This window comes from Coptis chinensis, chromosome 2 (genome assembly GCF_015680905.1).
Source record: "Coptis chinensis isolate HL-2020 chromosome 2, ASM1568090v1, whole genome shotgun sequence".
Lineage (NCBI taxonomy): Eukaryota > Viridiplantae > Streptophyta > Magnoliopsida > Ranunculales > Ranunculaceae > Coptis > Coptis chinensis.
In genome coordinates, this window is record NC_141457.1 from 16,262,322 (window position 1) to 16,334,410 (window position 72,089).

Here is a 72,089-nt window from a genome sequence, read left to right on the forward strand (position 1 = left end):
GGTGAGTGGGTTATGGGACTTTGGAAAACTAACAATTCTAAAGAAAACAATACAAAAGAGAACTAAGATGGCAGCGGCGCCATTTGATAATACGATAAAATTGAATACAACTCTACTTACGAATAAACAATGAATTCTAAACGCAAGTAAAACTATTTCTTTTACGTATACTATTTATCAAAGATTTCTACTCTCGAATCTATCGAAATAGAGTTGGAATAGAAGATTCATTCCACTCCTAGTTCTTTAGCATTCAAGTTTTCTACGACTATCAATCCTACCAAAGTCAGTGAGAGTTTTACGAAAGGATTATACTACGATGTGAATTCTAAGAACAAGATACTAACTATAATGATTCAACTACTAAATGCTACGGAATACTAAGGTTTGAATCTAGAATAAGAATTAGGGGGGAATTGAATCCACCTTGAATCCAACTTAATAAACTAGAATAGATTGTTGTAATCCAATTCTTACGTTCTTACGGTAAGAATTGGTCGTTCTAATCCCTAATTATACATGACATCTCTACCAATTCATAACTAGCATGTGAGGAACTCCAACCCATTCTCATGGTGAATCAACGACCTTCTAGAGTGGAATAGACTCTTACAATGATTTTACACTACACAATCAAGTTTTCATCAAGGTTTCATTAAACCCCTCTAATGGAAGTTTAGCCTTGATTCATCAAACTATCATTTCCAATTGAATTAAAACTAGACATCATATAAAGATTCTAACTTTACTAATTTAACTAATCAATAGATTCAAATCTAAATTAATAACTACGAAATGAAATTGATAACTAAATAATTAAAACTAGATTATGATTAACTAATTAGCAATTGAAGACAACTAATTTATGAATTTAACAATACTAAAACTAAACAAGAATTGAATCAATAAACTAAATCGGAATTAGAGATGAATACTTTATTATAAAACTAAATGTGATTCTAAATTAATCATTTACTTGTTCTAACTAATCTATTGCAAAGTAAAAACTAGATCTAAAACAATAATTGAAAACTAATAAATTGAATAATACTCAAAACTAGATCTAGAATTATCTCTAATGGCTCCTTTCTATCCTAACCTAATTGATACTTAAGAGGTAAGTCTTGTGTGTGGAAATGGAGGGGACCAGATCCATATTTTCGTGCATGGGCTGAGGGTCCATGTTTTGTGCTGGAAAATCGATCCTGAAGCCCAATTTCTTCAGTCTACAAGGCCCTTTTCAGCTGGCTTTGACTTCATTAGGCTTTTTATCCAATTCTGTTCCTCTTATTTGGTCAAGATTTTGACCATTGGAAAGATCTTTCCGAGCCGGTCGTTTTGACATAAGGTACGCCCAATTCGGAGGCTTGAGTCCAAAGATACGGTCTTCGAAAGTTCTGCTGACTTTTGTGTGATCTTTCTTCCCGCATTGACTCTGACTTTTTAGCTTTTGACCGGGCTTTACAAAGGTTTTTTCTCCTTGAATCTTGGTCTTTAATCATAAAACTTCTTAGCAACCAACCCTTGCTCTTTTATATCGTCAAAGTGGCACATTTCTACACATAATTGACTTCAATGCCTGGAATATATAAAAGCACGTAATTAGCATTAACTCTTATTTATTACCTGCATAATTGGTCTAAAAGTATTATTGTTAAGGGGTTAAAACTACAGTTTTGGGCTCTTATCATTTATGAAGAACATTGAAGAAAAGTTTAAATGGTTTTAATGATTGAAAAACATAACTTGAAAGCAATGAAAGAAAATGATTGATTGAAGAAATAACAACAAGAAAGAAGATTAATTGATTGAAATATAAAAACAAATAACAAGATTGAAATGAAGAATAATAAAGTAAATCACTTGAATGAAAAAAAGACTTGAAATTAAATCCTACATGACACTAAATTAAGTCTAGGTGTATTCTCTCTCTCTAACTTTTATTTTTTATACCCCTACTTTATGCCAATGACTAATTTGCCCTTCTCCATTTCATTTGAGACAACTCACCCTTTACTTTATGTTTTTTTTTTTTTTGCTTTTTGATTTCTTTTTGATCAAGATAGGTTTTAGAGAATGCCATACTTTATGCTAAGGACCTCCATCTCTGGTCTTCTGAGTTGAGGGCTTTGACCTTTGACTTTGAACTTTGACTTTGACTTTTTTAGGAATTTTTCATTGCAGTTTCTCATCTTTATAATAATTAGTGTGATTAAGGCTCCTTTTGGTGCTAAGACGCAACTTTTATGATAACTGGTCTAAATTTCTCTGTAACTTGAAAAAGGCAATAAAATTTATGAGTTGTTTTTTCATTAAGCCTAAGAAGGGCTGTAATGCAGTAATATAAGGGTAATAAAATGCACATTTAGGAGCTGATCACCACCCCCAAATAGCATCTTGCTTGTCCTCAAGAAATGATGAGAGAAAAAACTAAGATCACAAATGAGTGATTTATTATAAGTTATACTAATCTCATTTCACGGAGTGCGATTGCATTGACCATATGCAACAAGGCCTTAAACAACTAGGAATTCCCTAGTGGACGAGCTTTAAGCCTCGTGAGAGTTTTCTAGTGAAGGTACTCACAAACTTCTTCTATTCAGTACAAAAGGTCTTGTTTCCTTATTTATTCTTAGAAATCTATACATCTCATTAGCGGGGAATAAGGACAATTCCTTTGAACTTAGAATAACATATGTATAGTAATTTAATCACCTAAAGATAAATGTGCAAAATATGAGCAATGAAATACAAAAGCAGAGTCGTTTTCGAGACTTTTGGAGAGCGTCTTTAAGGTGGTTCTCATAGGGGTGTGTTGCAATCACAACTCTCTGATAGATTCACTCAAGGTTCATTCTCTTGAGTGCAGCGGGCACTTATATTCCTCACATACTCAAATGACGTCCAAAGAAACCGGGGTGGATTGATCATGGTAGCCACTTACTATCACACCATCCAATTCCTAATTGAGCTAGAGGTCTTTTATTAGAAGTTACGGGGCTAGGGTGATGGTTTAGAAAGAAAAAGGAAGGGAAAAACAAAATATGATAAGTTGAGAAATTGAGAAATTGGGTCTTCAAGATACTTGTAACTAGAGAAGAACCTCGTTTTGTTCTTTGCTTCCGACTTGTGATTCATTCTTTTAGTCTTTTGGCTTTGTGACTCCATATGATTTTGAATTTTGGGAGTTCTAACTTTGCTTTTGTTTCTTTTTGTTTTTGTTTCTAATATTGTCTCCGTTTGATTTAGAACTTTTGGGAGATTCGATTTTTAACTCCTTTGATTTTTTTGGAGTTTTGGTTTTTGATGGGTCTTTCTTTTCTTTTCTTTTTGAAGAAACTAATTGATCTATTTTTGTACAAGGTTTTCTCTTCTCTTTTTCTGATATCCATCCAATTCTTAACTCATTAGCTGGGTAAACTTTTTATTGTGTGTTGTAACGGTTTAGGAATTTATGGCGAAGATTAAAAAGGCTTTTATAAAATAGTGAAGGCTCAAGAGGGGTAATTAGAGAAAAAACTATCTTTTTGGGTTTTTAATGTTTATTTGGCTGTATCGATCCAAAAAGGGCCTAAATTCTCCCTTAGGATATGGCGTGGTGAGCAAGCAAGTATATGTGTGATCTTTCTATCCGGACATCCTTTGTGTCATCACTCAATAATCATTCAGATGAGGCTTTTGGCCAAATTCTCACAGGATATGAAACTTGATTGTTTTAACCTTGGTCTTAGAAACTCATTGCTATATACAAACAAATGCTGATGCATGTCATTCATAAAAAGTTGCAGAAACTATTATACGTATATTAGTCTAAGTTCAAAGAACAAGTCCTCACTCTATTACTATAATGAGACTTCTAAACTTTTTATTCATCCTAGAAAAAGGAAACAAGACTTTTTAACACTAAATAGATAAATATTTTTGGTCTTTTTCGATATTTTATTTTTAAGAAAAAAGAAGAAATATACTATTATATCTACTATAAAAAATGCATAGTTTTTGCAAAATGTTACTATACCACCCCCAAATAGAAATATGCTTTGTCCTCAAAGAATGAATAGATAAGGAAAAAGATTACCATAGAAACATGAGCAAAAATGACAATACACCTATATTCTATTCTTCATGATGAAAATACGCCACCCCCAAATAAGTTTGGGGCGTGGGTTGTTTGATATAGAACGAAAAATACATGGTTTATTATACTAAGGATAATTATTCTACTATGATATATCTTTTTGGGTTTTTGTATTTTTATGAAAAACATATGTAATGCAGAAGATCTAATATGCATACATGATTATTATTACACTACGATTGAAGAAATAAAAAGTGCGAAACGTAAAGTATGTAAACAACTATCTAAACGGACATATATGAAATGTGTGTGTGTGTGTGTGTGTGTTTCAAAGTAATTGTTTTTCTCAATCAAAATGTATCTCTAACCATATAGAGGGTTTGACAAGAAGATAAAATTATACGTTGATCCGGTATCATTTTGGCTACTCTGGGGCGTATAATTTTCATTTTTATACCCTCTAGTTTTGAAAACTATGGAGAGATGTTATAAAGATACTCGTACTCAAAAGCCGTGATTCTAAACACTAAGCTTTTGAAAACAAATCATAATAGGTAATCTCAAGCAACTTTCATGTTGGCTCTTTATTGAACCCAATCCAGTCAGACTGTGGCTTCAGTTATGTGTGTTAGGGGTTTTACTATGCAAGACATAATGGAAGGGTTTAGCTGATTGGATACTAGTGGGTGGTTGAACTAGGTCTCTTTGGTGGATTTTGGTAATTCTTGTTAAAATGGGATGGGAACCAACGCTTTGTTCTAATTGTTGTAGGTACCTTGTCCTTGTCTGAATGTATTTGATGGTTGACGTGATGATATATTAGTGAGCAAGGTACAATTGGTATCTATATGGTTTAAGCTAAGATAGAAAGTGCATGGTGATATGGGCAACCCTTAATAATAACACATAACTCACCCTCAAACCGCCCTTAAAAGAATGGAGGTTGCGTACTTCTAAGGGTTGGTCTATATGGAATCCATTGCCCGTTTTGTTTTTGGAAAATCACATAACTATTGATGTATCGAGAATCATCTATTATGAGAACAGAGAAAAACAACTATTTTGAAAAAGAATTGTAAATGAAAGAAAAAGAATATTGTATACTCGCTCCACAGGTTCACACTTACTAAAATGACGAGTAAAAATTGTTTTACAAAGAATATGTGAGATATACGTGGACTAAGGCTCTAACACTTACAACCACACACTCCAACTGGAGTGGTCCAGTTACCTTAAGGATGCACTCCCATGGAATGTATCGAGAAAACATCATATGAATCTTTTATAGTCAGATATTTAAGACTATATGTGGGGTCGTTTTAAGTCAGATTCCCCAAGACTATGCATAAGATGGATGATATGTTGTTAGCTATATACTAATAGCCTAAACAGTTAGGGATATTTATAGAAAAACATATGAAAGAATACACCCCCAAACACAATGAAATGATGTATTTGGAGTGTAAGATGCAGAATGATAAGAGGATGTTTGTGCAACCCATCATCGAACTTATGTAATCCATTATAGTTGATTTGTCCAGAAAAGTGAAAAGTTGGTATGCGTCTTTCATGAAGCTCAGATGATGGGGAATAGGACATACCAGGTTTCTCTACTACTGAAATGATAGACTCTTGCATTCGTATATTGGGCAAAGTCTATTTACTGGAAGGTTTAGAAAATTATGAATGATCTTAAAGGCAATTGGCTTAAGTGTGAATTTGAGGTTTCTTTGAAATAGTTTCGTGGTGCGGTCCTCAGAAATTGGTGGATTTTTTACGAATAGAGGTTGGATTTCAAGAGGTGTTAAATTGGGATGGTGATGGTTAGTTGGTGGCTTTTCACATGATCTCGAGGACTCAGAGAACCATAAGATTGTGGTTCACATCTACAATAGTAAGGATGTCACAAATTTGTTCCATTGATAAGTCTTTAACGACCAAACTAAATTGAAATCCACTTTCCACCATAGATTTTATTCCATTTTCTCCAAGCATGTCATTTTCTTTGTCCTCTCTGCCTAGATCTTCATAAATTTTCTCAATGTTATTTTCTAATTGTGTCGAGTCCAATACATGCTCTTGAATTTCTTCTGCCGGAGTTTTCTCATTTATGAGTGATGATGCATTAAGGTATGTAAGAGAAACTGTGACTTCGGGCATATATTCATTGTCATAAAATCTAGAATTCTCAATATAGTCAGGTGGTGGTTGATGGGGATTTGATTGGTGATGAGTATTAGGATGGGCTTTAGCAATTGGCTTTGTTATAGTAACACCTTGTTTCTCTTTTCGGTTGGGTTCTGGACTGGTAGGAAGAATATTAGTCTTAGATGTGTCCTCTTTTGAACTAGATTGGAGAAAACACAAGGTAGTCGCTAATTGCTGAGTTAGTATTGTTTGCTTGGCCATTTCCTGGTAGAGTTGGTTTGTGATGGATGGTTGAGTGGGATATAAATTTGAGATGGATGGTGATATGAATGGTAATGGGTTTTGGGTGAAACCGTACTCTGATTGACCAGGTGGATATATGGTGGTTGACTATTTGTGGTGAAACTCCATGAATTGTCAACATGATCAGAAAAATCTTGAGTGTATGGGATCCTACGGAAGTTCGAAAATTGACGTTCGTAATTGTAAGGATTTCCTGTAGTAGACTTGAATTTAGTATATGATGGACAATGGGATAACCAGTGATAAGGATTACCGCAAAAAGAACAAGGTTTTGGGTTTGCATTGTAATTTCATGACGGTTGCGATGCATATTGATAAGACATGAATGTTCAATCAATGATGATGCACAAACAGTAGAAATTCATTTTTTTTTTTTGGATTTTTGAAAATATTTGTTTGGTCTATAAATTACTATGCCCTGTTCAGAGGAACAATTGGGCGCGAGGCTAGGATAACTCTACTGTAGGAACCGTTATTCAGAATGCAAATATTCCTACAAACCGCGAATACCACGCGCAGCGGAATTAATGGGTGTCCACGATTTAGATAAAGAACATACCTTTTAGATCCGGTCCTTGAGTAGTACCACTCAACCTCATTGTCATATCGGAATAAATCCACCTGCAGGGTTTACATGACAATCTTTTTGAGCTTCTCAAGGGGACATCATCAACCCGACTTCTTGCGGGACACGGATTCCTTCTATAATCAACAGCACACCTTACATACAATGTCATTACCCAATCCATCGAGTTTGTTGATTCACAAATGAATCTCACTCATTGATGATTTAAAGCAATGTACAATGCATGTAAGTGCCCGTTATTATATATGGATTAGGAGGACAAGCATCCATAATAACAGAGGCGTTTGTTCTCTTATATAGTCAGGATAAGGAGAAACAACCTCACTTGGTCCTGTTCAATACACACAAAGTGTACTAGTGTAATCCTATAGTCAAGATAGACTAATACCAAATTATACTACAATCGTACTAATGGTTTGTCCAAATCCATCTAGGTTGTGAACGATTACTTATACTTTATAAGGTACTGATGATATGATCTTTTGTCTGTTCACACCATATCATCTATAACATAAAGTATTAAACATATGCATATAACTAATAACATATATAATATGCATAACATTTGCCCATATGATTCTCATTCAAAATATAAAGAATTAGAGTTAATACAAAAGTAATGCTTTTAGTATATAACCCTATCATCTACTACATGTCTCAGAAGAGTAAACAGTCACTTCACCAAGTGGTGTGCTACCAAGAATCTCACTCACGATGAATCTGGGGGAGGGGAGTGAGGAAGGTAGTTGGTCAACCGAAATCTAGTAACTGATTACTCTAAATCCTTGTGGCTATATTTTTGTCATTTTCTGGAGGAGCATGACTACTTTGGGCTCTAGTTGATTGATTTTAATTTAAATTTTTGGTCTAGGGCTCCAAGAATCAAACAACGTCCAATTTATCTACATTGGGCAATGACTTCCCAATGGTTGTTATGTGGCTTGGGTTCAGCCTTATACGTGAATCTAAATTGTAGTGCGGAAATTAAATTTTGAACAATCACGTAAGCATGCTTGAACACACAAGGTATCCACACACATGGTATCCTCTTACATAGGCTTTAAGGAAGTTTATAATTTACCTCTTAAGCCGTGCTTACACAAGGAGAAGGCGACGTTGGGCGCATGATCTGAGAATCAGGTCTAACCATTAGAACTTTTCCCTATTTTAAGTTACAGTAAAAGTCCACTTAAAAAGACGCAAACAGGACTGTGGGCTTTTTAATAGTTATACAACTTTGCCTTCAAGGGCCCAAAACATAAAAGTAAACTAAGACTAAACTAATCTAATATATTAACTAGTTAAAATAGATTATCTAGATTAACTAGAGCTAAACTTAGTTAGAGTGTTGATTACCAAGTTGATTCAAAGTGTGCGAGCGTATGATTCACGACTCACCTCGCACACTTGAACTTCTCAAGGCAATGAAAACACTAATCTCTTGGTAAGTTTAGAACTTCAACCAAGTGTTCACTCATGTTCATCCACATAATCAATCAAAACTCATATTTTCTATTTTTTTTGGACACTAGAATGATGAGCTGGGGACTCGCGGTCGCCCGCCGGAAAGGGCGCGGTCGCCCGTCAGATTCTTGCTAAGTTGTGTCGATTTTCAGCTGCAGCTTTAGCTCCTCTCCAACATGTTGATCTCGAACCTGGATTTGCAAAAAAGTAAGTTAGTAATGAAAAACAATGAAATAAATCAACAAAAATTAGAAAAATATGACGTGAAAAGGTGAGAGTGGTGCTTCCTCATTTGATGCTCAACCAAGCATTCTTGCTCCTTCAATCCATGACGGCGGCACAATTTGAAGTTTTAATAATAGTGGTAAGTCTTCAAAAGAGTGGAAGTGAGGTTCACCATAGATTGTTTAGAGTTTGAATGGTTGGGAGTTGAAGAAAGGAAGGTAGGATCTTTAGTTTAGAACAAGTTTTGTTTACTAGTTTATGAAGAACATTGAAGAAAAGTTTAAATGGTTTTAATGATTGAAGAACATAACTTGAAAGCAATGAAAGGAAATGATTGATTAAATAAATAACAACAAGAAAGAAGATTGATTGATTGAAATATAAAAGCAAATAACAAGATTGAAATGAAGAACAATAGAGTAAATGACTTGAATGAAAAAAAGACTAGAAATTAAATCCTACATGATACTAGATTAAGTCTAGGTGCATTCTCTTTCCCTAACTTTTAGTTCTTATACCCCTACTTTATACCAATGACTTATTTGCCCTTCTCCATTATATTTGAGACACCTCACCCTTTACTTTATGCTTTTGCTTTTTGATTTCTTCTTGATCAAGATAGGTTTTAGAGAATACCATATTTTGTGCTAAGGACCTCCATCTCTAGTCTTCTGAGTTGAGGGCTTTGACATTTGACTTTGAATTTTTCAGCACTTTTTCATAGCAGCTTCTCATCTTCATAATAAGCATGATTAAGGCTCCTTTTGGTACTAAGACGCAGCTTTTATGATAAGTGGTCTAAATTTCTTTGTAACCTGAAAAAGGCAATAAAAGTTATGAGTTGTCTTTTCATGAAGTGTAAGAAGGGCTGTAATGCAGTAATGTAAGGGTAATAAAATGCACATTTGGGAGTTGATCACCCCTCCTAACTCTTTTAGTAGGGTAATTATCTCCAGAATTGTCTCACTCTGTCGCTCCCAGAATGACGAAAGACGTGGACAGAGCTAGTAGATTGTACATCATTCTACATCATCGGGAATAACATCAGGAGTACCCCCTCCATCCACATCGACACTAACATGGTTCTGCTAAACCATGACACCATAAGCAGTGACCTCAACAACACCCTCAGCATAGGGACTTTCTCTAGGGCCTCGCATAACAATTGGAGAAGGCGAGATAGAAATAGACTTGGAGATAGTAGTTCGTGGAGAATGCGAACGTGAGCTATATGATCTTAAGCTAGGATCAGTATTCCTCGTGGTAATCGGTGTAACATCGTCTTCGTCAGAGGAATAGTAGATATAATGCCAATGTCGTGTTGGGTTCTCTACCCTATCACCTATGTCAGAATTCTGAGCATCATCATCTAATGAAGCAGGGAGAATGAGATCTGAAGGAGCAATACGAGGAAGCCTCCTCGATGCCATAGGTTCAGCACATGCTTCATTTTCCTTTTCTAAAGCTATAGCTTGTCCAGTAGCAACGGGCATCACAGACTGAAGAGGATGAACGAGGTATACGGTAGCCTAAGCAACGATTGTATTAGGGTAGCTCAAGTCCTTGATAATCTCTAGGAGAGCAAACAAAGTTTGAAGATTATGCTGAACCGCATCCTTATCAATTTCACTCACCACAACACCAGAAATCCAAGTATCTATTAAAGAAAGAACTAAATTAAGCTGTAGAACAAAGAAAACTATGGAAGAAGAAAATACAAATTTCTTAAGGTAGCTCACCTGAGAAATTATTTGGAACATTTGTTTCGTGGCCTGCCTAGCCTTGAACTTTGTAGACTGGTGTATGCCATGTTAAGTAATGAGTAGGGGGATGGATGAACTTCATATCCGAAGAAACAAAGTCAATAGTTAAGAACTGAATGTCCTTCAAAATCCTTTTCTTAGGCCTGAGCATAAGGTACATCTCTGTTGTTCTAAGTTTGATGCCATAAGACTGACGGATATAGCGAACTTAGCTCATTACTAAAAAGAACAAGGTCACCATCTGCCCAGGGGTAAGCCCCCACCAATTCAGCAATCTGGACATCACCTTCCCCAAAGGAAGTCTCAGACCGTACTATAGCTGAGCATAGGAAATAACTATTTCATTTCCAGCCACTGGGATTGCCAATTCATCGTGCTCATGTATAACAACACTGATAGGAATTTAGTCGGTCTAAATTAAATAGACTAATCTAACCCTAGTTAAACCGCAAGCGCACAGCTATCGTTGAAAATAGTTGCGGCAAACAGGTCGATCCCACAGGGATTGCTACTTCCGACAAACGAGTATTAAAATTATAGTTAACTAATTTGAACAATATTCTTTTATGGAATTTGGAATTACTATTAACTAAAGCTAATTATTTTAAGTACGTTTATGAAAAGAATAAATTAAACAATTGAAATTAAACGAACAATTGGAGAGAAATACTAGGACTTTAGATTCCGCCACTAAACCTTTTAGTCAATATTTTAAGATTAGGTTTCAATGTTTCAAATTAATACGAGAAACATCTGAATGAGAATTTAGTGTTTCTCAGGATTTTATCATGACAACACTATTTTTTTCATAAAAGCATCTTTCAAAATCAGCACTAAAGATCAAACGTAAAAGATTACTCGTCTTTTGACGGCACGAATAATATCTAAATTTAATATTTCCAATTAAATAAAGATTTGATCAATAACAATATATATTCAAACGACTAAGGATGCATGACATACAAAGTGAAAGAATAAACTACTATCAATCGTGAATATATTGAATGAAGATTAATCGGTTAATATCTAAGTGAAATCATCAAAACCCAAACTCAAAATAATAACATCAAGGCTAGGGCTTCATCTTAGCCCTAGCTAATAGTTTAGCAATTCATAATAATGGAACTGAAAATAAAGAAAAGGTTAGGAGAACTCATGTCGACAGTGAAATCTCCTTGGCTTTCCTTCGTCTCGTTCTCGATTTCCGTGCGTCCCCAATTCTCGCTCTTCGGCTCTCCGGTGTTATGTTCTCCCCTCTCGATATTCTACTTCCTGTTCTCCAGCCCCTATTTTGTCCCTCGCCCCTATTTTTAGAGCTTTTCTTTAGGTCCCCAGAATTGGGAAAGTTCTAATTCGGTTTTGCTTCTGCAAGATTCGGAATTCTCTCGACATTAGAAACCCCCAAAGATTTATTGCTCACGTCTCTTAATAGTAGGAATCGGATATTTCATACCAAAAGTGGATTGGAATTAGAAGGGATTCGTGACTGCAATTAGACTGGTCTTTGTGAGCATTTCGGTGATTGGGCGATCGATTCGGAAAGAGGAGTGTCGGGTTTTAATTATTGTTAGTGAAATAGAGAATAACAAATGGCTTTGATTCGATAGTAGGAGTAAGTGGAGTATTTGTTTGGTTATGGAAGCTTCAATTTAGTCGCCGGAATTAGAGTAGATTTTTGGTTCTGTTCATATGAACTGAATTTGGAGAAGTAACTAAAGTTTCGATCCGGTGGTCCAGTAGGTAGGTTAATTGGGTGCACATGGGCTGGTTTTAAAACTTGCACATGGTCCGGTCTATAATTCTAAATCCACCCCCTTGCTGGTCACATGACTACTTGATCTCATGGGCCCAAATCCTTTTACGCTTTTTATGTCATATTTTACTTAGTTGGGCCCAATATTCCAAACCCAACCAAAGGTCCATCCAGCGATCCAAATGAAATGAACAGCTATCCAAATGCGATCCAAATCCAATAATAACCCATTTCACCTTCTTTCGGGACACCTCCAATGAACTGAACACCCAATGTTAGGAGCTCACGCACTGATATCTTAAATCTCACTAGTTTCGGCACTTTTAATCAACTCAATTCCAATTCTGCAAAAATCATCAAAAATACGTTAACTAAATCAAACGAATAAATTAAACGAACTAACTAATATAAAATTGAGCGTAAATATATAGCATTTACGTGCTTATCAAACACTCTCGGGTATATCAGTGTCGGCATGCTTGTTCGGAAGCAACATTTTTAATTTTTCTTTTATCTTCTCTGTCAAGTGGCTGCTCTATGTGACCCGGGTTCGATCCCCAGCAGCGGCGCCATTTGATAAATCATAAAATGAATAGTTTTACCTACGAAATAAAGCGATGAAACTTACAAACGCAAGTAAAACTAAACTAAATTATGATGCCTATATTGTCAAAGTTTTCTACTCTCAATCCTATGAGATATAGTGGAGTAGATGATTCGTTCCACTCCTAGTCCTTCCGCATGCTGTGTTCTCTACGTATAAGTAATCTTAACTCTTAAAGTCTAATGAGAGATTTACGAAAGAGGCAACTAGACTACGATGCAACTACCCGCGAAATGCAACTAGTCGACTATGGGAATAACTAAGGGAATGCTACGTTGATTCTATGATAAGGAGTTAGAGGGGGATTGATTCCACCTTAACTCGACTTAATCCTATTAATGACGAATCGTCGTAATCCGAATTGAACTGCTTCGCAGAACAATTGGTTCTTTCTAATCCCTAATTACACATGGCATTGCTACCAATTCATAACTAGCATGTGAACGATTAAACTCATTCTCATGGTGAACTAATCGTTTCTAGAGTGGAAAGAAAATTACGACGATTCTACGATATTCGGAATCAAGCTTTCATCAAGGCTTCTCAACCCCCTCTAATGGAGGGTTAGCCGAGAATCATTACGCAATCATTTCCGATTACATTTAAACTAAACATGATATAAAGAATTGAAATTTACTTAATTAAACAATAATGAAATCTAATTTAATGACTCAAATGAAATAAGGACAGGAATTGAAATTAGATCTAGAAATGGAAATGACAAAAATCGAAATTGATAAAAATACAACTTTATTGATCTAATCAAAATGAAGAACAAGATTCAAAGGTTTAATCTAATACAATAATTGAAATGGAACTAAACTTAATTAATCTACATGAAAAACTAGATCTAGAATTCATTAAGGGAGGCTACTAATCTAATCTATTTCTAGGTCTAACTATCTACCATTAACAATCTACCATTAACAAAGAGCTAAGCTTTAGTTTTTATACTTTTAGATCCAAAAATCGTGCATGGGCTTGGAGCCATGTTTTGGGCCAGAGAATCAGGCCCAAAACCCAATTCTTTCGGTCCAAAAAGGCCTCTTCAGCTGCAGTTGGCTTCAACAGACTTTTCGTCTACTTTTGCTCCTCTGATTTGATTACGACTTAGACCATTGGAAAGCTCTTTTCGAGTCGGTCGTTTTGACATAAGGTAGGCCCCATTCCGAGGTCTGAGTCTAAAGATACGGCCTTCGAAAGTTCTCACGACTTTGTGTCTTTGTTTTTACCAGCGTCGACTTTTCAGCTTTTGACTGGGCTTTAGAAAGGCTTTGTCTTCTTGAATCTTGGCCTTTAATCACGGAACTCCTTAGTAACCGACCTTTGCTCCTTTATCTCACTAAAGTGGCACATTTCTGCACATAATGGACTTTGAAGCCTGAAATGCATAAAATCACGTAATCAGTGTTAACTCTTAATTATTACTCACATAATTGGTCTAAAAGTATGACTGTTAAAGGGTTAAAACTACAGTTTTGGGCTCTTATCAGGGCAATGTCTGGACCCTCATAAATAGTCCACATGACATTATCTGATCCTCCTATTCTGTGGCCTCGTTGGATCGATTGTGTGTAATGAGACATCCAGTTCGATGGAATGCTTAGTATCACATCATCCCTATAGACCAACTGGGCATGTTCTTTGGGCATAGCACCTTGACCAGATTCTTTATATCTGTAGGCTTAGCCCGGGTTCATAGCCAGGGAATAGAATGCTCAGCAACACAGCGTCTCTATGGACCAGCTTGGCTTGTTTTTTAGACATGGCACCCATATTGGACCCTTCATATTTGTAGGCTTAGCCCTGGTTCATAGCCAAGGCATAGCATGGCATGTGCGACAAGCCTCACTATAAGCCCGTAATTAGCTAAAAACAAGGCCCAGCCAGATCCCACAGAATCTGGAGGTTATGACTCTATTCAATGTACCTGAAAACTCGGGATAAGGATTCAGAGCCAGAGATTCTTTAGGGTTTCAGGTGGTTACGTATTAAAGAGTTTTCCTCAACAAAATTAATTGGAAGCTCTATACGTTGTAGACTTTCAGCAACTTGATGCCTCTGGGGTATCTAGGCAGCCACCGAACTAAAAAGTGGTTCAGTCTCAACATCAAAACAAAGCAATTCACGTCACTTGGAATATTATATGTATCATTATGTAGGTTGTGATATTTGGAAGGTCAGTTTCTCAAGAGTGTCTTGGTAGATCTGTAGCTTACAGTTTTTGCCCCGACATCTTTTGGCGCCATCTGTGGGGATAAAATACCTTCACCACGTTCTTCTTTTTTATTGAATATCACAATCAATGGCTGTTGGTAGATCCAAAAGAAATCAAAAGTTGGCTGACACCAGTCAGGCTCTAGAAATTGCGCAAAACATTAGATGTTTTTATGTTGTTAAGTCTTTGTGTATGTACCCGAGTGGGTTATTTTCATGAGTTTCTCATGATTGCATGGCTTCTAGCATATTATTATTGTAGTCAGGATTCTCCCTCTAATGATCATACTCTTGGGAGGTATCTAACTTTTTGAAGTTTAATCAACAGGTAGGGGTCTGCCTCAACCCCATAACCATTTTAAAAAAAAATTGAAATAACTCGTTGAAATATAAGTTGTAGAAATTGTTCGATAAAGCAGGTTGTACACCACAACCATTTGATGAACCAAAAAGTTACTAGTTGGATAATTTTTTACAACGCCACAATTTGCAAGTTCAGTTAGCAAAGTGCCATCCTGATTAAAGCAGGTTGTACACCACCTGATTAAAGTCTACACTATTACACCATATATTTCATGAAGGAAGCCAAGTATAATTTAGCAATAATGTAGTTCTCTTTTACGACCTTCAAATGTATGGCATCACATGCCACCGAGCGTTATATCTAGATATATCAATTTTTACTCAAGCCGAGGAATGAATTGAAACTCAATAAGGGAGGATCCATACGGGAGAAGTCAACCTCTTACTGACTGGATTACATTCCGAAACCTTATCTTTAATATCAGTAAAAAGTGTTATATTATATATAAGGTAAAATAGGGTTGTGTTAAAATTTGGTACTGGCTCTCCATGTCAGTGATAGATAGTGTGAGTGAGAGTGACACAGATTATACACTGTGGTGGTAGAATCTAGGGTATAGAAGATCAGTGGTAGGATGAGACCGATGCAAGATACGCGGCGAACTCGCGTATTACAAGATCACTCCGTGGACCCGTAGGTACGCTGCAGATACCCTACATGTGGGGAAATAGAGACCAAGAGATGGGAGGATAGGTGGACGACTAGGATGGAAGGGGAGTGGGGTATAAAGAGAACAGTGTGGGAGAGAGAAGAGGAAGAAGAAAAAAGAGGAAGCGAAAAAAGACCTAAAGAGAAAAGAGGAGTGAAGAGTAAGAGAGAGGAAACAACATTTGGTGCCGTCTGTGGGGAAGAGAGATCAAAGCAACTTAAAAGATGACAACAGTAGTGAAAATGAGAGTGGGAAGACCGAGGAAGGTGGTGGTGTCTGAGGAGGACGTGCAGTCAATAAGGAGTGAAGGGGGAGAACCAGGGTAGGAAGAGACCATGACTTCGGTTTCGGAGGGAACAAGGCTCTTACAGGAATAGATTGTAAGGTTGAGGGAAGAGAATGATGGACTATGAAAGGAGAGGGAAACAATAGATGATGCGGAGAGAGAGGAATCGGACGAAGGAGTGGAAGGTGAGGCAGAAAGGCCAAACCTGGCGGAGAATGTGGCGGCTGGTCTCACAACGGAGCAGGTAATGGAAATGATTGCCAATGATCGGGAGGTGAATCTCCAGCAGGCGAGAGGTTTGGTCGGAGCGGCGAACCAAGTGGTAGCGAGTCTAAACTGCAACCCGATGGCAGATGCGATCTGGACTTTCGAGGTTCCAAAGTGTTTCAACCAACCTAGATTTGAAAGGTATGATGGGGAAGGAGATCCAACTGATCACATTCACCATTTTCGATAACAGATGCCTTTATGGCAAGAGACCCGGTACAATGGGCTGCAATATATGGTGGGGCTTCAGATTGGTAATATCATCTGCCTCCGAAGAGTAACAGCAACTTTCAAGAGTTCGAGCAGGCCTTCATAGACCACTTCATACATCAGAAGAGGGGGGTTGTTGACATTGCGTCCTTGTTCAACGTTCGCCAGAGATCCATGGAATCGGTGAGAGATTATTTATGTAGGTTCAAGGCTGAGATACTAAAGGTGGAGAATTTGGATAATAGGAACGCGGTGATAGTGTTCGAAAGGGGATTGCGCCCTAGGATGAGAGTCCATGAGTCCGTGGTGAAGAATGAGATTGCGACCTTACACGACCTGTATCCAAGGGTGGAGAAATACATAAGGTATGAGGACACCATGCAAAAGGAAGTTAAAAGGTCGGGGAAGGTAGTGCTCTCCTTAGAAAAAAGCGATGATCAACGAAAATCATAGACATCAGATAGAGGGAGTAGTGGGTGTCGTGGATACACGTCATGGCTTGAAAGGAGTAGAGAGGGGGTAAGAAGGGAGAATAAAGAGAGAAAACCATATCGCAAGGTGGAACAGACGCCGCTGAACAGGCCGCTGAATGAGATCTCACCATTGACCAAAAGTCTGCAGGGCTATGAGGGACCACGAAGCACACCAATAAAGGTGCCGAATAAACCATATTGCACGTATCACAAGGTGCGGAATCATGAGACTAATGACTGTTATGCATTGAAATGTTTGATTCAAAGAATGATAGAGAAAGGGGATGTTGAGGGAGTTCATAATGGGGATCCAGAAAGACGAGCAGGTGCCGGTTCAGGGAGGAATACTGGGAACAATTAACGTGATCTTTAGTGGAGAGGTTTTGAGCCACAACGCCCATAGAGAGAAAATAAAGAGGACCGCGAGCATCCAACAGATCAAAGAGGTAACAGGATCCTCGCGACATAGTTCATGGTCGGTGGAAGGTAGAGACAGGATTGTATTCACCAATGACGACCTCAAAGTCGTGGATTCCCCTCACGAGGACACATTGGTCATTACAGTAGTGTTGGACAATTACATGGTAAAGAAGGTGTTGATTGATTGCGGTAGTTCAGTAGACTTGTTGTTTAGAGGGGTCATGGAGGAAATGAAGATCGAGGCAAAACAGCTAAAACCTTTACAGAAGAACTTGTATGGATTCAACAAAAGTATGACTTAGCCCATGGGAGAGCTTTTGTTATCCGTGACAATGGGTCCGGTGACTGTGTTCACCCGGTTCATGGTTGTGGATTCAACTTTATAGTACAATGCAATTCTAGGGAGGCGTTGGATACACGAGATGAAGGCTGTGTTGTCGACGTATTATTAAGCGATTCGATTCCCCACCACGATGGGAATGTGTGAGGTCCGTGGCGATCAGGCGGCGGCTAAGAATAGCCATTAAGGAATAGTGAGGGTATGATCCGCGACACACAAAGAGAGGTATCAAACCCCGGGAAGAGGCCTACATAGCAATTACAATGTGCTGCCATGGAGGAGGAGGCGGAGTCATTGATGGGGCCGAAGACCCTCGATGAGATCGAAATAGTGAACTTAGGGATGGGGGAGGAAGAGAAATTTACATCAGTGGGGTCCAACTTACCTGATGAGTAGAAGAGTAAGCTGATACAGTTTTTGTCATAAAATAAGGATGTCTTTGCATGGGTAATTGAGGATATCATAGGGTTAGATCTAGGCTTTGTATGTCACCACTTGCATGAATGCAGATGCAAAGCTTGTGAGGAAAAAGATGAGAAGCATTAGGCTGAAGTATGTTGAGGATATTTATGAGGAGATCGGAAGACTGAAGGGGTCAGGAATAATAAAGGAGGTCGAATTCACAGATTGGCTGTCCAACGTTGTTGCAGTGCTGAAGAAAAATGGCAAGGTCTGTATGTGTGTCGATTTCACTGACGTCAACCTAGAGTGTCCTAAAGACAGTATCCCATGCTGCGAGTAAATGAGTTAGTGGATAGAGCAGTGAGATTCAAAATATTTTCATTCATGGACGCATCTATGGGGTATAATCAGGTCGTGGAAGGCGGTACATATTGTTACACGAGGATGCCATTTGGTTTAAAGAATGCTGGGGCCACCTTCCAATGATTGGAGAAAAGATGTTCGAGAGTAAGATCCGAAAAGGAATTGAAATATACATCGACGACATGGTGGAAAAGAGCATGATAGAGGAAGAGCACTTGGAAGGTTTGGGGGAGACATTTATCATACTGCAGACACATTATTTAAAGCTCAATCCAGAGAAGTGCACATTCGGTGTAAAGGGGATTTCTCATCAATGGCTAAAGGACACATGGACAGGGAATGACTTGGAACTATAAATACCCAGAATGAGATGAGAACCATCGGATTAGTTCTGGGAATAAGTAGTCTCGTGTTTCTCATGAGTGTTTCATAAACATGTGCTAGTCATATGACAGGCCACGTCTGGAGATAACAGTTAGCCAAGTCGTTAGGAACTGATATAGACAGTTCCTGAACAAAAGGTAACTAAGGAGAACGGTCTTTGATGATAAGGAAGGAATCAGGATGACATATCTCTAAGAGGTTACCTTTTAGGACTAATCTTCCCATACATGATGGGTTATTATGATCTAAAAGAAAACATATCTCTGATATGATATGGTCCAGATTTAGACTTCCAAGAAGAAAGGATTCCTAGTAGGAAAGCAGAGTCCAAGGAAAGGAGGAAACTCACAAGCAGTGAGGTTAGCCCAAACCCTAGGACTCCTAAGACTCCTCCTATATAAACAATAGGAATTCACTCTTAGGAACTACGCAAAATAGGGTTTGATTCTTCTAAGCAAATAGGAAGATACGTAGGCAGCCGCAAAGCGGTTCAACCCTGATTATTTAATTAACTCATCTCATTTCCCTCTTCCATCACAAAGTTCTTCATCACACGGCACAAAGGAAAATTATATGATACTCAGAAATTCCCCTAAATCTTTTGGCATCGTCTGTGGGGAATGGTAGCAGATAATATTTGTTCAGTTGATCGATTTAGTTTAAATGCTCTTTACGTTGTGATGGTGAGAACTAAGAAGACAAAAGGTGGTGCTATCACTCGCAACATCATTGTCAGAGAAGAAGAACATGAGATACCTGATGAAGGAGAGAATATTGAGCATTATGATGCAGATATCCCCCTTCAAGGGTAGGTAACTAGCACCGATGGACTAGTCGCCCCAAGCACAGGCATTGACGCTCAAGCAAAATGTCAAAATGGTGAGAATATTACTTTTACCACTCTAGGGTCTGTTCAGGCAAGCCAGGTGGTACAGACTCTGGAACAGCAAAGATGAAACCTCAAGCAGCAAGTACAACTGCTGTATCAAAATGACATAGGGAAAAAGCCGCACATCGATCTCGATGGTGATGACCTTCCAGAGAGTGGTCAGATCAGGATCCCGAGACGACGGGATCTAGTTTGGCACGAGCCATCAGAATCAGAATACAGCAGTTCGGACGAACACTCAAACTCTACTGAAGAATCAGAGTCAACTGATCGGGATCGCGACATCAACCTTCGACAACAAATAAAAACTCAGAACAAAAGAGTTTTTAGCAAAGAAAGCGCATGGGAGACTGAGAATAGTGACCTGATCCGTCAGATGCATAGGATGACTGGTAAAGGAAGAAAAATACAAGACTCCCTAGTTCAATCCGCTATAATGGGGGCATACCGATCTCTTTTCTCATCATGAGTGGTAAGAAAGTCCTATCCCCGCTGTTACAGACAACCAAAATTTAGCATCTTCAGTGGCAAGTCAGATCCAGTGGATCATGTGTTCAGATATAGAGTTACCATGGGACCGTATGAAAGGCATGACCACGTCATGTGTCAAGAGTTCAAAGCTTCCTTGTCTGGATATACACTCCAGTGGTACCATAGGTTACTAGAGCGGCAGATCAGATCTTCAGCAGAGCTGTTTAGAATTTTCATCGATAGATACTCGTGCAACAAGAATCAACCAAAATGGATTGATGCACTATTTAACATTAAGAAAAAGGATGGCGAAGCATTGAGATCCTATTTGCAACGCTTTATGGAAATTTTGATATAGATAGAGTCTTGTGATGAACAGACTGCCATCATAGCTTTCAAACAAGGGTTGGATGAAAACAACACCTTATTCGGATCCCTCTCCAAAAAACTACCCTACGATTTGGAGGAACTCCTAGATAGGGTTGAAACTCATGCAGGGTGAGATGAGGATGTCCTGAACAAGTGTTAAGAAGTCAAAAAAACCAATCAGACAACCCATTCATTCCCACGAGAAGGGCAGGGGAACTTTTCACCTCTAAAGCATAAGAGAGACCGCCATCATGGACGCCGAAGGTCAGATTCCCCATCAAAAGGGAGAATGTCGAGAGGGTAGTATCAGAATTCAGCCAGCAATAATGATGGAAAACCACAGAACAAACCACGCATGGAAGGGGTGAAGAAACTCTTCTCTCGCTCGATAGGACCTTTGCTCCCCTGAATAAAATGCAGGATAAGATCCTGAACTCAATCAAGAACCCGAGCTACCTTAAATGGCCAGCTTCACTCAAGCCAGGTTCCTTGGGTACCAGAGATCAACGAACTTACTACAAGTTCCACAAGAGTAAGGGCCACAGCACCAGGGCCTGTATGACCCTGAAAAATGAACTCCAAGATCTAATTGAAAGGGGGTACTTGAAACAATTCATAGAATATGAGCAGGCAAATGCAGTGCAACCTGAAGAGGTCAGCACATCCAGTCGGGATCCCCTAAGAACTGGACCACTCAATGGTCGTGTTCAGATCAACATGATCTTAGGAAAGGCAAGCCAAAGAAGTGGACCTATCACAGAAAAAGGTGCAAGATACCAAATGCGCGTCGCAAAGCAAATGAGGATCATGAACAACGAAGTGAGTGTGGACTGTCATCAGGTCAACACGTTATCCCACAATGATCCACCTATCCTGTTCACTGAATCCGACTGTCTCGGCATCCAGAGACCACATAAGAACGCATTGGTCTTTACACTTCCTTTTGGTGATTACGATCTGCATCATATATTGGTCGATTCAGGAAGTTCAATAAATGTGTTATGCTATGATGCATTCAAGAAACTTCATATTCCTAACTCAGAGATGGCCATCACTCACTCCAACCTGTATGGATTCAGCGGGGACAAAGCCCAAAAGTTGGAGAGGTACAGCTACCTGTAGCCATCGGTTCGATAACCTTCATTATTAACTTTGTTGTGGTCAAAGCTAACATACCTTATCATATGATCCTGGGCAGGACCTGGCTGCATAGACTCTGTGTTGTTCCCAGCACCTATCACCAATGTTTAAAATTTTTGCATAATAGAAGAATTGAGACAATCAGAGGAGATTAAGTGGCTGCCAAAACATGTTATGCTCTAGAGACAAAACACGCCCTACTTCCATTTGAGCCAATGGATGTGGAGTCACCTGTCAAAAAGCAATTATAGTTGGATCCACCTCTCCCAGACCTGGTCCCAAGAGAGAAAGAGGATCCCCCCTTACTAGAGCCCTTAGAGGAAGTAGAGATCGTGGGAGGAAGCACGCCTAGAACCACTTTCATCGGCACCTTGTTGAGTTCTAAAGAGCGTCAGGATCTAATACACTTCCTCCAAGAACACAATGATGGATTTTCTTTGTCAATCGATGAAATGCTAGGAATTGACCCCCATGTGGCATGCCACCGGCTGAATGTCCGTAGTGATGCAGTAGTAGTCAAGCAGAAACCAAGGAAAATAGGTGTTGCCATATCCAAAGCAGTGAAAACCAAAGTTCAAAAGCTGAAGGCAGCCAATTTTATCAGGGAAATCAATTTCCCCACCTGGATTTCTAACATTATCCCAGTATGTAAGAAGAATGGGTCATGGAGAATCTGTATCGACTTTACAGATCTGAACCATGCGTGTCCAAAAGACAGTTACCCTCTGCCATGAATTGACAAATTGGTGGATGCAACTGCTGAACATGAATTTTTATCCTTCACAGATGGGTCATCCGGCTACAACCATATCCCATTACATGAGGAAGACCATAAGCATGCTACTTTCACAACCGAGGATGAACTATATTGTTATCAGGTCATGCCATTCGGACTGAAAAATATGGGCGCCACATACCAATGTTTAGTAAACAAGATGTTCAAAGGATTGATAGGCGATATTATGGAAGTGTATATAGACGATCTCTTGATCAAGAGCCTAAGACGTGGATATCACCTCTCCCACCTAAAGCGAGCATTTGATATTCTGTGAGAGTATCGTATGAAACTCAACCTAGTGAAATGGGCCTTTGTTGTCTCATCAGGGAAGTTTTTAGGGTATCTAGTTACTAAGCGAGGAATCGAGGCAAACCCATATCAGATCCGGGCGCTTATAGAAATGCCTCACCTAAAAACATGAAAGAGGTCCAAAAAGTCACAAGCAGGCTGGCAGCTTTGAACAGGTTCATTTCCAAGAGTTCAGATAAGTGCAGTCCTCTGTTCCAATTACTACAAAAGAATACCTCGTTTGCTTAGACGGAAGACTACCTAAAAGCATACGATCAACTCAAAACGTACCTGGGATCACCACCAATCCTCTCCAAACTAGTTGATGGAGAAGTTTTGGGTCTTTGTCTCTTTATCTGACTATGGCATCAGTTCTGTATTGATACGCATAGATGAAAAGAAGGTTGAAAAACCTGTCAATTTCTTGAGTCGCATGCTCCTACCAGCAAAAAAAAAGTATCCTAACCTCGAAAGAGTCGCGTTAGCTCTCGTCTTTGCGGCAAAGAAATTATGACCATACTTCCAGTCCCATACAATCAGAGTGATCTCATAATACCAGTTACGATCAGTTCTAGAAAGGCCAAATAGGTCAGGAAGGTTAGCTAAGTGGTCTGTGCAATTGTTAGAGTATGATATGCTTTACGTCCCACAAATCTTGGAGAAAGGTCAGGCACTAGTAGAATTTTTGGGAGATTTCCCAATGACTTATACTGGGTACGACTCAACAATACCGAGTTCAGATGAGAGTACCCCACCAGAGTCCCAAATTGCGTGTCCAGACCCTTAGGAGCCACGCTCTGGATGGCGACTGTTTGTGGATGGATCTTCAAATGACAGAGGCGCTGGAATTGGAGCTGTTTTAGTTACTCTTGACAACATGTGACTGGAGAAATCCATTCGGCTAGGTTGGAATGCCTCTAACAACGAAGCAGAGTTCCCTTACTGGCCTCACAATGGCTCTCGACCTTGGCTTAACACACCTCACTGTTATTAGTGACTCCCAGTTGGTTGTGTTTCAAGTTGATGGAGGCTATGAGCCCAGAGATAAACGAATGGAAAAATACCTAGAACTGGTAAGAGGTCTTCAGAGTAAGTTTGAGAATATTCTGTTTTATCAACTACCCCGCACATAAAATCGACACGCAGATGCCCTGGCATATGTTGCCTCAATGTTGGGCAATTGCAAGTCTCACTCCATACTTATAGAGTTCCAGGATAAACCAAGCATCCACGCACCTAGTGTTACTACAGTGTGTGTTATTCCAGGGACCATACCAAACTGGATGGATCCATACAGGTTTTACCTTCAGGACGGGACACTCTCGGAAGATAAGAACATGGCAAGGCGACTGCAGGTAAAGGTGCCGAGATTCACCCTCATTGGGGATGATCTCTACAAGAAGACTTTCCTGGGGCCTCACCTGCTATGTCTCTTGAAGTTTGTTGAACAGTGGTGTGTCTTCAAAGAGTTAGTTTAAAAGTGAGGTTCATCCTAAATTGTTTAAATTTTGAGTGTGGGAGTTGTGAAGAAGAAATGTAGACTCTTGTATAGATTACATTGGTTTTAAGCTAATGAAAATATGAAAGCTTTAGTTATTGGTATTGAAATGACATAAAAACATTGAAGAAAGAATGATTGAAGATTGAAATAAAAACAAGATAAGATTGAAGATTGAAATAAGAACAAAGGAAAATAACAAGTTGTAATTAAAAGGAAATGAGAAACAATAAAGTAAAAACTTGAATTGAAAAACTAGACAAGAAATTAAATAAACCAAATGGTTTAGATCCTTAAGACAATGGATGCTTTCTCTCTCCCTATCTTTTGGATTATATACCCCTACTTTTACCTTTTATAGATTTGCCCTTCTCCATTACAAATGAGAGACCTCATACTTCACTTTTGCTTTTGTTTTTTCTTTTGTTTTTTGATTTCTTCTTAACCAAGGTAGGTTTTGGGAGAATGTCATATTTTGAGATAAGGACCTCTATCTCTGGTCTTCTGAGTTGATGGCTTTGACTTTTTCAGCACTTTTCCATAGTAGGTTCTGGTCTTCATAATAAGCATGATTAAGGCTCCTTTTGGTGCTAAGATGCAGCTTTTATGATAGGTGGTCTGAAATACTCTATAACCTGAAAAACGCAATAAAAGCCATGAGTTATCTTTTCATTAAGCATAAGAAAGGATGTAATGCGGCAATATACAGGTAATAAAATGTACATTTGGGAGCTGATCAGCACCCCCAAATAGCATCTTGTTTGTCCTCAAGCAAGAATAAGAGAAAAAACTAAGATCACAAATGAGTGATTTATTATAAGTTATACTAGTCTCGTTTTGCAGAGTGCGATTGCATTAACCATATGCAACAAGGCCTTAAACCACTAGGAATTCCCTAGTGGATGAGCTTTAAGCCTCGTGAGAGTTTTCTAGTGAAGGTACTCACAAACTTCTTCTATTTAGTATAAAGTGTCTTGTTTCCTTATTTATTCTCAGAAGTTCATACATCTCATTAGCAGTGAATAAGGAGAAACTCTTTTGAACTTAGAATAACATATATGCAGTAATTTAATCATCTAAAGATAAATGTGCAAAATATGAGTAATGAAATGCAAAAGCAGAGTCGTTTCCGATGCTTTTGAAGAGCTTCCTTAAGGTGGGTTCTCACAAGGGTGTGTTACAATCATAATTCTCTGATAGATTCACTCAAGGTTTGTTATCTTAAGTGCAGTGGGCACTTATATTCCTCACATACTCAAATGACGTCCAAAGAAACCGGAGTCGATTGATCACACTTGTCACTTACTATCACACCATCCTATTCCTAATTAAGCTGGAGGTCTTTTATTAGGAGTTACGGGGCTAGGTGATGGTTTAGAAAGAAAAAGGAAGGGAAAACAAAATTTGATAATTCGAGAAACTAGGTCTTCACGATACTTGTAACCAGAGAAGAACCTTGTTTTGTTATTTTACATCTGAATTGTGATACATTCTTTTAGCCATTTGGCTTTGTGACTCTATATGATTTTGAATTTTTGAAAGTTCTAACTTTGCTTTTGTTTCTTTTTGTTTCTGATATCGTCTCCTTTTAATTTTGAACTTTTGCGATATTTGATTTTTTTTACTCCTTTGATTTTTTTGGAGTTTTGGTTTTTGATGGGTCTTTATTTTCTTCTCTTTCTTTTCTTTTCTTTTTGAAGCAAATAATTGTTCTGTTTTTGTACAAGGTCTTCTCTTCTCTTTTTTTAATACCCATCCAATTCTCAATTTGTCAGCTGGGTAAGCTATTTATTGTGTGTTGTAATGGGTTAGGAATTTTTGGTGAAGAATAAAAAGGCTTTTAGAAAATGGTCAAAGCTCAAGAGGGGTAACTAGAGGAGAAACTATTTTTTTGGGTTTTTAACGTTTATTTAGCTATATCGATCCAGAAAGGGCCTAAATTCTCTCTTGGGATATGGCATGGTGATCAAGCAAGTGGATGTGTGGTCTATCTATCCGGACATCCTTTGTGTCATCACTCAATAAACATTCAGATGAGGTTTTTGGCTAGATTCTCATAGGATATGAAACTTAATTGTTTTAACCTTGGCTTCGGAAACTCACTGTTATATACAAACAAATACTGATACTTGCCATTCAAGAAAAGATATAGAAACTATTGTACGTATTATAGTCTAAGTACAAAGAACGAATCATTACTCTATTGCTATAATGAGACTTCTAAACTTGTTATTCATCATAGAAAAGGGAAACAAGACTTTTTAATACTAAATAGAAAAAAAAAATAGTCTTTTTCAAAAAAAAATTTGAAAGGAAGAAATATTATATTATATCTACTATATAGAAAATGCATAGTGTAGGGGAGTTTCTGAGTATCCCCTGATCTTCCTCTGTGCTTTGCGATTAGGAAATCTTTACTGAGTAGAGAAGGGATGAGATGATTATGAGTTCAGGGTTGAGCTGTCTGACGACTGCCTACGTATCTCCTTATTTATTTAGGAGAATCAAACCCTATCTTGCGTAGTTCCTAAGAGCGAATCCCTATGGTTTATATAGGAAGGGCTCTAAGAGTCCTAGGGTTTGGGCTATCCTCACCGCTTGTGAGTTCCCTTCCATCTTTGGACTCTGCCTTCCTACTAGGATTCCTCTCATTATGGAAGTCTGAATCTAGACCATATCTTATGGGAGGTAAGTTTCCGTGTTGATTATAATGCCACATCATGTAAGGGAAGATTATATCTAAAAGGTAACTCCCAAGATAAGTCATCATGATTCCTTCCTTATCATCAAAGATCGCCATCTTTAGTTTCCTGCTGTTCAGGAACTATCTATATCAGTTCCTAACGATTGGGATACTGTTATGCTTGAAGGCGATCAATCACGTACCTGGCACATATCTACTAAACACTCAGGCTAAGCACAAGATTACTTATTCACAGAACTGATCCGTTGGTCCTCGTCTCATTATGGACATCTATAGTCTTAGGTTATTTCTCATACACGTGTCATCTATTTAATGATGGAAAATATCCCTTACACATAATTTTTGCAAAATGTTGCTATACCACCCCCAAATAAAACTATGATTTATCCTCAAAGTATGAAGAGATAAGGAAAAATATTACCATAGAAACATGAGCAAAAACGGCGATACACCTGTATTATACTCTTCATGATGAAAATACGCCACCCACAAATAAGTTTGGGGCGTGGGTTGTTTAATATAGAACGAGAAATACATGGTTTATTATACTAGTGATATTTATTCTACTATAAAAAAAATTTGGGGTTTTTTGTATGTTTTTTTTTTTTAAAACATATATGAAATGCATGAAAATCTAACATGCATGTATGATTATGGTTGATTACACTAAAAAGTTAGAAATGTAAAGTATGTAAACAACTATCTATACATACACAAATGAAATGTGTGTGTGCGATTTTTTTTTTCTTTTTAAAGTAAATGTTTTAAAGAGTAATTGTTTTTCTCAATATAAAGGTATCTCTAACCATATAGAGGTTTTGACAAGAAGATAAAATTATACGTTGACCCGGTATCATTTTGGTTACTTCGGGGCGTATAATTTTCAATTTTATATCCTCTAGTTTTGAAAAATATGTAGAGATATTTTAAGATACTCGTACTCAAAAAGATGTGATTCTAAATGATAAGCTTTTGAAAACAAATCATAACAGGTAATCTTAGGCAACTTTCGTGTTGGCTCTTTATTGAACCCAATCTAGTCAGACTGTGGCTTCAGTTATGTGTGTTAGGGGATTTACTGCGCAAGACATAATGGAATGGTTTAGTTGATTAGACACTAGTGGGTGGTGGAACTAGGTCTCTTTAGTGGATTTTGGTAATTCTGATTAAAATAGGATTTGAACCAATGCTCTATTCTGATTGTTGTAGGTACCTTGTCCTTGTCTGAATGTATTTGATAGTTGACGTGATGATATGTTGGTGAGCAAGGGACAATTGGTATCTGTATAGTTTAAGCTGAGACAGAAAGTGCATGGTGATATGGGTGACCCTTAATAACACATAACTGATCTTCAAACCGCCCTTAGAAGAATGGAGATTGCGTACTTCTAAAGGTTGGTCTATGTGGAATCCATTGACCATTTTGGTTTTGGAAAAAGAAAATCACACAACTCTTACAACAACACACTCCCAGTGGAGTGGTCCGGTTACCTTAGTGATGCATTCCCATGGAATGCATCGAGAAAATATGACATGAATATTTTATAGTCAGATATTCAAGACTATATGTGGGGTTGTTTTAAGTCAGACTCCCCAAGACTATGCATATGATGGATGATATGATGTTAACTATATACTAATAGCCTAAACAGTTGGGGATCTAACAAATGAAAGCATAAACCCCCAAACAAAATGAAATGATGTAGTTGGAGTGTAAGATACAAAATGATAAGAGGATGTTTGTATAACCCATCATGGAACTTATGCAATAACCCGTCATGTTTGAATTGTCCAAAAGATTAAGAGGTTGGTAGTAGATGTCCTTCATGAAGCTCTATTGATCGGGAATAGGACATACAAGGTTTCTCAACTACTGAAATGATGGATTCTTGTGTTTGTATATTGGGCAAAGTCTTTTTACTGGGAAGGTTTAGAAAATTATGAATGATCTCAAAGGCAATTGGCTTAAGTGCGAATTTGAGATTTCTTTGAACTGGTTTCGTGGTGTTGTCCTCAGAAATTGGTGGATTTTTTTATGAATGGAGGTTGGATTTCAAGAGGTGTTAAATTGGGATGGTGATAGTTGCATGGTAGTTCTTCATATGATCTCGAGGACTCAGGGAATTCTTCATTTAGTCTTGGCGTTTCCACAAGATTGTGGTTCATTTCCGCAATAGTAAGGATGTCACAAATTTGTTCCATAGATGAGTCTTTAACGCTCAAACTAAATTGAAATCCACTTTCCACCATAGATTTTATTCCCTCTTCTCCAAGCATTTCATTTTCTTTGTTCTCTCTGCCTAGATCTTCATAAATTTTCTCAATGCCATTTTCCAATTATGTCGAGTCTAATACATACTCTTGAGTTTCTTCTGTTAGAGTTTTCTCATTTATGTATGATGATGTATTAAGGCATGTGAGAGAAACTGTGACTTTGGGCAAATAGTCATCGTCATAAGTTCTGGAATTCAAATGATAGTCAGGTGGATGGTGATGGGATCTTAATTGGTAATTAATATCAGGATGGGCTTTAGCAATGGGCTTTGTTATAGTAACACCTTGTTTCTCTTGTTGGTTTGGTTCTGGACTGGTGGGAAGAATATTAGTCTAAGATGTATCATCATTTGAATCGGATTGGAGAAAACATAAGGTAGTTACTATTTGCTGAGTTAGTATTGTTTGCTTGGCCATTTCCTGGGGAGTTGGTCTATGATGGATGGTGTAGTGGAATAGGAATTTGATATGGATAGTGATACGATATGAATGGTAATGGGTTTTGGGTGAAACCGTACTCTAACTGACAAGGTGGATATATGAATGGTGGTTGACTATTTATGGTAGAACTCCATGAATTGTCAGTATAACTGGAAAACTCTTGAGTGTATGGGGTACTATGGAAATTTTAAAATTGAAGTTCATAATCGTAAGGATTTTCCGTAGTAGACTCGAATTCAGTATATGATGGACTATGAGTTAACCAGTGGTAAGGACTACCGCAAAAAGAACAAGGTTTTGGGTTTGCATTGTAATTCTATGACAGATGCAATGTATAATGATTAGACATGGATGCTCAATCAATAATGATGCACAAATAGTAGAAATTTATTTTTTTGGATTTTTGAAAATTTTGCTTTGATCTATAATTTACTATGCCCTGTTCAGAGGAACAATGGGGCGCGTGGCTAGGATGGGTCTACTACACGTCTCAGAAGAGTAGACAGTCACTTCACCAAGTGGTGTGCTACCAATAATCTCACTCATGATGAATATGGGGGAGGAGAGTGAGGAAGGTAGTTGGTCTACCGGAATCTGGTAACTGATTACTATAAATCCTCATGGCTATATTTTTGTCCTTTTCTGGAGGAGCGTGACTACTTTGGGCTCTAGTTGATTGATTTTAATTAATTAATTTTTTTTTTTGGGTATAGGGCTTTCAAGAATCAAGGAACGTCCAATTTACATACATTGGGTAATGACCTCCCAATGGTTGTTATGTGGCTTGGGTTCAACCTTATGCGCGAATGTAAATTGCAGTATGGAAATTAAATTTCAAATAATCACCTAAGCATGCTTGAACACACAAGGTATCCTCTTACTTGGGCTTCGAGGAGGTTTAGAATTTATCTCTCAACCGTGCTTACATGCTACTTGAGGAGAAGGCGACGTCGGTTGGCGCGTGATCTGTGAATCAGGCCCAACCTTTCGAGCTTTACCCTGTTTTAAGTTATAATAAAGGCCCACTTAAAAAGGCCACAAGTTGGGTTTTTGATAATTCATACAACTTTGCCTTCAAGGGCCCAAACTTAAAACTAAATTAATATTATACTAATCTAATAGATTAACTAGTTTTAGATTGATAAGCTAAATTAACTAGAGTCAAATGGACTTAGATTGTTGATTACCAAGTTGATTCATAGTGTGTGAGCTATGATCCACAACTTGCCTCACACACTTGAACTTCCCAAGGCAATTAAAACGTTAATTCCTTGGTAAGTATATAACGTAAACCAAGTTTAACTCATGTTCATTATAAGGAATCAATCGAAAACCAATTTTTCCTAATTTTTTCGTTTTTCTTTTTATCTCTAACTATTACAAACAAGTTCCACTAACTTCTACTCTATTACAAAATCTAGGCTCATAGTGCAACTATTCATCAAAAACCAACTGAGCTGCCAAAAAACTAGACCCACGTCTCTGGAGGTGACTAGGCAGTCACCCCCTACTAAGCTCGTGGTTGCCCGCTGACACTGGTGAAGTTTAGTCTTCTTTTGGCTGTGCCTTCAACTCTTCTCCAGGTTGTTGGTCCATTACCTTGATTTTCTAGAAAGTAGATCAGAATTGATAAACAATAAAATAAAATGACAAAAAATTGAAAAAAAAATAGAAATGGAAAGATGAGAATGATGCTTCCTTATTAGATTCTCAACCAATCACTCTCACTCCTTCAATCCATGACGGCGGCGCAATTTGAAGTTTGTTGAACAATGGTGTGTAACTTCAAGGAGTTAGTTTAGAAGTGAGGTTCATCCTAAATTGTTTAAAGTTTGAGTGTGGGAGTTGTGAAGAAGAAATGTAGACTCTTGTATAGATTAGATTGGTTTTAAGCTAATGAAAACATGAAAGCTTTAGTTGTTGGTATTGAAATGACATAAAAACATTGTAGAAAGAATGATTGAAGATTGAAATCAAAACAACAAGATAAGATTGAAGATTAAAATAAGAACAAAGGAAAATAACAAGTTGGAATTAAAAGGAAATGAAAAACAATAAAGTAAAAACTTGAATTGAAAAACTAGACAAGAAATTAAACAAACCAAATGGTTTGGATCCTAAGACAATGGATGTTTTCTCTCTCCCTAACTTTTGGATTATATACCCCTACTTTTACCTTTTATAGATTTGCCCTTCTCCATTACAAATGAGACACCTCACACTTCACTTTTGCTTTTGTTTTTTCTTTTGCTTTTTTATTTCTTCTTAACCAAGGTAGGTTTTAAGAGAACATCATATTTTGAGATAAGGGCCTCCATCTCTAGTCTTCTGAGTTGATGGCTTTGACTTTTTACCATTGACTTTGACTTTTTTAGCACTTTTCCATAGTAGCTTCTGGTCTTCATAATAAGCGTGATTAAGACTCATTTTGGTGCTAAGATGCAGCTTTTATGATAGGTGGTCTGAAATACTTCATAACATGAAAAAGGCAATAAAAGCCATGAGTTGTCTTTTCGTTAAGCGTAAGAAAGGCTGTAATGCAGCAATATACGGGTAATAAATTGCACATTTGGGAGTTGATCATCTCTCCCCTGACCTCGCTGAATAGGTCATGCGAGAAGTACATGAATGAATTTGTGGCAACCATGCTGGGGGCAGAACATTAGCTTTCACGATCCTAAAGCAGGGGTACTTTTGGCCTTACATGCAAAAGGATACACAAGTTTTTACCCGTAAATGTGAAAAATGTCAGCAATATGCTCCACTTATCTATGCCCCCACGACAAAACTACACCCATTGGCCAGTCCATGGCCATTTGCGTAGTGGGGAACTGACATTGTAGGTACATTGCCACCCGCCCCTGGCAATATCAGATTCTTACTAGTCGAAATGGACTACTTCACCAAGTGGATAGAAGCAGTTCCCCTCATCTTCATTCAAGAGCAGGATATCAAAAAGTTCATTTGGAACAACATTGTCTATAGGTTTGGCATACCCAAGTTCATAATCTCAGATAATGGGCAACAGTTCGCTGGCAGATCTGTAGCCGAGCTCTATGAAGAGTTGCACATCACCCATCTTTTTTCAACCCCAAGGTATCCACAAGGCAATGGCCAAGCTAAGGCCTCAAATAAAGTTATTTTGGATAACCTGAAGCGTAAACTTGATGATGCGAAGGGGTTGTGGGTTGAAAAATTACCTAAGGTCCTATGGGCGTATCAAACTATACCCAGATGATCCATTGGTGAGTCTCCATTTTCACTAACCTACGGAATTGAAGTAGTCATCCCTCCTGAACTAGTAGGCCCCACCCTAAAATTGGACGTCGTGCACACACTAGACAATGAAGAGCTATTATGCAAAGAAATAGATCTCTTAGATGAAAAGCGGGAAGGCGCTGCATTGCGTTTGGTTGCCAACCAACAGAGTTTGAAGAGATCATACGACAAGAAAGTCCGAACTCGGGCATTCAAATCTGGAGATTTGGTCCTTTGTGAGATCCTGGAGCATAACGGCAAGCTTGGTCCCAACTGGGAGGGACCCTACATCATTGACAAGGTCGGACGAACTGGCTTTTACTACTTACACACCATTGATGGAGAATTTCTTGTCAAACCATGGAATGCAGAGTACCTCCGCAAGTACTTTCAGTAAATTGTGATTTCATGCTTTCTTTTGCGTAATTTATTCTCTCCTATTATCAATAAAGTTCCTCACTTTGCAATCGAATCTCTTCCTTGCATTAGCTCTTTATTTTTTATCCGCAATGGACTACGCCTTTAAGGAATTCGATACTCATTATCTGTTCAAGTGTATTATATGCCAATTTGCTTTTGAACAAGAGATACTGTGTTTGGGGACGCCGAACTATATGCCAGTTCCCTTTTTCCCTATAAAGAATGAATTGTATGCCAGTTCTTTAAGAATGAGATAATCCTCAATGAGTTAAGCCTTAAGGGAATCTAACCACACTAACTGTTCAGTAAACTGTATGCTAGTTTGACAAGGAACCAGAGGTAGTGTTCTTAGGAATTGATAATCTTAAAAACAATAGTTTATTCGTACTTAACAAATTAAACTTAGACATAAGTAAAAGCATGAATTTACTAGAAGATCAAAGTTCTACTCTCGTTTATCATGTAATATGTGGAGTAGAGAATTCGTTCCACTCCTAATTGTTTAGACGTTAAGTTTCATTAGTTTAATCAATTCTACAAAATCAATGAGAGTAATGGATTGAAATTATACTAATATGATGAAAATAACTAATTGAGATGTTCTAATTTATACTACGGTAATTTAACGAGAATATGTGAATATGGAGAAGGAATTAGGGGGATTTGATTCCACCTTGGTTTATTCCTAATAACACTACACCATAACAGGCTATTTGCAACACACACTTTTTTTGCTTTGCAACACTATTTTAGCGTTGGTAAGTTGCCTATGCTATATAAGCGTTGGGAATGTTGATAAGTGTTGCTTTAATTCAGAGGAATTTCAAGAATTAATTTCTAACGCTTTCAAATTAGAGCAAACCGTAGGGTAAGTGTTAGAAACTTGAAATTTTGGGCGAAAGAGGGAAACAAAAAATCACGCTTATTATTTTGTCGAAACATAAAACATAACCTCTCTTCTCTCCTCTCCCTCTGGTCTGAAAATGCCTTAGCTAAACTGCGTCTTTGCCAAATTCCAACTGTATCTAGAGAAATCAAAGAGGTAAGAGTGGAGCAAGTATCAAGCAATGAATTTGTTCCTCGTGAAGGGATTCTCCTCACTATTCATGAAAAATCTAGTGACAAGGAGTCGGACAAGGTTATGGTCCATGTGGGAATGGGGAAATCAAACAATTGCAGCCAATCGAATTCATTTCATCATGTGGAAAAAGATGGTGCTGGATCTCAATCTGGGGAAGAAGGAAGCTCATGGACTGTTACTGTATATAGGTCATTTTCTTCGTATCATATAACTGTGCCTTCACCACTTAGTGGCCTGCCTGAGTTCTCTCACCTTGGTTAGGGACACTGGTTTACATTGAGGGACTTAAAGCTTGCAACCAGTCAGTTTTCGAAGGAAAATGTCCTTGGGGAGGGTGGATATGGAGTTGTTTACCGTGGTAATTTGATCAATGGGACTCCAGTGGCAATTAAGAAGCTCCTCAACAATCTGTAAGTTGACAAATGGTTCTTTTTCAAATTGTGTTATATTTGTACATCTTTTTTCTTGTCTAAAGATGTATTGCTCGTTTTTTTTAAAGAGACCAAGCAGAGAAGGAGTTCAGAGTTGAAGTTGAAGCTATTGGTCATGTGCGTCATAAAAACTTAGTTCGACTTCTAGGCTACTGTGTTGAAGGAACTCACAGGTCAGTGTCTACTCGTAACTCCTCCTACAATTTCTCAGCCTTTACCAATATCATGTAGAGTTATTCGCACAAAATTCTAATATGCTGCAAGCTTCTTCTGATTTCTATAAAAGTTTCAAGTTATCTTAGATACTGCTTATAATATGCTAATAGCCAATGCACCAACAAATTTTAGAAATAAGAACATCCATTTAAAGAATGCCTATAGATGTTCATCGTAATTTTATTTAGTGCATTCATAGTTAGCCCGTTATATTCATAAAATGTGAACTTCTTGAGATCCAAGATGAATCACTAGATTCCTAATTTCATTAGTAGTTCACTTCTTTTAGTTTACCTCCCCCCTCCCCGTTTGTTATACTGCTTGTTTGATTGGGTATAGTGGAAGAAGTGTGTGCTTGCAATTCTGTTTCACTTATAGGTTTTGTTTTGATTTCGTATGTTGTATTGTTGCCACAACATTACTTGGAGGATGGAAAAGTTGCCACATGAATTGTTGAAGGCTAGGATCACTTGTTCACTTTTTTGCTCATAATACTAAGGAGTTTGGAAAGACAGTGTCTACTAACTAGTTTCAGGTAAATTTTTATGTGCATTGATGTGTTTGTTTTGTTGATAACTTGCAATGAGTTTCCTATTTATAGCATTTTCCTATGGAAAAATATTAGTTGTTAAGTGTCTATACTCTATATACATTGTTGTTTCATGTTTTCAGATCTCTATCTTCAAACAGTTCCCTTGTTGGCACACTCATAGTGCTTCTATGAATGCCATTGGAGTCTTACAATGTTTTCTTCTGTTGAGTTCTATGAAGCTCCATACCGCAATGTTGCGGAGGTCACTTTTAGACACCTCAGGCTTTTGCTGTTGCTGAAGTGCAATTTTACAAGCAACTTTATTACCTTGAGATATATATTATTATGTTCCTAAAGTAGTTTTGGCATTGGGGAATACCGTAGCAGGGATCGCTCAAGCAAGGAGCATAGGAAGGTAATGAAAAATGTGGTCGTTGGGCATTTTAGGGCTTTGGTAACTCAGCTGTTACAGGTTGAAGAATTGCCTATTAGCGAGGAAGATGATCAGGAGAATTGGTTAGATATAATTACGTTGTTGTCTTGGGAAGCTGCTACTCTCCTTAAGCCGGATACAAGCAAGGGAGCGGGTATGGATCCTGGTGGTTATGTGAAAATCAAATGCTTGGCTTGTGGTCGCCCAAGTGAGAGGTAACTTTTCTTACTGCATATATAATTTAACTTAAGTGCAGTCTCAATGATGTGTAGTTGTGCACCGTACTTAGCTTGTCTATTTGTTGGTTATGACTCCTAAGTGTAGGACAAATGGTCGCTGGGTCCCTGTCCTGTTATAGCATTTGAGGAAAATATAGTAGGAGGCCAAGAGTTGTATCCAAGAGAAATATTGAAGAGAACTAACTTTTAGTTTACTTATTATCCAATACATCATTTATTGTCCTTGTGGATGTTGACCAACAAAAACTTAAAAAGAAATGATACTTAAAATAATATGAATTCCTTTAAACAATTTATCTTCGACCTCTTGAAATTGAAAATTTTGACAGTGAAAATTTTGTTTGTTTTCAATGATGAAAATATTGGTAAACTCGTGAAACTATTTTTTGGTGATTTCTATGAATGATAAAAGGCACATAATAGGATCACTTTTTAAGGCCTAGCGCCATTGGTTGAACCGCCTTTTATGAATTCTTTTCAGCACGTGTTTATTGTTTATACATGATTCTTTTGTTTTGTTATTAGTTTGGATTCCTGATTGGCAAGACCTTTTTTTTTAGGTTTCCTTGTTTTTCTTGGTTATAATCTAGGACGTTTTATCATTGTTACAAATAAAGCCGTTACCTCCCATTATAATCAGATTTGGTATTATGATTTGAGAATCAAGAAGGAAGTCTCCTCTTTCAGGGTGATGTTATGATAACTACTCTATGTTGATAATATTTATTAGTTAGTTAAGTGTTTTTTATTCTGTTCCTGCTCCTGGGAGAGACTTACATTAGGGACATTCCGACATTATTGAAAGTTGTCTACGTTTTATCAACCTTACTGAAATTTTTTTTCCCTTGATTTACGTCCGTTGCTTATCTAAATGTGAATCATTTGAAACAATGATATGAAAATATATTGTTACCCTTTTCATATTTGAGTTTTTCTTCATCTGATGAACCTTTTGATCTCTTGTTTCTTTAGTATTGTGGTAAAAGGGGTTGTCTGTAAGAAGAATGTGGCCCATCGACGAATGACCTCAAAAATAGAAAAACCCCGTTTCCTAGTTCTTGGTGGAGCTCTTGAATATCAGCGGGTTACTAATCACCTATCAAGTTTTGATACTCTGTTGCAGCAGGTTTTTCTCATTATCTTTTGCTTCCCTTTTTCTTTTTCCTGATTAAAAGTGCTATTAGGTTTAAAGAAAATACCCTATGGTGCTTCCGCCGAATTTTGTTTTTCTTGTTTGATTAATTACTGCAACATCCTCATTGAATCATCTAATAAGTTGGGTTGTTTCATACTTTTTGGGCTCTCAAGGTTTTTACATCTTTATTCAGGAAATGGACCACTTGAAAATGGCTATTGCAAATATTAACTCTCATCACCCTAATGTCCTCTTGGTAGAAAAATCAGTTTCGCGTTTTGCCCAAGACTACCTCCTTGCAAAAGATATATCACTCGTTCTTAATATTAAGAAGCCTCTTTTAGAGAGAATTGTGGGGTGCACAAGTGCATAGATTGTTCCTTCTATTGATTATCTCTTATCTCAGAAGCTAGGGTATTGTGACACATTCCATGTGGAAAAGTTTCTTGAAGAGCATGGCAAGTATGGTCTCATGTACTGCAGGCAGTGCTTCCGAAGCAATGCCAAGAAAATTGGCTTTATCAAGGTATGTTTTTAGTTGACACTAATGGGTTTTAGTCTTTTAGATCAAAAGAAAGAAAGTGGATTATTAAATTAGGGACATGATTTCCTTTCTCTCCAAGACTATTGAATTAATAAGATGCATATGATGATTTGTTGCTATTGTCTACACTTTTTCAGTATCGCTAAAGGGTGGAGTCGGCGTGCTGTGCTGGTGGAGATTGTTGTGATGAAGACATGTTTTTTTTGTGGGGAATTAGGACCTTAATAGACGATAAAAAGTTTGATTTCAGTTGATTCAGTATGTTTAAATCTGTTGGAGCAAGATATATATGACAATCAGTTGTACTGAATATTCTCAGTAATTCTAGTTTATCATGATTACTGTTCCCATCTTTATTTTCTATTACTTGATGTTTCTTCTGGTGTATCTTGATTTGAATGTTTGCTAGGAATCAGATGGGATTTCTCTGGGTTCATCTGCTAATACTTATTGGCCCTTTGATTCAGCGAGTGATATAGGTGTAGTAGATTTGTCTTAACCTATGGCTAGCTCCATGAACCGATAGTCCCTCAGCCTTGCCTCTTTGGCTCCAGCAGATATTTATAGTTATGCTGACACAATGTTAGTGTTCTCTCACCTTGGTTGGGGCAGGTTTAGCTGGCTGCTACAAAATGAGATTTTTTTTTTATTATTATTTGCAACCCATCAGCAATGGTTCATAGCCGTTACAAATTTAAAAACGTTGCTAAAATTTTGTACCAAACAAACATAAACAAACGTTACAAATAATATTTGCAACACTTAAAAACCGTTGGAAATTTCTGTTTGCAACAGTTAATTAGCGTTGGAAATTTCAGTTTGCATCAGTTAATAACCGTTGGAAATTTCTGTTTGCAATGCTTATTAACCATTGCAAAAATTTCCAACACTTTACCCACGCCATATTTGCAAAGCTTAAAAAGCGTTGCGAAAATTATTAGCAACGCTTTTTTGCCGTTGCAAATAGCCTGTTATGGTGTAGTGTATGCTAGTGTAGATTATTGCAATCCTAACCAATGAAGATTAAGTATTTAATCCCTAACTATTCATGGCATCTCTAACCAAATAATAGAAAGCATGAGAGGAAGTTTAACCCATTCTCATGGTGAATAAACTAACCTCTAGAGTGAAACTTTTGAACAAGCAATAAATCTAAACTAACACATCAAGTCTTCATCAAAGCTTTATCAAACCCCTCTAATGGAGGTTTAGCTCAGATTCATCAGACTATCATTCATAGAAGAATAAAAAGAAGACATTATTTGAAAGAATATAAATTGGCTTTATTAATCTAATGGAAGAGATTCTTAGAATTCAAAACTATATTAAAAACTAAGTACTGAATAATTAACTAAGTCTAATCTAGATATATAACTAAGTGTTTGGCCTTAGTCCTCTTTACATAGGAGAGGGCTAGGTCTACAAATTCGTGCATGGGCTTTGGAGCCATGTTTTGGGTCATTAAATCAAGCCCAAAACCTAATTACTTAAGTCCAAAAATGGTTTCTCTGTTAGAAATTACTGCAATAGTCTTTTCGTCCACTTTTACTCCTCTGATTAGATCAAGGCCTAGACCATTAGAAATATCGTTCCGATCCGGTCGTTTTAACATATGGTAGGCCCGATTCCGAGGTCTGAGTCCAAAGATACGACCTGTGGAAGTTCTGTGACTTTTATGCGTTATTTCTGCCCACATTGACTTTGACTTTTCAGCTTTGACTAGGCTTTAACAAGAGTTTTTCTCCTTGAAACTTGGGCTTTAACCATAGAACATCTTAGCAACCAACATTTGCTCCTTTGTCTTGCAAAAGGGAAATATTTCTTCACATATTTGACTCCAATGCCTGAAATACACAAAATCACATAAACAGAGGATTTGCGGCTCGATGCCCGCGTATGGCAAAGTATTTGGTGGTTTTGCACAAAAGGTCCGCAAAGTTTGGAAAGATCAAATTCATGCACTTGGGTTGCGGTGAGAACTGACACGTAGACGCATTGGCGTATATGGCTGCGGCAATCCCAAGATCCGAGGAAAGAATGATAAAAGTAGGGAAGTTAGAGAAACCGAGTACCGAGGAGTCGGAAAGGGTATTCCAAACCGCGGAAATGGAAGGGGGATGGATGGACCCTATCAAGCACTTTTTATTCAGAAGAGAATTGACTGAGAAGAAAGAGAGACGCAGGTGGGAATAGACTTCCCAGAGATACACCTTGCTAAGCGGAGACTTATACTAAAATAATTTCAATGGGCCGTTACTAAAGTTTCTCAAGCTAAGGTTGGCACAAGAGGTATTGGCAGAACTGCATAGGGGAGATTGTGGGAGCCATTTAGCGGAAAGAACCACAATACACCAGCTGTTTACTCAGGGGTATTTTTGGCTCCATATGAAAAGGGACGCGGTAGAGTTTGCTAAGAAGTGCGAAAAATGTCAGAGGTTCTCTCAGTTGATATTCGCACCCGCCGAACCACTGCATAACGTGTCAAGTCCATGGCCATTCGCCATGTAGGCTATGGATATAGTAGGGCCGCTGCCCATGGTAGGTGGCAATAGGAGATTCATGTTAGTGGCCACCGATTACTTCACCAAGTGGATAAAGGTCGTGCCATTGCAACAGGTGAAAAAGGAGCAGGTGATTAAATTCTTGTGGGAAAATATCATATGTAGGTTTGGGCTGCCACATTCTATCATAGTGGACAATGGAACATAGTTCACCGGGTCAAAGGTGCTAGCTTTCTTGCAAGCATACAAGGTGAAATAGGGATTCTCTGCCTTGTACAATCCAGAGGGCAACAAATAGGTTGAGTCATCTAACAAGACCATAATGAACAATCTTAAGAGAAAGTTGGAAGACAGGACAGGGGCATGGGCCGATGAGCTGAATCACGTCCTCTGGGCATACCGAACTACACTGTGGACATCCACCAGAGAAACTCCTTTCTCTTTAGCTTACGGCATAGAGGCAGTGATTCCGTCGGAGATGGGGACATCCACAACTCGCACTAAGGCTGTGAAAGAGAGTGTGAACTGGGGCATACTGTCAAGGGATTTGAATTTGGCAGAGGAGAGAAGAGACACCGCGTGTATCAGGTTGGAAGAGTATCACAGGCGCTTGCAAAGACAATATAACAAGAGAGTAAAGTCGCGGCAATTCCAATTGGGAGATTCCGTGCTCTGTAGAGTGACTCTTAGCACCAGAAGAGAGTATGACAGAAAGTTGGGTACAAATTGGGAAGGGCCATATACAGTGGTGGATACAGTAGGGGATGGCACTTACAAGCTACAAACGTTGGGAGGAAAATTGATAGAGAGGCCTTGGAATGTGAGAATGTTGAAAAAGTTTTACGCTTAAATGTAATACAGGTCTAATGCAAGAGACTTGAGCTATTTGCAAATATATAATACAACGACACTTTTGAGAGAGTAATACCGCGAGTAATTAAAGACTTCACGACTAACTAAAGACAGGGGGGGCGAGCCCTTCACAGACATAAGGTCCAAATCAAACCTAGGGACAAAACAAGTTGTCCACCCAGTAGGCTACACTACCGATCGTAGACATCGGGAGGGGGGGGGGGGGGGATGAGCCCTTTGTGGACATGAGGTCCAAATCAAACTTGGGGACAAGATGAGTCCCAAAGGGCTTCACAGCCAACTAGAGATAGTGGCGGGGCGAGCCCTTCGTGGATGTGATGTCCAAATCAAACATAGAGAGGTCCCCGGAGCTTAAAGACAGGGTAGAGTCCACACAAGGAGAATGATAAAGAGATAGGGCAATGCATCAAAATGATAAGGCAAAGAGCTTCATAGATCTAGCAATCTAGAGAAATATCTAAGTTATAAGGGCATAGAGTAGGTATCAAATGCCAATGCAAGTAAATGCAATACAACAACCCAGTTTAAAAGAGCAAACAACACATATTGAAGCTGTACAGATAGATTTTACCTCACATCATAGAGACAATCTTGGAATAAATGAGGATAAATTAAAGGAGCAAATAAATAACATATCTCATAGAGTTAAACAAAGTATCGAGAAATAGAGTATCAAACAAAAATTACATAGAGCTAAACAAGGAAATATAATGCTACACTCAGACAGTTTCATTAATAACTGCATCTGCATCCTCCTCGATAGCGGCGTCAATGGCCACTGCGACCTTTTCAGCAGTAGCTTCGGAGACCAGGAAATCAATGATAGGTACGGGAGCAGTCGGGATCAGAGCAACTGTGGAATCTTCAACTGGGACAGGCTTCTCTGGAAGAAGACTCCCCTCTTGGGTAAGGCGGGCGTGTTCTTCCTTGATCTTTTTGGCCACCCGTTTGTTAGCTAAGATCTTGAAGCACTCCTGAAGTTTGTCCATATCCGCTTGGTGCTGTTGAAAGAGGTCCGTGGTGTTAGCCTGATGTTGTTGAGTGAGGGCTTCCGCCGCCTCTTTGTGCTACTGGAGGAGAACTTAACGCTGATTACTCAAGTAGCCGTTGACTCCATCCATATACGTTTGATAGGTAGCCTCAGCAGTCTTGAGCTCATCTTGTGCCTTAAGCTTAGCCAGTTCTACGGCCTCTAACTCCTGTTGGAGATGAGAGCATGTCTCCTTCAGTTCTTCAAGGCGGGGGACCTCCTTTTCTAGTGACTCCACCTTGGACTTAGCTCCAAATAGTCTCCAAATCATATAGGAGATGTCCAGGCTTACCTAAAATTAAGAAGAGGATTAAGGCAACAAAGAGTAGACAAAAGTAAATGTAAAATCAAGGATGATGACTACCTTCTCCCAGTTGGTATAGAGTGAGGTCCTGTGTTGATCAAACGAGCCCCTTTCCGCATAAGCTATATCTTTGGGAAGGTGGGAGCCGTAGAACAGAGTAGAGGCCACCGTAGGGTTCTCCAAGACCAAGTCGCCAATGTTGACAATGCGGCTGTGGACTTTGAAGGTAGGGCAGAAAGCAGCGGGAGCGTCAGCAGATCCCGTATCAGATGTATTCGCCAGCCCGACGGGTAGAGTGTGTGGTAGGGGCAAGGGCGGTGGAGTCAGGAACAGTGTAGGTGGAAGTGGGCTCCACGAACACAGAAGGCCGCAGTTGTTTTAGTGGTGGCTCAATCAGAGGAGCGATAGTGGTGGAAAGAGGGACTTCAGTCACATTGTCATCATCAGAGTCACTGTCAAACAACTTCCTCTTTGAGATATCCATGTCAAAATGTGGAGAGTCCGCAGATGGGGAGTGAGGGTGATAAGCACCCAAAAGTGTATTATGAAACCCCATTGAGACATATAAATTTGGTTAATTATGTGTTTAATAATCATGAAATAAATATGTTTTCATACTGTTGCAGGTATTTGCAGTAAACATGGAAATATTGGTTAAACCTGCGATAAAGCACGAGGAACGGCATATATATGAATTCTTCCAAATCCACACAGAAGCATCAAACTTCCAAAGCTCCTACCTCTCGAACCAGGACTCCAAATGCGACAAGAGAGCTGCTCAGACGATCAGGGCGATGAATTCTACGCATAGGCGGGAAGTTGTAAAACTGCCCAAAATACCGGACCGCCACTGGACTGCATATAGACCCACTATGCGGGGCCACAAGATTGGATGAGTCATCAATCATGGAGCATGTCAAGACAAAAATAACAAATTATTGGTGCAAAGTTGACACCTTGCATGTAATAAATTAGATTAGGTGTTAATAGTGAAAAAAAGGCAAGGTGTCACTTTGTTTTAATGTGGTGGATAAAAATGAATTAATGTTGTTTGATGATTCACGTGGGAGGAAATAAGATTTCTCTGAAATGGAGAAGAAATTAGACAAGGGTGGGGGACACTCCATTTACTCCCTTGACTTATTTTCCTCACATGGCATTATTTTAGTTCCTTAGTGAAAAAAATCATAAGTTAGTTTTTAGTTTTTATTAGAAAGCTTGTAATAGTTTTAATGGAGGAAACACTTGTTTTCTTCTAGAAAATAAATAGAAGTGAGTTTGATTGTTTAGCTTTCCCCTCTCTCTCTCTCTCTCTTTTGTGTTTTTTTTTAGTTTATAAATCCTTGTCCCAAGGATCATGAGCTAACTTCCCTTTTGGGGAGTTAATCCAACTCATGTGAGGGTAAATCAATTTTTGTTGGTTTGGTAGGTTGTTAGGAAGAACAACTAGCTCTACACCCTATCCCAAAATGATAGTTGGTGTAGTGTCTAGTTAGGAATCAAAGCAATGAGCTTAGAGATAAGTCATTGCTTAGTTCCACTTGCTAGCATGTGTGAGCTCTTAAGTGAGACATACATGCTAGGGATCAAATCTTTTCTTCCATTAGGGGCTTGTCTATGAGTCTAGGAAGGATCAAATAACCTTTTTCAAATCAACATCTAATGATAGTTTCACATGAGGAGGATTAACTCTCCACCTTTTCTTTCAAATCTCTATTTTGGTATTAAGTGCATATTTTCAAACTTTAATGTCTTTCTTAATGTTTGTGTAGGAAGGAAATTCTAGCTTTAATATTATAACCTTACTCCTTAGTTCCCTTAATTGTAACATCCAATTTGTAGTTGTTCTAAACTTTAGGTTAGTTCGAATCCTTATTCAAACTCTACGAAATGAAGATCGTGAGTAAGGAACCTTGAGTGCTTTTGCATCAATTTAGAGAGTTCAAACCTCTAAGTAGTGTTAAATAAGCATATATCAAATGGCGCCGCTGCTGTTCTAAAGCCATAGAACTTGTGCTACAGATCGGAAGTTGCATCAAGGGGGAACCCCCATTCTCTTCCTTCATTTCCTTTTCATTCGTTTACATTTTTTTTTTGTTAAAATTCGTATTTTTCCATCGAAATAGACCTGTAATCTCACAAATTTTTCGTTCCACCTCCAGGTACCAAAAGTTAGGATTGGGAAACAACATTTCAGGCGATTATAAGAGTGCTATAAAAAGTTGAAATCATTCTGAATTAACTGACACGCGTGCGCCTGTATCGAGTCGCGCGCGCAGGTGTGACCCGCGTCCGTGAGTCATTTTTCTTGTTTGCTGCTCCTGTTCAACCACCAGCATCTCCTGATCAACCTTGATCCATTTCGAGGCCTAAATATCTGGCCCTGTACCTGAAAAATTCGATAATCCTTTGGGATTAATCACGTCGACGAATTGAAACGTTTGTTTCAGTTCAAGGGCGAAAACGCGGGACGCTACAGGTTCCAAATTTTCAGTATTATTGTAATTTTTTTTATTATGTTTTTTTGCATGTATGCCATGTATATAGTATTAGGAAAACTTTATGGATTATTATTTAAGTTTTAGCCTCGAATTATGCATGAATCAAGTTCGTATACCGGTAAATATTTATATACGATTACTCGGACATGAATTGCATATTAATGTATATTTACATATTAATGGTACTGTTTTGCATGGGTATATGTCTTTCTACGTATAAATGTTTCTTGTTACATGTTTAACATTTCTCTACGTCTACGTACATGGTATTGTCTAATAAGTCGATTTTGTCAAGAAAGAGGAGAACATTCCAACGAGGGTTAAAATCTGAATTGGGTAAGTTGTTTCTAAACCCTACAGGGTAAAGCTGCTCTCTATAGGACATTCGCAATCTCAATGAGTATTGTCAAAATCGATTTATTATGCAATACAAGAGTCGTATTTTAGTTTAGGTATAATACTTTGCATGTTTAGTTTTGTCGTTATTTATCTGGCATTATGTATACTATATCCATGCTTATGTATTTAGATAACGCATGAGTGATTCAAATTTGCTCATTCTTTGTTGATATCGTTTACGTAATATCGATTTACAAATTAGCGTACATATACGTATTACTGATGTATATTTGCCTGTACGTATGGAAATATTTATCGATGACACAAGCTTGCTGATAAGAGCCCAAAACTGTAGTTTTAACCCCTTAACCATCATACTTTTAGACCAATTATGTGAGTAATAATTAAGAGTTAATACTGATTACGTGTTTTTATGCATTTCAGGCTTTAAAGTCCATTATGTGCAGAAATGTGCCACTTTAGCGAGATAAAGGAGCAAAGGTTGGTTGCTAAGTAGTTCTGTGATTAAAGGTCAAGATTCAAGAAGACAAAGCCTTTCTAAAGCCTGGTCAAAAGCTGAAAAGTCGACGCGAAAGCGAAACAAAGACACAAAAGTCGATTAGAGAACTTCAAGACAGTATCTTTGGACTCAGACCTCAGAATTGGGCCTACCTTATGTCAAAACGACCGGCTCGGAAAGAGCTTTCCAATAGTCTAAGCCATGACCCAATCAGAGGAGCAGAAGTGGACGAAAAGTCTATTGAAGCCAACTGCAGCTGAAGAGGCCTTTCTGGACTGAAAGAATTGGGTTTTGGGCCTGATTCTGTGGCCAAAAACATGGCTCCAAGCCCATGCACGAATTTTGGATCTGAAAGTATAAAAACAAAAGCTTGACTCTTTGTTAATGGTAGTTAGTTAGACCTAAAACAATATAGATAATTCTAGATCTAGTTTAATTAATTAAATTAAGTTTTAGTTCCATTTTCAATTCTTGTTTTAGATTAAGTCTTTGAATCATTGTTCTTGATTGATTAGATAAATAAAATAGTTATTTTATCAATTTCGAATTGTGTTATTTCAATCTATTAGATCTAGTTTTAATTATTGTTGGTTACTATTTCTTAGTTGTTAATTAGAATTTAATTATCGTTTAGTTTAGATTAGTAAATTTCGAATCTTTGATAATATGTTTAGTTTAGATTCATATGGGAATGATTGCGGGAATGATTCAAGGCTAAAACCTCCATTAGAGGGGTTGATGAAACCTTGATGAAAACTTAGTGGTATAGTGTAGAAGCATTGTAGAATCTATTCCAATCTAGAAGGTCGTGATTAAGCCATGAGAATAGGTGGACAACCTCACATGCTAGTTAGTATTCGGTAGAAATGCCATGAACACTAGGGATTAGAACTTCGATTCTTGCCGTAAGAACGTGAGAAATCGAGATACAAGAATCTATACTAGGTTATTAAGTTGGATTCGAGGTGGATTCAATTCCCCTCTAATCCTTTATCTAGATTCAAAAACAATCGGATTTCCATAGCATTCGTAGTTAAATTCAAATAATCAATTTCATATTGTATCGTAGTATAACACCCTTCGTAAAGCTCTCATTAGACTTAAGACCGACTAATTAGATTAGAAAACATTCCATGCTAGAGAACTAGGAGTGGAACGAATTTGTTACTCCACTCTATTTCGATAGAATTGAGAGTAGAAACTTTGATAAGCAATCTAGCATCGTAAGATAGTTTGTAGTTTTACTTTCGTATAGAGTTTCATCGCTTTATTTCGTAGGTAAAATTATTTCATTTTATGTTTATCAAATGGCGCCGCTGCCATCTTAGTTGCACTTTAGCATTGTTTTCATAGTAGAATTAGTCATTTTTAAGTCCCATTAAACCCACCCACCCTTGTTTGATTCATACTATGGTTATCCGTTTCAGCGTTGAAAAATTCCGCAAAAAATTACACTGAGCGCGACCGCACCTATAAGGAGCGCACCTACGCCCTATAGCCTGGAACACGAGCGCGACCCACGCTAACTTATCGGAACACGAGGCTGACGATCGCCTATCTTGGCGCACCTACGCCTAAGCAAAATATTCGGTTTCTACAGTGCCGTTTTGAACCGATTTTTAAGTTTTTCGGTGTTCTAACTTGTTAATTACAATCGAACACGCGTAAACAAGACGCTATTCATAAGCGAAGCAAGGACGCTACCAGGTATTCCTTTCTTCCATACCTCGCATCTCCAGTTAGAGGTTCATACTAATATATCAAGATTGTTTTGATTGTTGTCGTGTTTAGACTTAGACTTGCATGAGATTAAGGTCTGGTCGGAGAAAAACACCGAACCTAATTAACCGTCAACGTCAACAAACAAATCTATCGAGTATACCAATCACTACACCTCTAACTACTATCCCACCAACCCACACGACCTGATGGTTGAAGAAAGAGAGACTCCTCTCTCCGACTTTTTTACAAAGCCTTGGCGATAGTCCTAAATCTTGCATCGTTCTAGCGGACCGATTGGGGGATTTTCGAATTCCCCCAAACATATTTAATTTGTTACCCGTTTTTCATGGTTTAGACCATGAAAAACCTTATCAGCACATGCGTAGGATTGAACAAGTCCTTACAACATTCCACCATCCTACGGTTGGTGCGGAACAAATTAAATTGAGGGTATTCCCTTTCACCTTAGCTGATAAAGGCGTCTTGGTTAACTGCCCAAGCGCTAAATTAATGGACTCGTGGGCCAAACTTGTTCAATTGTTTATGGAACATTTTTACCCACCCCTTAAGGCGGATGAAATGCTTTCCAAGATTCACTTCTTTCGACATAATCTTCATGAATCATTTTCGAGGCTTGGAATCGTTTCACCGATCTCCTTATAGAGTGTCCACACCATCACTAGCAAAAGACACGTTAGTTAGTGCCTTTTCAAAGGACTTCTACACCACCATAAAGAAGTCCTAGACATAATGAATGGGGATAGTTTCCTAAGTAAAGGAGCCTCAGAGGCATATAAATTTTTGGAAGATCAGACTAAGCGTAATAATAATTGGGGGGGTAGTGAAGATTACTCCCGCTCCGCTAGTTCTTCTTCAACAGTTAAGGCTACCAGTATGTTTGAGGTTAAATCAGATCCTGAGCTTAAAACTCTAATTGAATCCCTCACAGAAAAGGTAGAGGCCATTTCTGTACAACAAAAGCCTATCCCCGTAATGAATGTAAATTCAAATCCATGTAGTTTCTATTGGAGTCCTGAGCATCCCGACTCCCACTGTCCTATAACCTATGAACATTCTTGTTCCATTAATAGTGAACCTAACACCCCTTGGAGACAAAATCCCAACTTCGGTTGGAGAAATAACCAACAAGTCACACCTACAGGGTACAATAATCAATATGTTAGGACAACGCACAGTTATAACCAAGCTCCACCACAACAAGGACAGGATCAGGGTAATTATAATAATTATAACAACCAAGTGCAACCTCGACAAAGTCAAGCACAAGGTCAATGTAGTTATAATAATTATAATGCTAATAGAGGTATCGTTCGTAAATAATAACTATCACAATCCATCCCCATAAATAATCAACGCGAGATAGTTCGGTCCACACCACCCGTGACTACTACACCCACACAACCGGATCGTCTTGACACCTTCATACAAGTGAGCCAACAACTTTTCCAAACCATGGCTCAATCTAACCAACACATTCTACAATCCGTTAATAATTTAAACCAACAGTTAGCCCAAGAGAAAGACCAAAGGCGTGTTTCGGGCAAAGCGATACCCAACCCTAGAACAAAGAAACCGCGGCCTTTGAGGTGAGACGGTAATACTAGTACGGAAACTACATCCGTGGGTCGGCTAAATGCCATCACCACTCTCCATTCTGGAAGAGTGGTTGATAACAAAGTAACTATGCCTATAGTTACCCCATCAGTACTCCCTACACCGGATATCGAACTAGATACGAAATAGAAACCCAAGAACCTACCACCGTAGAGGTACCGGTTAAACCACAACCTAAAAATAGAAAGCCAAGGTTACACATCAAGTCGAGCCATACGCTAAATATAGAGCGAAACCACCGTTCCCTCGAGAAATTAGCCATGCTAACCGGGATACTAACTTTGAGGAGATTAGGAACGTTTTCAAAAATCTAACGATAAACCTTCCTTTTCTCCGAAGCTATAAAAAGCTACCTAACCACGCTAAGTTTCTTAAGGAGTTGTGCACTACTAGGCGTAAGACCAACATACCTAAAGACGCCTTTCTAACCGAGCAGGTTCCCAACTTTATCCGAAAATAATGGAATTGTTAAGTACAAGGACCACGGGTAGATCCATCGTACAATGCACCTTAGGAGATTCTCACACGACGACCGCACTACTAGACACGGGGGCTAGTGTTAACTTACTCCCCGTTTTATTTGTATAAACAAATAGGTTTAGAGGAGATGCAACCTACTAAAATGACATTGCAATTAGCTGATCGGTCTATTAAATATCCTAAGGGTGTGGTTGAAAACGTGCTGATTAAAGTCCAAAATTTTTACTACCCAGCCGACTTCGTTATCCTCGACCGCGAAAGTCACTAACGACTCTCAGACCTATCATTTTAGGGCGTCCCTTCTTGGCTACTGCCAACGCGCTCATAAACTGCCGCGATGGTTCGATGTCCTTGTCCTTTGGCCATCTTTCTGTTGAGGTAAATGTTTTCAAAACGAGGACACAGTATCCCGATTCATCTACAAATGGCAAGGTTAGCATGATCGAGAGCTTAGCTCAAGATTACTTCAAAAACATGTTTCCGGAGAAACAGATTAACAAATTTCTTTCCTTCGGAAATTCCGACTTTAACAATGACTCCCTGGTAGTAGACGAAATCGAAGAAGAATTCCTGCAACTCTTTTGCACTTCTTCTTTACCACTTCGCGAGTCCCCCCTTGCCAACAACCATTCATCCCTTGATGCTATGACGGAAGATGAATTTTTCAATCTCTATCCCAGTGATCCTTTTGACCCACCTATTGAGGAATGTCTTGCATATATCAAGATTTCTGATGATATGGACTTGAGAGCTCTAGCTGAGAATCATTCACCTTCCATCACCAATATTCCCCACCCTCCACATTTTCAAAGGAACCTCGAGTTTGCACTCGATCCATTAGTTTCTCCTGTGCTTCATGATTTTTTAAATCCACCTAGTAAACAAATACTTCCCAAGGATAAACCACTTGACACCTTCATTTTCAGATTTGAGACAGTCCCTAACTACACCATGAATGAGTTTTGTGCTAAACCCACATCCTCATTTTTTCCATGCTTTCCCTCTAAAACTTATCCCAATCCACCATATTTTCCACAACCATTCACTTTTCCACACTTATTCACTAGGACACCCTCTCGTTCAAAGATGAAACATAAGGTGCATGCTCGGTTATGTTATAGGTCTATCCGACTTAATTTTTCATTCCACTAGGCTGCGTCGTAGGAAATCTTGGTGCTTGATTGTGTTTGGATATGTTTTCTGCGATATTTATTTATGGAACGATCCACAACTATTTAGGTTGTTGATATATGATAAACTGCATATTCATACATATGTTTAGATAAGTCTAGGAAATCTGACTTTAAAATACCCAAGTTTTCGTACAATACCAACGTTCTGGAGTATAGGCCAAACAAAATTTTCAAACTTAAAAAGAGTTTTCCAATTTTGTTTGGGGGTGGCGTATTTTGGTATTCATTTCAAATCATGTTGCCACCCTAAGCCTGTATTGTTTACTTCAGTAGAGTTTGTATTAGTTAGTACGTACTAGTTTAATTGTGCTTCATATTATCATATCATCTTTACAATATTTCTGTTACAGGTACTGCCAATTTTTGCCACATTTCTATGGTAAATTCTTTCCTTATCTCTTTACACTTTGTGGACAAAGCGTTCGATTGTTTGGGGGTGGGATAGAAATATTTGCAAAAATTAGACACTTTTAGGATGTAAATTACGCACTTTTATTTATAAAATGTTAAAAATTATAAAAATTAGTTAGTTACATAATTTAATTGTGCTATTGAATTGTTTCATGAACCCCCTTCTCCCAAATTGTTTGGGGGTGGTATAGAAACATGATGTAAATATTAAGCACATATTAGGTTGTATATTACGTATTATTTGTCTTAAAAATAATAAAAATAAAAATAAAAATAAAAATAAAAAGTTTATGCTATACACTTAGGAATATTGGTATTGTTTCTTTCTCTATGCTCTTAATAATCTAGAAGTCTCACGTAGCTTTTGCATTAGAATAGTTTTTAGAAACTTAGGTTAATATGTAGGTAATAATCTTTGCATCTATCTATAAATATATTACATGAGTATCTATGATTGTTTGGCGAGTAGTTTAAAATCTAGGCTTGAGTACTTATTCTACAAATCCTGTGAGAATATAGCCTAAAGCCTTATATATGAGTGAAACATTTGAGAAATGACACAAGGGGAGAAGTATATTCGAATAGAGAAATCACACGTCCCACTTGCTTGACCACTATACCATGTCCTAAGAGAGAATTTAGGCCCTTTTTGGATCGATATAGCTAGAAATTCCGACCTAAGTATATTTTCCGCTAGTCGCCCCCACTGAGCCTTTCATTAGCCCTTTCATAAACCACAAATCCTTTACCCTGTTACAAAACAAAACAAAATAAAAAAATTCAACCTACCCAATTTAGATAAGTCTGATAATAGAATAAGGAAGAAAGAAGAAGAGAAAAACCTGTGTAAACAAAAGTTAGTTAATTGCTTCAGAAAATAAAGAAAAAGAAGTTTCCATCCAAAGAAAAGAAAAATAGAAATAGAAATAAAATAAAAACTCCAAAAAAATTAAAATAAAATGAGTCAAAAGCCAAAGAAAAAAAAAAAAAATATGGCTAAGGATGGAAACAAAGTGTAGAAGCAAAAGTAAATAACAAGGTTTTCTAGTTACATAATATGAAGACTCTATTATCTCGGACTTGTCCCTTTTGAATATCCATTTCCTTCCTTCTTAAACCATCTCCTAATCCCATGACACCTAATAAAGACCTCTAGCTTAATTAGGAATAGGTTAGTGGGATAGTAAGTGGCGATGTGTTTGATCAACTTCGGCTCCTTGTGTGTCATTGAGATTGTAAGGTAAAGTATGCCCACGCACAATGGAGTAGCAAAACTTGAGTGGAAAAATCAGAGTGATTTTTGTCTTGACTTTATGTGAGAACCTACTTAAGGACGCTTATTCCAAAGTTTGAAAACGGACTCACATTCTTGCATTTCATAGCATTACTCATTGTATATATGTTTATTTGTAGATGATTGATTATTATGCATATATTAGCTTAAATTTCGACATGATTATTCTGTATTCATTGCTAGTGAGATGTATAGATAATTGAGACATAAATAAGGAAACAATAGTTTTATTTCTTAGTCGTTGTAGTATAGATGAAGTTTGTTAGTACCTTCACTTTGGAAAACTCTCACGAGACTATAACTTCGTCCACTAGGGGAATTCCTAGTGGTTTAAGGCCTTGTTGCATATGGTCAATGCATCGCAATCAAATAAACGCGAGTAGATAGAACTCTATTTTTGGTCACTTATTCTAATTTCTCATCTTTGCTTGAGGACAAGCAAAATGCTGTTTGGGGGTGGTTTGATAAGAGCCCAAAACTGTAGTTTTAACCCCTTAACCATCATACTTTTAGACCAATTATGTGAGTAATAATTAAGAGTTAATACTGATTACGTGTTTTTATGCATTTCAGGCTTCAAAGTCCATTATGTGCAGAAATGTGCCACTTTAGCGAGATAAAGGAGCAAAGGTTGGTTGCTAAGTAGTTCTGTGATTAAAGGCCAAGATTCAAGAAGACAAAGCCTTTCTAAAGCCTGGTCAAAAGCTGAAAAGTCGACGCGGGCAGAAACAACACACAAAGTCAGCAGAACTTCCGAAGACCGTATCTTTGGACTCATACCTCATAATTGGGCCTACCTTATGTCAAAACGACCGGCTCGGAAAGAGCTTTCCAATAGTCTAAGTCTTGACCCAATCAGAGGAGCAAAAGTAGACGAAAAGTCTATTGAAGCCAACTGCAGCTGAAGAGGCCTTTTTGGACTGAAAGAATTGGGTTTTGGGCCTAATTTTGTGGCCCAAAACATGGCTCCAAGCCCATGCACGAATTTTGGATCTGAAAGTATAAAAACAAAAGCTTGACTCTTTGTTAATGGTAGTTAGTTAGACCTAAAACAATATAGATAATTCTAGATCTAGTTTAATTAATTAAATTAAGTTTTAGTTCCATTTTCAATTCTTGTTTTAGATTAAGTCTTTGAATCATTGTTCTTGATTGATTAGATAAATAAAATAGTTATTTTATCAATTTCGAATTGTGTTATTTCAATCTATTAGATCTAATTTTAATTATTGTTGGTTACTATTTCTTAGTTGTTAATTAGAATTTAATTATCGTTTAGTTTAGATTAGTAAATTTCGAATCTTTGATAATATGTTTAGTTTAGATTCATATGGGAATGATTGCGGAATGATTCAAGGCTAAAACCTCCATTAGAGGGGTTGATGAAACCTTGATGAAAACTTAGTGGTATAGTGTAGAAGCATTGTAGAATCTATTCCAATCTAGAAGGTCGTGATTCGGCATGAGAATGGGTGGACGACCTCACATGCTAGTTATTATTCGGTAGAAATGCCATGAACACTAGGGATTAGAACTCGAATTCTTGCCGTAGAACGTGAGAATCGAGATACAAGAATCTATACTAGGTTATTAAGTTGGATTCGAGGTGGATTCAATTCCCCTCTAATCCTTTATCTAGATTCAAAAACAATCGTATTTCCATAGCATTCGTAGTTAAATTCAAATAATCAATTTCATATTGTATCGTAGTATAACACCCTTCATAAAGCTCTCATTAGACTTAAGACCGACTAATTAGATTAGAAAACATTCCATGCTAGAGAACTAGGAGTGGAACGAATTTGTTACTCCACTCTATTTCGATAGAATTGAGAGTAGAAACTTTGATAAGCAATCTAGCATCGTAAGATAGTTTATAGTTTTACTTTCGTATAGAGTTTCATCACTTTATTTCGTAGGTAAAACTATTTCATTTTATGTTTATCACTTGCCTATACGTATAGCTATACGTATGAGTAGAGTACCTTCATATGCTACTGCACCTAGTATTGTATGAGTAGATTGTATTTGCATGTTTGTATTTTCACCCTTGCATAAATCTTAAAAAATAAATAAATTAATTAATTAATTAATTAATTAATTAAAATTAATACCGCCTTTGCATAAATTTTAATTCCATAAATCTTAATCATATTCCGATGGTGTCAAGGAAACTTGAAAGATTGAGGTTACTTAATTAGAACCGTGCTTGCACGGAAAGCATCCCTCATATCTCTCTTGTGACCTAGCTGTTGGTTTATGCACACGTATTCCTAGCTTCACTGCTACGTTAGCAGCAGCTTAGGCATATGTTGTTAAACTCTAATGCTTAAGATAATAATAAAATTCGAGTCCTACTAAATTCCTTCTGTAAGTTAGATCTAATTTTATGCTTGCATGAGATTAAGGTCTGGTTCCACTAAAGAAATTGAACATACCTATCGTCGAAAAAAATACGATAAGAAATTGCGTAAGTTTTCACCTAAAAATTCTTCTTCTACTGCTAATTACCTTCATCACAATCCTTCGTCGCCATCAAATTCTGTCATTATGGCCGACGATCCTCCACCAGCAGAGAAGCCCTCTCGGTTTCTATCTTTGCATTCTTACAGGAAGGACCTTCTTCCTGCATCAAACTTGAGGACATTGTCGGTGATTTTCGTATCCCACCAAACGTTTTCAGTTTGTTACCTATATATCATGGTTTGGAGCACGAAAAACCTTACAATCATCTTCGTCAGCTTCAACAAGTGGCAACAACATTTCACCATCCAGCAGTCTCTAAGGAACAACTTTTGCTTCGACTGTTTCCATTCACTTTAGCGGAAAAAGCGTCAATCTGGCTAGTAGGACAACAGCCACAGTCCATAGATACATGGAATTGACTAGTTCAAGCTTTCATGCTTCAGTTTTACACTTTCGGAAAAAAACAACCTGAAATGCTTGAGAAAATTCAATTCTTTTCGTCAAAATCCTCATGAATCCTTTTACGTACATGGAGTCGTTTTCTTGATCTTACGTTAGAATGTCCTCATCACCAAACCGAAAAGTCGTCCTTGTTCGCTCATTCTTTAATGGTCTTTCGATCATCAAAAAGAAACTCTTGATATAATGAACGGCGGTTGCTTCATGGACAAAGGAGCTCTTGAAGCTTATACTTTTCTTGAAAAACAAAGCGAAAAAAGGTACACATGGGGTAACACTGAGTCGTCTAGGTCATCAAAGGACAATGTTACAAAGGCCACATCTATTTTTGAGGTAAAACCCGATCCCGAAATAAAAATTTGATAGAATCCTAACTAAAAAGTAGATGCCCTTGCGGTTCAAGTAAACGATCAACTACCAAAACCGGTCATGAGCGTTGACATCGCCCCGCAATGTCCTTTGTCTTAGTCCCTCGACCATCCCGATGCATATTGTCCCTTGTTATATGCTTCCCCTACTCAACAATCCGGAGGAGGCATGTCCATTCAACATTCCCAATGCACCGTGGAGACAACATCCGAATTTAAGCGAAGGCCAAAATAACCAACAAATGGGGGCTCCTCCGGGTTTTAAGCTAATCCACTGTTCAACCTACCAACAATTTTATTCCATACCGCCAAGGAAATAATCAACAATACCAACAAGGTCAATTTCAAAATAATTCCAATGCTAATTATCAAACCAACCGCAGCCTTGTTCCAGCTAATCCAGATCCCAACTATAATCAACAACTTCTCAGCAATAATCGTGAACTACCTATTGCACAACCTGCGCAACCCGCTTCAGATAGGACAAACGAGACTTTCTTAGCTTACATGAACCAACAATCTCAAATTTTAACATCTATCCAACAATCACTTCAGCAATTGGCGCAAGAAAAGAGTCAGAAAGGCGTGTTTCCTGCACAAGCAGTTCCAAACCCTAAACCAAAGAAACCACGACCTTTGAACTCACCAATGCCCCTGGTACAAGCACCCCCAACCAAGGTGAGGTGCATGCAATCACTACTCTACGATCTGGAAAAACTGTAGACAATCAAATATGTATGCCAGATGATCAACCAAAGGAAAAAGAGGGTTTCAAGGAATCTATTTCTAATAATGAACCTACGGAAGATTCCCAGATTCAACAAAGTCAACACCTCGAATGTAGGAAACAAGCAAGTAGACCCATTTGCCAAATTCAGCCCTAAGGCACCGTTTCTGCGACGCTTGGCAAAGAAATAAACCTTATGAGAATTTTCTTTGAAATTCGAGAGACCTTTCAAAATTTAACAATCAACTTACCTTTTCTCGATGCCTTAAAACTATTACCAAAACATGCAAAATTTCGAAAGATATGTGCACCACAAAAAGGAGAACTAATGTTCCTCACAAGCGTTCCTCATTTGAGCGGTTTCCTCCCATCACCGAACACAATGGTATAGTAAAATACAAGGACCCTGGTAGACCAACAGTTCCATGCACCTTAGGTGACAAATACACGGCTACTGCACTACTAGACCTAGGAGCTAGTGTGAACTTACTTCTATATTATTTATTTAAACAACTAGGTCTTCATGAGCTCAAACCTACCACCATGACTCTACAGTTAGCAGATCGTTCCATAAAGTATCCAAAAGGAATTGTGGAAAACGTCCTGGTAAAAGTCCAAGATTTCTTCTATCCTGTAGACTTTGTTATTTTGGATATAGAAGCGGCATGTGATTCCATTCCTATCATTTTAGGACGTCCGTTCCTCGCCACTGCTAATGCTTTTATTAACTGTAGAGATGGTTCCATGACCATGTCCTTCGGAAATCTTTCGGTCGAGGTGAATGTGTTCAAGTTGATGAAACAACTTCCAGAGCCTGACATTGATGGTGAAGTCAACAGGGTTGACAGCATTCCGCAAGAGTATTTCACAAACTCTTTTCCTGAAGATGAGGTGTACCAATTTCTTTCCTTTAGCGAATCTGAGTTTGAGGACGATGATTATACATAAGAAGTAAATGAGTTATTAGAGTCAGTACCATTATTTGACCCTACAACAGTGATGTCAAGTAACTTGGATGATCATCAATCTGTTTACTGCATGGATGATGACTTTCCTCAAGAATCTTTAATACCCACTCCGCCCACCCCTGATTTAAAACCTCTTCCTTCGGAATTAAAATACATACAGCTTGATGCCGATGGTCGTCACCCAGTTATTATTTCTTCACAATTGACTGACGATCAGGAAGCACGTTTAATTAATGTCATTCAACAACATCGTTCTGCTATTGGATGGTCCCTCGATGATATTAAAGGCATTGAACCTAATGTGTGCACCCATCGCATACACTTAGAAGAAAATGCTAAGACATCGCGTGAACCACAGCGTCGCCTAAACCCTACCATGAAAGATGTGGTCCGAGAGGAAGTGTTAAAATTACTAGATGCGGATATTATTTACCCTATCTCTGATAGTGTTTGGGTGAGTCTTGTACATGTGGTTCCAAAGAAATCTGGCATTACAGTTGTGCGAAATGATAAAGATGAATGCATTTCCGCTCGTATCCCAGTAAAATGGCGAATATGCATTGACTATCGCAAACTTAATGCCGTCACTCATAAGGATCACTTTCCACTTCCATTCATCGATCAGATGCTTGAACGTTTAGCCGGTCATGCCTATTACTGTTTTCTTGATGGTTATTCAGGTTATTTTCAGATAATCATAGACCCTGCTGATCAAGAAAAGACAACGTTCACCTGTCCATTTGGTACTTTTGCATATAGACGAATGCCTTTCGGCCTTTGCAATACACCTGGTACTTTCCAACGCTGCATGCTTCATATTTTCAGTGATATGGTTGAACGGTTTATGGAAGTATTCATGGACGACTTCTCAATTTATGGAGATTCTTTTCGATAGTCGTCTATCAAATCTTGAAAAGGTCTTTACATCGTTGTGAAGAGAAAACCTTGTTCTTAATTGGGAAAAATGCCATTTCATGGTTACTAAAGGAATAGTTTTAGGACACATCGTTTCAAAGGGCCGGAATCGAAGTCGACAAAGCTAAGATAGAAAAAATTGCTTCACTTCCTATACCAAAAACAGTTCGAGACATTCGCGCATTCTTAGGACACGCAGGGTTCTATAGGAGATTTATTCAAGATTTCTCAAAGGTTGCTAGACCTTTAACCAATCTCCTGCTTAAAGATGCCGTTTTTTATTTCAGTTTCAGTTGCAAACAAGCCTTTGAGATATTAAAAACCGCATTAACTACCGCTCCTATAATTCAACCACCTGATTGGTCTAAACCTTTTGAATTAATGTGTGACGCGAGCGACTATGCTATAGGAGCTGTACTAGGGCAACGCCGAGAAGATAAGCCGGTTGTCATTTACTATGCGAGTAAAACCCTTAATGAAGCTCAACGTAACTATACCACCACTGAGAAAGAGTTTCTCGCTGTTGTATATGCATTGGATAAGTTTCGTCCTTACCTAGTGGGTTCTCCAACTATTGTCTACACTGACCATGCGGCACTTCGTTATCTATTAGCGAAAAAAGATGCAAAACAAAGGTTGATCCGATGGATTCTCCTTTTGCAAGAGTTTACTCTCGAAATTAGAGATAAAAAAGGTAGCGAAAATGTGGTTGCAGACCATTTATCAAGACTTGTCAGTGATGTTAATACTGATACCGAACCTATCTGTGATTCCTTTCCAGATGAACACTTGTACTCTATTTTTTCGTCCCCTTGGTACGCAGACATAGTAAATTACTTAGTTACCGAGGAAGTCCCTTTATCTTGGTCTCGTAATGACTGGAAAAAGTTTTTATCCACTGTGAAATTATATTTCTGGGATGATCCCTACCTCTTCAAGTATTGTTCAGACCAACTAATCCGCCGTTGCATTCCCGACTGGGAACACAACGATGTGTTATCCTTCTGCCATGAACAATCTTGTGGTGGTCATTTTAGTGGTAAGAAAACTGCGGCCAAGGTTCTACAATGTGGTTTTTATTGGCCAACACTGTTTAAAGATGCACATGAGCATTGCAAAGCATGCCATCGCTGCCAGCAGTTAGGTCGCATTACTCAACGCAATATGAAGACCTTAAATCCCATTCTAATTGTGGAAATCTTTGATGTATGGGGCATCGACTTCATGGGTCCATTTCCAAATTCTCATGGCTTCCTATACATACTTGTAGCAGTTGACTATGTGTCAAAATGGATTGAGGCATTGGCATGTCGTGCTAACGATCATAAAACGGTCGTTTTGTTAAGTAAAAGAAAATAATTTCTCGATTTGGTGTTCCAAAAGCTATAATTAGTGACGGGGGAAAACATTTCTGCAATAAAATTTTTGAATCATTAGTAAAGAAATATGGAGTCACGCACAAAGTGGCAACTCCGTACCATCCTCAAACCAGTGGTCAAGTAGAAGTCTCTAATCGAGAAATCAAATCCATTTTGGAAAAAACTGTCAATCCATCTAGGAAAGACTGGTCTCTACGATTATCTGATGCCTTGTGGGCATACAGAACAGCTTTTAAGACACCTATAGGGATGTCTCCGTATCGCCTCGTTTTTGGAAAACCTTGTCATCTGCCGGTTGAACTTGAGCACCGTGCTCTATGGGCCATCAAAAGCCTCAATTATAACACTAACGTGGCAGGTGAAAAGAGAAAATTGCAGTTAAATGAGCTTGAGGAAATTTGGAATGATGCCTATGATCTCTCTAAAATCCTATAAAGCCAACATGAAAAGAGTGCATGACAAGCACATATTGAGAAAAGAATTCAAAGTCGGTCAAAAAGTTTTGATGTACAACTCAAGATTACACATTTTTCCAGGAAAATTAAAAACTCGATGGTCTGGTCCTTTCACTGTCTCTGCTGTCACCCCTTATGGGGCTATCTCTGTGAAAAACGTAAATGATGGTAGCGAATTTCAAGTAAATGGCCAGTAGCCTTAAACATTATCATGAGTTGCGCTCTCCGGATGTCGAAGAGACTCTACTCGATGATCCGGTCTACCTGAGAAATAGATTCACTGGTGTACTTCTTTCCATGTATTTAAACAGGAAAAGTATGCCATTAGGGTAGCCGAGCCCTCTTCTATTTTCTTTTCTAAAAATCCCTAGAATGTGTGGTTGCAAGCGCCGGAACCTTAGTCCACAAAACTCTACTTCAGCCGAGTATAAATGTCTTCGATAATCGAAAGCAAACGTGCCTTCGGAAAACAATGGGTACCAAAATTTCAAATCCTTCTTTTTCTTTCCTTTTCTATTCTCTTCCTCGCGAACTCCAACTCATCATTTTTGGTGTAAATCTCACCCATCTCGAATTGGTAATGGTCGTTAGTACTTTTTTTGCTTTCAGCGGCGACGCGAAAAAGGATGGGGTGGTGTATGAACTGTCAAACTCCTTTCTGTCCAGGTCTTGATCTTCTATCCGAGATAAGCCGGTATAAGGTATATTATTGTCTGACACCAGCTCAGCAAGATAAACTTCGTCGTCATCCCGTTATTCCCACAGGTTGGGAATCGTCTTGAGGATCTGACGTTAAAAGACTCACAATCGTCTTGAGGATCTGACGTTAAAAGACTCACATTCGTCTTGAGGATCTGACGTTAAAAGACTCACAATCGTCTTGAGGATCTGACGTTGAAAGACTCACATTCGTCTTGAGGATCTGACGTTAAAAGACTCAACTTGTATATACTCGTTTTTTTTTTCTTATTAGCACCCAGCATGGTGCCCAAAGAGAGTCGTGATATGCACCATTGGACATTTCCTAGTTAAATGCGGGCAATGGATTCCACCGTGCCAACCCCGATCGCTTTCTATGTGACTGTTTCGGGGCGGTTTGAGGCTATACCATATATACTAAGGGTAATATTATTAGTAGACCATTGCACATTGGTCAAGGATGGTACCGATCTGAACCCTAGGCCCCAAAACATATAGGATAAACCCCGCGATCACCGCGGATTGGGTTCACCCAGAGCCGACATGAAAGTTGCCTGAGTTAAGCTATTGTGATGTGTTGTTTTATTTGGATTTCCGGTGTTATTGACACATTCTTCTCGACTTGTACATTTGTATATAAAAGTGTAAATAAATAAAAACCAAAGTTAAAAAAAAAAATAAATAAAAAAATAATAATTGTTTGAATGTGATTTTTTTCATATTCTAGTGGATGGCAATTTTAATGCCGATCGTTTTGATATCTCATCCGTTCAATTTGGAGTTGAAACGAATCGAATTTCCACGTTTGAAATTTCGGAACATTTCGGGACATAAGGGGAATTTCTGTAATTCATTTGGGCTTGGGCCAAAATTTTGACCCGACCCAAAAATCAAAAATCCGGGTACAAAGCCCACGCGCGAGGCACCCACGCGTCAACCCCTCTCATTTCTTCTCCCACAAAAATCGGATCTTGGTCCCCCCACAATTCACTTTCAAGCCAAGACTACCACCGATGAATTGACCGACGCCGACGCGAACCAAACTCCACCAAACTCAACCCCCTTCCTCCAGCACCATCTCCACCACCTCCTCTTGTTATTTACACCCTCAAAATATCCTCTACACCGCGCTATGGTAGCACGAAGGCGAATTACAGTTGAGAGGAATTTCGCAAATCTCTACAATTCCGGGATGTTTCACCCATTTTTCGATGAAAAAATTGCTAGTAGAGAGTGGGAATATCTATTGCACCGAATTCCAGCTCATTATTCCGAAGAATTGGTGTTGAAATTTTACAACAATGGAGGTTTCCGGGGTGACGAATTTTGGATTACGGCGGATAGGTTGGAACGTGAACTCACGCTGGAGTTGATTTCGAATACCGCACAGATTCCGATAAACTCTGATAGCCCGACCCTGTTATTGTCAGAGTATCCAACCACGAGGGATTTGATGTTTGACACGCTTCTCGAGGGGGAGTACAACACTAGCTCGAACTGCGTGTACCAGCAAAGATTCGCGGGCGTAACCAATTAGCCGTCACTCGATGGCGGGGCGACAACGTCATTGGAACTTCAAAGGCGTCGGCGTGAACAAGACTTTCTTGCACCTGCTTGTGGATCCTACAGAGAGGAAGAACACTTTCTGTATGGTCCATTTCTTGGGCCATATTCTTCGACAGCGTCAAACGGTCGACTCCTCTTCTTTGTACTTGTTACTTTCGATTTTATGCTTAACTTAGGGTTCGATCCGGTACTCCTTTCATTGAAACAAGGTCTTTCGAGAATTTTGGAAATTTTGAGACTTGTGTTTTAGACCACTGGGACCCAGTAGCTAGAGATGACATTGAGCATGATAACGTACCTCCTCCTCCTCCTTCACCACCAGACTGTTTTAATGAAGATACCATGCGCCGAATCAATACTCCTATGGACACCTTGAGGCACATGAATACTAGTATGCGTAAGATGTTTCTTTGCCAGGAAGAGATGCTTACTTCCCAGAATGACTTTCAGTAAGAAGTGAGAAATTGCCAAGGCCGTTTCCAGAGAATGATGATGGCAACTCAAAGAGAAGAATTCCAAGATCGGTTCTTCTGATCTATAGGCCACATTCCGACCGGTCATTTCGGCTGAACCGTCGTGGAAAAAGACGTAGAAACCCGGGTTCATCTTCTGCTAACCCGGAGGATTCCCAGTAGCTGTTTATTTCCCTTGGTTTAGAAATGACTATGTCATTTATTTCCCTTATGCGTTGCATTTTTTTTTTTTTTTAGTGCTAAATTATTATATATCGGTTGATTTCTCATAATTTTGTATCTCCAGACGGTTTGAATGAGAAATTATTTATGTTATGCGAATATAGTACTTTCAAAAATATGAGTTTGCTCCTTGATTCGTTGGGCCTACTCTCAAAGCCCAACGGTCAGAACCCAACGGACTGATCCAAACGGTCAGAACCCAACGGACTGATCCAAACGATTAGATGCCCAATGGTCAGAAATCAAGTTATAAATACAACTCTCATTTCCACTTTCACTCATTCCCTTCTCTCACTCTTCACAAATTCTTCTTTACAAATTTTCAATTCCTTGAACATAATGAATCAAATAGACCGATGGGAAAAGGAGCAACGCGAATGGGCTATCACATTAATCGTGATAACAGTGTTTATCATTATTCTCTTGGCACTCATGCATAACATGATCCAGAACATCTAGATCTATGTAACCGTCTCTTTTTCTGATTTTCATTTTGTATATTAGTATGGTGTGTTAAATAATTCTCACACATTTGTACGGGTTACGTATTAAATGGAGAAGTTCTGTATTAAATATTTGTGTATATTAGTTGTCTTTTCCTCTCTAAAAATAAATAATAATAATAAAAATAATAATAATAAAAAAAATAATAAATAATAAAAAAAATAAATAATAAAAAAAAATAATAATAATAATAAGTAAATAAATAAACAAACCATAACAAAGATAGGCCATCCAAAACTCACCAAAATAAGTAATGGATACACATGGTGTTCAGAGAAAATCGTGCATGCTACAAGGTACACATAACACTTGTCACACATGCAGCTCGATTATTCTATCCATATTCTATTACTGAGTTATGATCATCATTTCTGAAATTACGTGTAAGTCTAACTACCCTGTGAAACTTTCCTCCGTATTTTCTAACATTAAACCATCTCATTAATTGTATTTGGATATCTGACATGACAAAGACTTAATGTGGATCCCCTATGATGTTGTTCATAATCACATGGGTCATTAACTACACTTGGACTCCAGATTGGTCTAGCCTCACAGATTGGCTATAAATCTATTCTTTTTCAGCCATTCTTATTCATACAATTTTCACTATCCTTCCCTCAGTAATGGCTCAACCAAGAAAAATAACGGCAGAGAAAGACTACCTGAAAACTTTCGAAGAGGGCCGGTTTTCTCCTTATTTTGACACCGAAATCATACGTCGCGGATGGACGCCCCTTCTATATCATTCAGCAGCTGGTTATTCCCGAGAATTGGTTTTGATGTTCTACCAATTTAGCGGATATGAAGATGGAAAATTCTACTTCAATGCCTATGGACAACGATTGGAATTGAATAAGGAAATGATCTCCGACATACTTCAAATCCCAATAAAAACCCAGGAGTCCCTTGTTCAAGAGTCATCATTCGATTCATAAAAACTTTATCATGAAGCTACAGATCTCATGGCGACGTCGAAAATACACATCACATGGTTCTTCAACGCTCTTTGAAACGAGAATCAACGTGTTGTGCTCCAATCGGGTTGGGACATAATGTGGTAGGTACATCACACCAATCGAAGTCACAAAGCCTCAACTTCACCTACTTTGGATTTTGCAAACTCAAAGAGATGACTTTTGTCGATCCAACACCTCTGGAACGTAATCACCAAGAAAACAAGAAGGTCGACACCTCTACCCGGTTTGGTAACGCAGATTATGATCGTTGGGGTTATCCAATAATTTCTCCGAGAGACACCCCTTCAAAGAGCATATATAAAGGTACTTCAAAACAGACTACTCCGTTGGTTTTGGACCCCGATACTCTAATAGATGAAGCGTAAACACCCCAAGCTCAAATTCTGACCATTTATTTGATGAAAATGCCATCTTGAATATTATTAATCCCATGGAAGGCATTAAACTTCTTCATCGGGGTTTGAGGGAACTACACACTCGTCGAATATCATCATCACAACTCTTGATTTCCAAGATCGTCAAGCAACGCATGATGTTGAACGGGGAGGAGATCTTGGAAAATCATTCTCAATCCTTGCAAAATCACGCTCTCCTAATGGAAAATCAAACGGTACTCTCTGCCAGCCAAGGGGACATTCAGATGCAGCTCGGCCAACAAATAGTAGACCTAAACAGTTTGGTGCAAAATATGCATCTCCAAGATCAATATAAGAATCCATGATATTACTAAGTCAATAAGTATATAATCATCTATGTTATTACGTTTTTCCGACTTACTATGTGTTTTGTCTTATCTTTTTGTTTTCTTTTGTATGCAATGCTTAATAGGATTGTCATCATTTCCATTGTGACTAATATAATTTTAACATGTGCTACAAGAGGGTCTATTTTCTTACATATTCATTTTTCCATCCAGTTGCCGGTATCGTTACCCATTTCTTTACTTCATCCACCATGGCATCTTCATCAAACATTGCATCTTCATCATCCATGGTACCTCCCAAACTCATTCCTGAGCAATCCTTTCAGTCTATGATGGATTCCAATGCCTATGGCCATCTCTTCTATAATTACATCACAAACATTGGGTGGTCTTCCCTAATTCTTCAACCTGACCAAACTTATTCTCCGAGTTTGGCTGCATACTTTTATGCTAATATGGAAGACACACCAGCATTCAACCATGTGCATGGTTTCTATTTAGACGGGTTCACAATCCGAGTTGGTGACACACCTCATATCTTTTCTGAACAACAACTTGCCCTATCTTTGGACCTTCCATACCACGAACCTGCTGCATTTTGGCAGTACATCTATCATAATTCTTACCGTTCCTTTCAGTGGCAAGCGTTTCGCGACTCTTATGGTGATGGTCTTGAGATCAAACGAGAAGGAGATGGCCATGTGCCATGGCGCAACATCACCATTCCATTAGCAAGCATGACCATGAACATGGGGACTGCAATGTTATTTGTACTCCTAAACATTATGGGAGATTGACATTTTTCTACTGCCAATGAGGCTGCTTGCGTTGTATTCAGTGCACTAGCTCAGGGTCATGCATTATTTAACATTTTAGGTTGTGTTATCTCCAGCCTGAAATGAGCTCACACTTTTCAGGATCAGTATATACTTTTACCAGTCACCGCTTGCCGAATCATAAAGACACATTTCCCACAGTTTGCAGCCACTTTTCATGACTGGGTCAAGGTAGATTCCATGTGCCCAGCAAACAGAATCATTCGCTCATTGAGGTTTCGTCAATGGAAGCGTCCCGCTCGATACCTGAGGCATGTTTGATGTTACCCAAAGGACGAAAAGATGAAGACCAATTTGAGGGAATCCGGAGACAAAGAATGGGCAGAAATTTGGCAGACTATTATCTATTGGCGCGATGCTAAGGAAATGCATTTCCTTAAAGAGGACACCAGACCTTCACGTCCTGCTGGATGGTAAACTTGAGTTTGCCATTGTACATATATCTAGCTAAACCTTATGTTTGGTGTGCTATTTTTTTTCATGTTTCATATACTATGGTTCATTATTTCGTGTGCTATGTATCGTGTGCTATGTTTAGTGTGCTATTGAACATTTTCTTGTTATTTCTGAATAATATATTATGATCTCCAACCTCTGCTCCAAACAATCTAGCCCCTAATTTTGCTCCACAGTTCTCGATACTTTCTCTTTTAATTATTGATCTTTTGAGGACTAAGCATCATTACGTTTGGTGGTTTAAAACTTTAAACTGTAGCAAAAATTAGGCATCTTGTAGCCTATATATAGTTTTTTTATTTTCAGTATTAATAATTGTACTTAGTGACAAAGTCTTGTTTTCTTTTCAATGATGAAAATTGTCTAGAAATCTCACATTAGTATCCTAATTAGGATTTGTTTTAAGAAACTTTAGATAATACATGCAATAGTTTATACATCTTTTCATGAATATTCATGTACATGATGAGTATCATCGATTGTACATGGCAGTAAGTTTCTGGAACCAACGGTTAGTTACTTAAACTATAAATCCTGTGAGAATCTAACCAAAAACCTTGACATGAGTGATTTGTGTGTGATGACCGCGGAGGAGTAGTTTTTCGATTAGAGAAATCATACGTCTACTTACTTGATCACCACCCGAACCCTAGGCGAGAATTTAGGCCTTCTTTGGATCGACATAGCTAAAAATTCTTACCTGTTACAAATTTTACCGCTAGTCACTCCACTGAACCATTCATCAAACCTTTCACTTTCACCAAAAATTCCTTACCCATTTATTAAACCAAATAAAAGAACCTACCTAAGTGATGAGTATGAGAAATAGGATGAAATGTGGAAAGAATAAAGAGAAAGACTTGTCCCAAATAAAAGTCAGTTACTTACTTCAGGAAAGAAAAATAGAATCATGTTTTTAAGCCATCTTAAAAAATAAATAAATAAATAAATAAATAAAATAAAAAAGATATAATAATAAATCCATTAGAGGCTTAAGAACAAGGTTATAAAGCTCAGTTAGAAGAAGGAAAGAAAACAAGGATTTCTCTAGTGTAAATATATGAAGTCCCTATTATCTTATACTCGTAAATTTTGATTATCCATTTCCATTTTCTTGTACACTAAGCCCCACAATACCTAATAAAGACCTCTAGCTCAATTAGGAGTAGGGTGGTGTGATAATAAGTAGTAGACGTGATTGATCGACATCGGCTCCTCTGACTGTCATTGAAATGTGAGGAAACGTGTGCCCACTGCACACTGAAGTTAACAAAACCTGAGTGGTAAAATTTTGAGTGGAATTGTGTTTTTCACACATACACCGAGAACTTATTTAGGCACGCTCTCCAAGGGATCGAAAACAACCCTCGCTAGTATATTTCAATGAATGAAAGTTCACTGCATGAATAATCATATGTAGATGTTTTAATTATTGAATACATATTAACTTGAGTTTCAAAGAAATCAATCCTCGTTCCTGCTAAGGAGATGTATGGATATCCGATTAATTTAGGAAACGAAGTTTACATCAACGAGTCGTTGTAGTATAAATGAAGTTTGTGAGTATCTTTTCTGGAAAAACTCTCACGAGGCTATAACTTCGTCAACTAGGGAATTCCTAGTGGTTTAAGGCCTTGTTGCATATGGTCAATGCAACTGCACTCTGTAAAACGAATTAGTTTAGGACTACACATTTTTGGCCACTTATCTATTTTAGTGTCTCTTCTTTGCTTGAGGACAAGCAAAGTAATGTTTAAGGGGTAGTGTGATAAGCACCCAAAAGTGTATTATGAAACCCCATTGAGACATATAAATTTGGTTAATTATGTGTTTAATAATCATGAAATAAATATGTTTTCATCTTGTTGCGGTATTTGCAAGAAACATGGAAATATTGGTTAAACCTCGCGATAAAGCACGAGGAACGGCGTATATATGAATTCTTCCAAATCCGCACACAAGCATCAAACTTCCAAAGCTCCTACCTCTCGAACCAGGACTCCAAATGCGACAAGAGAGCTGCTCAGACGATCAGGGCGATGAATTCTACGCATAGGCGGGAAGTTGTAAAACTACCCAAAATACCGGACCGCCACTGGACTGCATATAGACCCACTATGCGGGGCCACAAGATTGGATGAGTCATCAATCATGGAGCATGTCAAGACAAAAATAACAAATTATTGGTGCAAAGTTGACACCTTGCATGTAATAAATTAGATTAGGTGTTAATAGTGAAAAAAAGGCAAGGTGTCACTTTGTTTTAATGTGGTGGATAAAAATGAATTAATGTGGTTTGATGATTCACGTGGGAGGAAATGAGATTTCTCTCAAATGGAGAAGAAATTAGACAAGGGTGGGGGACACTCCATTTACTCTCTTGACTTATTTTCCTCACATGGCATTATTTTAGTTCCTTAGTGAAAAAAATCATAAGTTAGTTTTTAGTTTTTATTAGAAAGCTTGTAATAGTTTTAATGGAGGAAACACTTGTTTTCTTCTAGAAAATAAATAGAAGTGAGTTTGATTGTTTAGCTTTCCCCTCTCTCTCTCTCTCTTTTTGTGTTTTTTTTAGTTTATAAATCCTTGTCCCAAGGATCATGAGCTAACTTCCCTTTTGGGGAGTTAATCCAACTCATGTGAGGGTAAATCAATTTTTGTTGGTTTGGTAGGTTGTTAGGAAGAACAACTAGCTCTACACCCTATCCCAAAATGATAGTTGGTGTAGTGTCTAGTTAGGAATCAAAGCAATGAGCTTAGAGATAAGTCATTGCTTAGTTCCACTTGCTAGCATGTGTGAGCTCTTAAGTGAGCCATACATGCTAGGGATCAAATCTTTTTCTTCCATTAGGGGGCTTGTCTATGAGTCTAGGAAGGATCAAATAACCTTTTCAAATCAACATCTAATGATAGTTTCACATGAGGAGGATTAACTCTCCACCTTTTCTTTCAAATCTCTATTTTGGTATTAAGTGCATGTTTTCAAACTTTAATGTCTTTCTTAATGTTTGTGTAGGAAGGAAATCCTAGCTTTAATATTATAACCTTACTCCTTAGTTCCCTTAATTGTAACATCCAATTTGTAGTTGTTCTAAACTTTAGGTTAGTTCGAATCCTTATTCAAACTCTACGAAACGAAGATCGTGAGTAAGGAACCTTTAGTGCTTTTGCATCAATTTAGAGAGTTCAAACCTCTAAGTAGTGTTAAATAAGCATATATCAGAGGGGATAGATATTGGTCCTCCCAAGTGATGATGGATTTAGAAGAATGAACGGTGGCTAGATCAGACGGGGAGTTAGGAGATGGTTGGGTAGATCGGCGGTTAGCAGGTTTTTGGAATGACCTTTCTTTGGCTGAAGTCTTTTCTTGGGTAGGGGAGAGGCACGAGGTTTTCTCTCCTTAGGGGGTGGGGGACGGTAAAAGGGAGTAGTATATTCGCCGATCATTTGGAGTTGTGGGTAGCGGAGTGCCAGAAGAAGGGTCAAGACTTAGGACCGTTAATTGAGAAGGACCTAGTTCGGGGAGTTTCTGGAAAATGGTGGAAGTTACGCCGGCGTAAATGTGCGACTTTGAATCTATTCTCCAACCTGCACAAAGAAATGACAACATTACACTTTATAACGTGGACTGTGCATACATAAGGAGAGATGAAAAGGGGACTCACCACTGGGCAAGAAGGCAAGATGATTAATATTCAAGTCGGATGGGAGATCCGTGGATAGGAAATTTCTAGAAACATACAGCAGATAATAATGCCAGGTCTTGTCCAAGGTGGTGATACGAAGGACAAACGTTTGTTTCTGAAGGTGGACGCAAAAAGAGTGATAACCCACGCTGACATCTTTGGTACTCTTCTTTACGTAATAGTGAGTAACTATGTCGCGACATGATATTTTGGGTACACCGAACTTATTGTAATAATTCGCGGCATACATAATCCTCCAAAAGTTGCCAATGCCTTGGCAAGAAGGGATGTTGAAATGGTTGCATACCTCGACATCCAAGATCAACAATGGGAAACGGATTTCAGGGATGATTTGTCCGACCGTGGCTACTAGACACCCCGGTCGGTAGAAAACTAAGTGAGGGAAATAAGTTAGGTCAGGAACATGTTCTAGTATGACATCAGTAGGGATGCCGTAGGCGGCCTTGACCGCCTCTAAATTAGGTCTACGACTTCGAGGCGATGGTGGCGGAAGTGTAATAGGTTACCCTGAGGTGAAGGGTGCCGCGGATGGATCAATGGGTGGGGGAGACGCCACCATGTTAGATTGGGAAGATAAAGAGTCGACGGAATGGGATTCCGACATCGGAAGGGGTGGCAGAAGAAGAAAACACACAGTTTGAAAATGGTGGAGAGAAAAAGAAACAGTTCAAAGATAGTGAAACAAAGTGAGAAAGAGAGAGTGGCACTGATAATAGTAAAAATAGATTTCTACTCTGTTCTTATGCAATTTATACTAGGCAGAAGTAAAAGCTATTTTCGTTTATTGTATCAAAGTTCTACACTCGTTTATCATGCAATATGTGGAGTAAAGATTTTGTTTCACTCCTAGTTGTTTAGACGTAACATTTTCAATAGTTTTAACAATTCTACGTATATAATATGAGAGCAATGGATTGTAATTTTACTAATATGATAGAAATAACTAATTACAAAGATTTAATG

At 38.2% G+C, this 72,089-nt stretch overlaps 3 protein-coding genes and 1 long non-coding RNA gene across 4 annotated transcripts; all 4 read left to right on the plus strand.

Moving 5' to 3' along the window:
- The first annotated feature begins 21,442 nt into the window (after positions 1 to 21,442).
- Positions 21,443 to 22,150, plus strand: LOC147515113 (uncharacterized). Its single transcript, XM_086592794.1, has one exon. The coding sequence runs from the start codon at positions 21,443 to 21,445 to the stop codon at positions 22,148 to 22,150; it is 708 nt and encodes a 235-aa protein (XP_086448920.1).
- Positions 22,151 to 36,233: 14,083 nt separating this feature from the next.
- Positions 36,234 to 38,270, plus strand: LOC147515114 (1-phosphatidylinositol-3-phosphate 5-kinase FAB1A-like). The gene is made up of 3 exons (XM_086594445.1): positions 36,234 to 36,737; positions 37,734 to 37,887; positions 38,090 to 38,270. Exons 1-3 carry the CDS (start codon positions 36,508 to 36,510, stop codon positions 38,267 to 38,269), a joined length of 564 nt encoding a protein of 187 aa, XP_086450571.1. The 5' UTR covers positions 36,234 to 36,507; the 3' UTR covers position 38,270.
- Positions 38,271 to 38,283: 13 nt separating this feature from the next.
- Positions 38,284 to 38,770, plus strand: LOC147515115 (uncharacterized). The gene is made up of 2 exons (XR_015213368.1): positions 38,284 to 38,422; positions 38,578 to 38,770. It is a non-coding gene; the product is annotated as an uncharacterized LOC147515115 (long non-coding RNA).
- A 2,493-nt stretch (positions 38,771 to 41,263) lies between these two features.
- Positions 41,264 to 41,791, plus strand: LOC147515116 (uncharacterized). The gene has a single exon (XM_086592795.1). It carries the CDS (start codon positions 41,264 to 41,266, stop codon positions 41,789 to 41,791), a length of 528 nt encoding a protein of 175 aa, XP_086448921.1.
- Positions 41,792 to 72,089: the final 30,298 nt, after the last annotated feature.

Excerpts from the sequence above, each read along its gene's own strand:
- LOC147515113 (XM_086592794.1), top strand. The coding sequence starts at position 21,443 with ATGCAGGATAAGATCCTGAACTCAATCAAGAACCCGAGCTACCTTAAA.
- LOC147515114 (XM_086594445.1), top strand. The coding sequence starts at position 36,508 with ATGAAAAATGTGGTCGTTGGGCATTTTAGGGCTTTGGTAACTCAGCTG. Across the intron at positions 36,738-37,733 it reads TGTGGTCGCCCAAGTGAGAG|TATTGTGGTAAAAGGGGTTG; the intron begins GTAACTTTTCTT and ends TTGTTTCTTTAG. Across the intron at positions 37,888-38,089 it reads TTGATACTCTGTTGCAGCAG|GAAATGGACCACTTGAAAAT; the intron begins GTTTTTCTCATT and ends ATCTTTATTCAG.
- LOC147515116 (XM_086592795.1), top strand. The coding sequence starts at position 41,264 with ATGAACAATCTTAAGAGAAAGTTGGAAGACAGGACAGGGGCATGGGCC.